At 44.0% G+C, this 72,089-nt stretch overlaps 1 protein-coding gene across 1 annotated transcript; it reads right to left on the minus strand.

Annotated features, from left to right (window-relative positions):
• Window positions 1–31,328: 31,328 nt before the first annotated feature.
• On the minus strand, window positions 31,329–40,376 carry LOC123181279 (protein TIC110, chloroplastic). The gene is made up of 15 exons (XM_044593538.1): window positions 39,677–40,376; window positions 39,244–39,303; window positions 38,440–38,563; window positions 38,222–38,290; window positions 38,039–38,137; window positions 37,148–37,214; window positions 36,906–36,970; window positions 36,290–36,384; window positions 35,486–35,610; window positions 35,296–35,396; window positions 34,106–34,319; window positions 33,423–33,577; window positions 33,168–33,290; window positions 32,041–33,030; window positions 31,329–31,889 (listed from the first exon to the last, which is right to left on the minus strand). Exons 1-15 carry the CDS (start codon window positions 40,219–40,221, stop codon window positions 31,638–31,640), a joined length of 3,084 nt encoding a protein of 1,027 aa, XP_044449473.1. The 5' UTR covers window positions 40,222–40,376; the 3' UTR covers window positions 31,329–31,637.
• Between the last annotated feature and the right edge of the window lie 31,713 nt (window positions 40,377–72,089).

Raw genomic sequence — 72,089 nt, forward strand, 5'->3', positions numbered from 1 at the left:
CCTCGAAAGCTGTTGCGATCCCCTACACTTGTGGGTTATCAGTGACTACGCCCGATCTTTGTTGAAGGTTAAAACAACACACTTGACGAAAAATCGTTGTGGTTTGATGCGTAGGTAAGAACGGTTCTTGCTAAGCCCGTAGCAGCCACGTAAAACTTGCAACAAGAAATTAGAGGACGTCTAACTTGTTTTTGCAGGGCTTGCTGTGATGTGATATGGTCAAGACGTGATGATATATAATTTGTTGTATGAGATGATCATATTTTGTAACAGTTATCGGCAACTGGCAGGAGCCTTATGGTTGTCGCTTTATTGTATGAAATGCAATCGCCATGTAATTGCTTTACTTTATCACTAAGTGTAGGATCGAAAGTATGTCTAGAGGGGGGGTGATTAGACTACTTGACCAAATAAAAATCTAGCCTTTTCCCAATTTTAGTTCTTGGCAGATTTTAGCTATCTTAGCACAAGTCAAGCAATCTCCACACAATTCAAGCAAGCATGCAAAAGAGTATATGAGCAGCGGAAAGTAAAGCATGCAACTTGCAAGAATGTAAAGGGAAGGGTTTGGAGGATTCAAACACAATTGGAGACACGGATGTTTTTGTCGTGGTTCCGATAGGTGGTGCTATCGTACATCCACGTTGATGGAGACTTCAACCCACGGAGGGTAACGGTTGCGCGAGTCCACGGAGGGCTCCACCCACGAAGGGTCCATGAAGAAGCAACCTTGTCTATTCCATCACGGCCGTCGCCCACGAAGGACTTGCCTCACTAGTGGTAGATCTTCACGAAGTAGGCGATCTCCTTGCCCTTACAAACTCCTTGGTTCAACTCCACAATCTTGTCGGAGACTCCCAAGTGACACCTAGCCAATCTAGGAGACACCACTCTCCAAGAAGTAACAAATGGTGTGTTGATGATGAACTCCTTGCTCTTGTGCTTCAAATGATAGTCTCCCCAACACTCAACTCTCTCTCACAGGATTTGGATTTGGTGGAAAGAAGATTTGAGTGGAAAGCAACTTGGGGAAGGCTAGAGATAAAGATTCATATGGTTGGAATGGAATATCTTGAGCTCAACACAAGTGTAGGTGGTTCTCTCTCAGAAAATATGTATTGGAAGTGTAGGTATGTTCTGATGGCTCTCTCCTCGAATGAAGAGTGGGTGGAGGGGTATATATAGCCTCCACACAAAATCTGTCCGTTACACACAATTTGCCAAACTCGGTGGGACCGAATGGTTAAACTCGGTCGGACCGATTCAGCAAACCTAGTGACCGTTAGGATTTTCGGTGGGACTGAGATGCAACTCGGTAGGACCGATATGGTTAGGGTTAGGGCATAAAGTAATCTCGGTGTGACCGATTACACAAACTCGGTGGGACCGATTTTGGTAATAAGCTAACCAGAGAGTTGGTCAGGTAAACTCGGTGGGACCGATTCGCTCATCTCGATGAGACCGAAATGTTACAAAAGGGAAACAGAGAGTTTACATTGCAATCTCGGTGGGATCGATCGCTCATCTCGGTAAGACCGAAACGTTACGAAGGGAAACAGAGAGATTACAATCCCATCTCGGTGAGACCGAGATCCCTATCGGTGAGACCAATTTGCCTAGGGTTTGTGGCAGTGGCTATGACATCTGAAACTCGGTGGCGCCGGATAGAAAGAATGGGTGGGGCCGAGTTTGACTTTTGGTTTAGGTCATATGTGGATGTGGGAAGGTAGTTGAGGTTTTTGGAGCATATCACTAAGCACTTTGAGCAAGCAATCCATTAAGCAACACCTCATCCCTCCTTGATAGTATTGGCTTTTCCTATAGACTCAATGTGATCTTGGATCACTAAAATATAAAATGTAGAGTCTTGAGCTTCAAGCTTGAGCCAAACTTTTTGTCCTTAGAATTTTGAGGGATCCACTTTCCTCATGCATGCCATGCCATTCATTGAGCTTTTCCTGAAATATTAATCTTGGAATAATGTTAGCTCAATGAGCTATATGTTGTTAGGAATTACCAAAACCACCCAGGGATAGTTGCACTTTCAATCTCCCCCTTTTTGGTAATTGATGACAACATATAGATCAAAGCTTCGACAAATGATAATAAGAGTGAAAGATATTGTCGCTTTGAGAAGTATGTGAAAAGCAAGAGCTCCCCCTAAATTTGTGCATATCTTAAGATTTGCTTTGGACTGCAAATGCACAATGAGCTAGGATCATGGGTTACTCTTCCATGTCACATACATCTTGGTGGAGCGCTCAAAATGATAAGAATTAAATACATGCACTCATCACCAAGCAAAGTGAATGATCAAATAGGGATAAAATGATAGTATCATCCAACAAGCATTAATGTAGCATATGATCAAACACACATGATCATCCAAGTATCTCAAACAAGCAAATAAAGTTCAACCACCAAAGCAAGAGAGAATAAAAATCAACGCTCTCTCTCTCGAAGCCTATGATCTATACATTTTTCTCCCCCTTTGGCAACAAGTTACCAAAAAGTTCATAGAAAATGCATAGCACTAAAACGTCTCTCAAGCTTGGTCTTCAGGTAGTGGTGTCCGGATAACTCCAAGAACGAAGGCTTCAGTCGAAGTAGAAGGAGCTGCTGGAGCTGGTGGCACTGAAGCTGTAGCTGGTGCAGATGAAGTAGCTCTAGTGTCTGGTACTGGTACTGCAGTTGACCTCTGAGCTCTAGGCACTCTGGCAAATGCCTCAGTTGTTGTCTTGCCCTTCCTCTCCTGCATGTCATCCTGAAGTTGCTCCACAACAGACTGGATCTCAGTTACCTTCACGTCCATGTCATAGAACTTCTGCTCCATGATTCTTTCCAAGCTCTCCTGGTTTCGAGTCAGGGTGGCCAGTCCTTTCTCTATCCTTAGAGTGGATGCAATCAAGTAGCCAAGCTGGTCTTGCTTGCTTTTTAGAAGATACTGAGATGCCTCCTCCTGGGTTGGCATCTTTGCAGCTTTTTCTGTCTTTGCCTTCTCTCTCTTGGCTTGTGCTTGTACTGAGGATGGCTCATCTTCATTCATAACCACTTGGCTGTCCTCGAAATCTGGATAGATGGCCAAGTGTTCCTTGTCCAACAAGTATGTGTCAGTACCCATCTTTGAGTTAATCTGTTGGGGAACGTAGTAATTTCAAAAAAATTCCTACGCACACGCAAGATCATGGTGATGCATAGCAACGAGAGGGGAGAGTGTTGTCCACATACCCTCGTAGACCGACAGCGGAAGCGTTATCACAACGCGGTTGATGTAGTCGTACGTCTTCACGATCCGACCGATCAAGTACCGAACGTACGGCACCTCCGAGTTCTACACACGTTCAGCTCGATGACGTCCCTCGAACTCCGATCCAGCCGAGTGTTGAGGGAGAGTTTTGTCAGCACGACGGCGTGGTGACGATGATGATGTTCCACCGACGCAGGGCTTCGCCTAAGCTCCGCAACGGTATTATCGAGGTGTAATATGGTGGAGGGGGGCACCGCACACGGCTAAGAGATCTCAAGGATCAATTGTTGTGTCTCTGGGGTGCCCCCTGCCCCCGTATATAAAGGAGCAAGGGGGAGGCAGCCGGCCAAGGGGAGAGGCGCGCCATAGGGGGGAGTCCTACTCCCACCGGGAGTAGGACTCCTCCTTTCCTTGTGGGAGTAGGAGAAGGGAAGGGGGAAGGAGAAAGAAGGAAGGGTGCGCCCCCCTTCCCTAGTCCAATTCGGACCAGACCATGGGGAGGGGTGCGGCCACGTTTTGAGGCCTTTCTCTCCTTTCCCGTATGGCCCATTAAGGCCCAATACGAATTCCCGTAACTCTCCGGTACTCCGAAAAATACCCGAATCACTCGGAACCTTTTCGAAGTCCGAATATAGTCGTCCAATATATCGATTTTTACGTCTCGACCATTTCGAGACTCCTCGTCATATCCCCGATCTCATCCGGGACTCCGAACTCCTTCGGTACATCAAAACTCAATAAAACTGTCATCGTAACGTTAAGCGTGCGGACCCTACGGGTTCGAGAACTATGTAGACATGACCGAGACACGTCTCCGGTCAATAACCAATAGCGGGACCTGGATGCCCATATTGGCTCCCACATATTCTACGAAGATCTTTATCGGTCAGACCGCATAACAACATACGTTGTTCCCTTTGTCACCGGTATGTTACTTGCCCGAGATTTGATCGTTGGTATCTCGATACCTAGTTCAATCTCGTTACCGGCAAGTCTCTTTACTCGTTCCGTAACACATCATCCCGCAACTAACTCATTAGTCACAATGCTTGCAAGGCTTATAGTGATGTGCATTACCGAGTGGGCCCAGAGATACCTCTCCGACAATTGGAGTGACAAATCCTAATCTCGAAATACGCCAACCCAACAAGTACCTTTGGAGACACCTGTAGAGCACCTTTATAATCACCCATTTACGTTGTGACGTTTGGTAGCACACAAAGTGTTCCTCCGGTAAACGGGAGTTGCATAATCTCATAGTCATAGGAACATGTATAAGTCATGAAGAAAGCAATAGCAACATACTAAACGATCGAGTGCTAAGCTAACGGAATGGGTCAAGTCAATCACGTCATTCAACTAATGAGGTGATCTCGTTAATCAAATGACAACTCATGTCTATGACTAGGAAATATAACCATCTTTGATTAACGAGCTAGTCAAGTAGAGGCATACTAGTGACACTCTGTTTGTCTATGTATTCACACATGTATTATGTTTCCGGTTAATACAATTCTAGCATGAATAATAAACATTTATCATGATATAAGGAAATATATAATACTTTATTATTGCCTCTAGGGCATATTTCCTTCATAATCAACTCCTGGATTTGTGGGGCATACCCACAGCTTCTCTTCTGGTCTGCAGCAGTCCTCTTGATAGTTTCAACAATGAGACTCATAACCTTGAACTTTTGTGGCACATCAAATATATGTAGCAGATTGATGGAGTGGCCTCTGATCATCCTGTGATCTCCAGACTTGGGCAGAAGAGTATGCCTTAGTATCCAATTGATAGTAGGCAGTCCTGACAGCAAATGTTTCACTGACCCAAACTGGTGAGTCTCAAGCTCTACATCTGGAATTTCCTTGTACATGCTGGCCATGGAGTTGTGATCCTTCTTCTTCTTGGCATAGACATCCAAGTCATCTTCTTGCTCTTCTGGGGCATTGATCAACTGAGCCCTTTCTGCAACTGTAGACTGGTATCTAGTGCCTTCAGACATCCAGACAATTCTTCCATCTGGGTAGAAGTGAGCTATGGAGTAGAATTGCATGATAAGTTCATCATTCCACTTAGTGAGCTTTTGAGCCACAGACTCATCTACTCCACAAGCCTTGAAACTGTCATACACACCAGGATAGTGTTCCTCATTCTCCTTCATGTAGGTCCAGTCGACCCACCTCATGTCACACACTATAGGTTTCTTGTCAAGCAGCACTCTCTCATAGAAATCCTGTTGTTCCTTGGTGTGGAACCTGTAATCCACAGCAGTTCTTCTTCTGGTAGCATAAGGATCTGTCTCTCTCCATTTCCTCAGTCCTGAGTCTCTCCTGATCTTCATGTTCTCAGCCACAGGATGAGCATCATTGTGGTCTGGAATTTTTGGCTTCAATTTTCTCAGAACATGCTCTTCATCTCCTTCTTCTTCAACAGTCTCAGGCACTGGGGCCTTGTTCTTCTCAGCAGCAGATATGTTTCTTGTATTCCTCTTTGGTGCAGTCTTGGGCTTGGAGGCAGCTTTGGGTGCTTCTTTGGGCTTTGATGATGCAGCCCCTGTCCTGATAGCATCACCCATAAGCTTCTGGGCCTTAGGTGCTGGTGCAGCAACCTCTTCTTCTTCTTCTTCTTCTTCTTCTTCAGAATCTCTCCTCATAGAGGGTTTGCCAAGAACTCTGGCAGTAGTGGTTCTGACTCTCTTTTTCTTTTTATCTTGGCCAACAGCTTCCTCTTCTGACTCAATGGTAAACTTTATGGTTTCTCCAGTGGCAACCTTCCTAGGTTTAGAAGTGGGAACTCTCCTTGCAGGTGCCTTCTTCTGCATACCTGGCTTTGTGGCTGCAGCTGAGCCATATTCCTTTTTCAGCACTTTCTTCTTTGATGTGGCATCATCCTCAACTGCCACATAGTCTTCATCCTCAGACTCTGAAGTTTTCTTCTTCCTTGTTCTGGTGGCAGCTTTGGGTAAGTTGCTGGGAGTGCTCCTGCTTCCATCATCTGAGCTGCTAGAGGGACTAGTGCCCTCACTCATGTGAACCTGCTCCTCTGACTTGTTCTGACTGTCACTCTGATCAGACATGATGCAAACACTGACAGCTGACCCTGTGAATAGATTATAGATGAGGTAGAGTGGATAAGCATCACAAAATACAATGGTTTTTGCAAAAGAATGAATCAAAAACTTAGTTTTAGTTTTCCTCAGAAAGCATTTCGGATCAACCGATTTGTAAACTCGGTGATACCGAAGCAGCTGTTGGAACCAAAACTAGTGAACTCGGTCAGACCGAGTCACAGTTCGGTGGCACCGAGACTGCTAGGGTTTCACAAAGTCCTGAACTCGGTCACACCGATTTTCAATTCTCGGTCAGACCGAGAATCTCATGTGCAATGGCCTGAGCCGAATCGGTGGTACCGAGTTCCACAACTCGGATGGTCCGAGATGGTTTTGGCGGAAACCTAACCCTAAATTTTCAATTCAACTCTAATCTACGGAGTGTTTTGACTGGATAAGATCGTTTCAATCGTGGCAAGATTCATGGAAAACACATTGTGCTAGGAATCGGATTGAGGATAGCACACTGATCAAGTTCATACCCTAGTTCGGCGATGAACTTGCTACGGCGGCAACGGCGGGAATGATTTCCGTTGACGACGGCGGAGACCAGCGGCAGGAGGCAACTGGCGACGAGGAGGACGATCCGGAGACCCTGGAGGCAGAGCGGGCTAAGCGCGGGCGAAAAGACTTCGGAGAAATTTCCAAAATTTTGCCCGTGGGTATATATAGCCCGACCCTGTCGGTGTGACCGAGTGGAACAACTCGGTGGCACCGAGATTCATAACTGCAAGCAGTTACTGAAACTCGGTGTGACCGAAAGGTTCAAATCGGTTGCACCGAGATTGAAAACCTAGATCGACTTAGTGATCTCGGTATGACCGAAATGGATGAATCGGTCAGACCGAAACGCACAAAGAAGTTTTGGAAGTTTAAGTCTATGACGAATCGGGGACTCCGAGTGCTCCTCACACAGAGTGGTTCGAATCTGACTTGATCAAATTTTGTGATGTAGCATGAATAGAGTTTGAGACGAGAAAAGCATAGATAGCTAGAGAGGGTTCTTAGGCATTCTTGTCCATCCACTTGGCAAAAGAAAAGAAAACCAATCAATAAAAACAACAAGTGGATGTCCTCGAATGAGTAAAATATGCAATCAACATGCTCACACAATAAAATGGCAATTGAAATATATGGCAAAGCATGCACAACCAATTCTAGCATCTATCAAACAATTTCCGATGACTAGGCCATCTATATATGAGTATATTGACTTAGGAGTCAAATGAGAACATTTGATCATAGGTCATACTCATCGTTTAAGCACAAGTGGGGTTACCACTTTTACATAAAGCATTGTTGTGTTCACACCATTAGAGTTGCTTTAGCTCAATTCTTAGAGTAAAGCTCCCCCTAGATGTGAGATCCCCCCTAAGAGGGATGAACTAACCTTGGGTTTTGTCGATGATGACTTCATGTAGATATTGAAGATGTGGATGCTCAATGTTGATGTAGATCATTTGGAGCTATCCATTGGAGTGAGTTGCACTTTCAATACCTACACGGGTTAGTCCCACAAGGAACAAACAAGGATATCCATAGACATAGAGTGATGCACACACAAGATGATGTCTATGAAAGCTTTTAGGTTACCTTGTCCCTTGTCTTACCAACAAGAGGGTTTGTGACTCCTTGAACTAGTGCAAGATGTGGAAGTTGATTTCACTTGTTCTTGCCAAGATGATAAGAGTGAAGTATGTTGGCGGAGTCACCCTCAAGAACTCTCTAGTTCTTCTTCTTCAGGATCCACACCATCTTGATGGGAATCCTCAGTGTTGTAGTTGTACTTGATGAAGTGTAACTTGAAGTAGTCTTGGGAACCCACTTGACCAAGGCCTTAGGAGCTTCTTCAAATGCATCAATTTCCTCTTGAAGCTTGTCCTTGCCTTTTTGCTTGTGGTCTTGTGGTGGAAGATCATCTTGAGCTTGTGTCCCTTTGAAAGAAGTAGGATCATACTTCTCTTGTTGAGGAACAAACTTCGTCTTGGGGTATTGATCTTCTTCCCACTCAACTCCATTGGCATTGAACTTTCGTTCAAAACCAACACCTTGATTCTTCCGGTGCCTTCCTTGCTTGCGTACAATTTCCTCGAATTGCTTACTTCCGGCAAGGCTCTTGTAAACACCTTTCTCTATAATTCCCTTCAATAAGCTATTTTCTTGCTCAAGTGTAACTTGGCTAAGAGAATCATTAGTGGAATCAAGAGAACTACTAGAAGCAACAATATTGGATTTAGCATGATTATTGTTACTACTAGAGGAAGAATCTTTCTTGTTCTTGTTACTAGACTTGACTTGAGGCATGTAAGTGGATAAGAGTAAACGCTTGGCAATGTAAGAAGAACTTTTCTTACGAAGATCATCATTGATTGCTTTTAAGAACTCATGCTCTTGCTCAAGGTTGAGCTTTTCAAAGCATAATTTCTCATGAGTCCTTAAAAGTTCTCGATGATCTCCTAAGATAGTTTCATGAGCTAACTTAAGAGTGTTTAGTTCTTTAGTTAGAGACTCAATCTTCTCCTTATCATTGTCATTCGTTTTATCTTGATTAGCATGATTAATTGACGTTTCATCATAGTATTCATCACTAGAGTTGTCAACAAGTAAATCATCATCACCTAACAAGTCATCTTCATCACTATTGAAATCAACATACTCGGGGTGTGATACCTTTGGGCCTTTAGCCATGAAGCTATTCCAACTCCTTCATTTGGTGAGTCAAATATGTCGTAGGAGTTGGTTGTCACAAGTGCTAGACCGGCAACACCTTCATCTTGAGTATATTCGGAGTCGGAGTGATAGCTTCTCTCGGAGTGGTTGTCGGAGTCAGAGCCGGATACCCATTCACCAACATGAGCTTGATGTCTTCGTTTTGTGTAGCTCCTTGATGACTTGTCCTTTCTTTCCGAATCCTTGCTTATCCATGAGGGTCTTCGTTCATAACGATCATCTCTACTCCTTCTTTCTCTAGATGGTGATTCTTCTCTTCTACTTCTTCTCTTGGGAGAATCTTCTCTTCTCTTGTAGGGGGTCGTACACTCATTGGAATAGTGTCCGGGCCTTCCACAATTGTAGCAGTTTCGCTCTCGACTAGAAGATCTTTTGTCATTGTAGGACCTTGACTTGGAGCTTCTCTCTTTGCTTCTACTCTTGTAGAACTTGTTGAAGTTCTTCACCATTAAGCTCAATTCTTCATTGAAGGTTTGTTTCTCACTCGATGATGTGGGGGCTTCACATGAGGCTTTGTAAGCACCACTTGATTTGTTGTGAAGTTCCTCTTTATCCTTGAGTGACATCTCATGAGCAACAATTCTTCCGATGACTTCCGTTGGCTTGAGATCTTTGTAATTGGGCATCATTTGGATCAATGTGCACACGGTATCATATTTTCCATCCAAGGCTCTTAGGATCTTCTTGATGATGAATCTATCGGTCATCTCTTCACTCCCTAAGCCGGCAATCTCATTTGTGATAAGAGCAAGCCTAGAGTACATTTCAGCGACACCTTCACCATCCTTCATTTTGAACTTGTCAAGTTGACTTTGAAGCACATCCAATTTGGATTCCTTGACGGAGTCGGTACCTTCGTGCATATCAATCAAAGTATCCCAAATTTCCTACACATTCTCAAGACGGCTGATTTTGTTGAATTCTTCGGGGCACAATCCGTTGAAGAGGATATCACAAGCTTGAGCGTTGTATTGCAGCATTTTCAACTCTTCCGCGGTGGCTTCACGGTTTGGTTCTTTCCCATCAAAGAATTCACCTTGCAAGCCAATACACACAATAGCCCAAACGGCGGGGTTATGTCCAAGAATATGCATTTTCATCTTATGCTTCCAACTAGCAAAATTAGTACCATCAAAGTAAGGACCTCTACGGTGATAATTTCCCTCGCTAGACGCCATACTCTCCTAGGTTGTGAAACCAAGGCTATGACCGCCAAAAGCTATGGAAATCAAAGCAAATGGAGATCAAAGCTCTGATACCACTTGTAGGATCGAAAGTATGTCTAGAGGGGGGTGATTAGACTACTTGACCAAATAAAAATCTAGCCTTTTCCCAATTTTAGTTCTTGGCAGATTTTAGCTATCTTAGCACAAGTCAAGCAATCTTCACACAATTCAAGCAAGCATGCAAAAGAGTATATGAGCAGCGGAAAGTAAGCATGCAACTTGCAAGAATGTAAAGGGAAGGGTTTGGAGGATTCAAACGCAATTGGAGACACGGATGTTTTTGTCGTGGTTCCGATAGGTGGTGCTATCGTACATCCACGTTGATGGAGACTTCAACCCACGGAGGGTAACGGTTGCGCGAGTCCACGGAGGGCTCCACCCACGAAGGGTCCATGAAGAAGCAACCTTGTCTATTCCATCACGGCCGTCGCCCACGAAGGACTTGCCTCACTAGCGGTAGATCTTCACGAAGTAGGCGATCTCCTTGCCCTTACAAACTCCTTGGTTCAACTCCACAATCTTGTCGGAGACTCCCAAGTGACACCTAGCCAATCTAGGAGACACCACTCTCCAAGAAGTAACAAATGGTGTGTTGATGATGAACTCCTTGCTCTTGTGCTTCAAATGATAGTCTCCCCAACACTCAACTCTCTCTCACAGGATTTGGATTTGGTGGAAAGAAGATTTGAGTGGAAAGCAACTTGGGGAAGGCTAGAGATCAAGATTCATATGGTTGGAATGGAATATCTTGAGCTCAACACAAGTGTAGGTGGTTCTCTCTCAGAAAATGTGTATTGGAAGTGTAGGTATGTTCTGATGGCTCTCTCCTCGAATGAAGAGTGGGTGGAGGGGTATATATAGCCTCCACACAAAATCTGTCCGTTACACACAATTTGCCAAACTCGGTGGGACCGAATGGTTAAACTCGGTCGGACCGATTCAGCAAACCTAGTGACCGTTAGGATTTTCGGTGGGACTGAGATGCAACTCGGTAGGACCGATATGGTTAGGGTTAGGGCATAACGTAATCTCGGTGTGACCGATTACACAAACTCGGTGGGACCGATTTTGGTAATAAGCTAACCAGAGAGTTGGTCAGGTAAACTCGGTGGGACCGATTCGCTCATCTCGGTGAGACCGAAATGTTACAAAAGGGAAACAGAGAGTTTACATTGCAATCTCGGTGGGACCGATCGCTCATCTCGGTAAGACCGAAACGTTACGAAGGGAAACAGAGAGATTACAATCCCATCTCGGTGAGACCGAGATCCCTATCGGTGATACCGATTTGCCTAGGGTTTGTGGCAGTGGCTATGACATCTGAAACTCGGTGGCGCCGGATAGAAAGAATGGGTGGGGCCGAGTTTGACTTTTGGTTTAGGTCATATGCGGATGTGGGAAGGTAGTTGAGTGTTTTGGAGCATATCACTAAGCACTTTGAGCAAGCAATCCATTAAGCAACACCTCATCCCTCCTTGATAGTATTGGCTTTTCCTATAGACTCAATGTGATCTTGGATCACTAAAATATAAAATGTAGAGTCTTGAGCTTCAAGCTTGAGCCAAACTTTTTGTGCTTAGAATTTTGAGGGATCCACTTTCCTCATCCATGCCATGCCATTCATTGAGCTTTTCCTGAAATATTAATCTTGGAATAATGTTAGCTCAATGAGCTATATGTTGTTAGGAATTACCAAAACCACCCAGGGATAGTTGCACTTTCACTAAGCGGTAGCGATAGTCGTAGAAGCAATAGTTGGCGAGACGACAACGATGCTTCGATGGAGATCAAGGTGTCAAGCCTGTGACAATGGTGATCATGACGGTGCTTTGGAGATGCAGGTCAAAGGCACAAGATGATGATGGCCATATCATATCACTTATATTGATTGCATGTGATGTTTATCCTTTATGCATCTTATTTTGCTTAGTACGGCGGTAGCATTATAAGATGATCTCTCACTAAATTTCAAGGTATAAGTGTTATCCCTGAGTATGCACTGTTGCTACAGTTCGTCATGCCAAGACACCATGTGATGATCGGGTGTGATGAGCTCTATGTTCACATACAACGGGTGCAAGCCACTTTTGCACATGCAGAATACTCGGGTTAAACTTGACGAGCCTAGCATATGCAGATATGGCCTCGGAACACTGAGACCGAAAGGTCGAGCGTGCATCATATAGTAGATACTGAAGGAAATATGCCCTAGAGGCAATAATAAAGTTATTATTTATTTCCTTATATCATGATAAATTTTTATTATTCATGCTAGAATTGTATTAACCGGAAACATAATACATGTGTGAATATATAGACAAACAGAGTGTCACTAGTATGCCTCTACTTGACTAGCTCGTTAATCGAAGATGGTTATGTTTCCTAATCATAGACATGAGTTGTCATTTGATTAATGGGATCACATCATTAGGAGAATGATATGATTGACATGACCCATTCCGTTAGCTTAGCACACGATCGTTTAGTATGTTGCTATTGTTTTCTTCATGACTTATACATGTTCCTATGACTATGAGATTATGCAACTCCCGTTTACCGGAGGAACACTTTGTGTGCTACCAAACGTCACAACGTAACTGGGTGATTATAAAGGTGCTCTACAGGTGTCTCCGAAGGTACATGTTGGGTTGGCGTATTTCGAGATTAGGATTTGTCACTCCGATTGTCGGAGAGGTATCTCTGGGCCCTCTCGGTAATGCACATCACTTAAGCATTGCAAGCATTGCAACTAATGAGTTAGTTGCGGGATGATGTATTACGGAACGAGTAAAGAGACTTGCCGGTAACGAGATTGAACTAGGTATTGAGATACCGACGATCGAATCTCGGGCAAGTAACATACCGATGACAAAGGGAACAACGTATGTTGTTATGCGGTATGACCGATAAAGATCTTCGTAGAATATGTAGGAGCCAATATGAGCATCCAGGTTCCGCTATTGGTTATTGACCGGAGACGTGTCTCGGTCATGTCTACATAGTTCTCGAACCCGTAGGGTCCGCACGCTTAACGTTACGATGACAAGTTTATTATGAGTTTATATGTTTTGATGTACCGAAGGATGTTCGGAGTCCCGGATGTGATCACGGACATGACGAGGAGTCTCGAAATGGTCGAGACATGAAGATTGATATATTGGAAGCCTATGTTTGGATATCGGAAGTGTTCCGGGTGAAATAGTGATTTTACCGGAGTACCGGAGGGGTTACCGGAACCCCCCAGAGGCTATTGGGCCTTATGGGCCCAAGTGGAGGAAGAGGAGAGGCGGCCAAGGGGCAGCCGCGCGCCCCTCCCCCCCCCAAGTATGAATTGGACAAGGAGGGGGGCGGCGCCCCCCCCCTTCCTTTCCCCTCTCTCCTCCTTCCCCCCAAGTCCTAATCCAACTAGGGAAAAGGGGGGAGTCCTACTCCCGGTAGGAGTAGGACTCCTCCGGCGCGCCTCCTCCTATGGCCGGCCGCACCCCCCCCCCCTTGCTCCTTTATATACGGGGGCAGGGGGCACCCTAGAGACACAACAATTGATCATTGATCTCTTAGCCGTGTGCGGTGCCCCCCTCCACCATAATCCACCTCGATAATACTATAGCGGTGCTTAGGCGAAGCCCTGCGTCGGTAGAACATCAACATCGTCACCACGCCATCGTGCTGACGAAACTCTCCCTCAACACTCGGCTGGATCGGAGTTCGAGGGACGTCATCGGGCTGAACGTGTGCTGAACTCGGAGGTGCCGTGCGTTCGGTACTTGATCGGTCAGATCGTGAAGACGTACGACTACATCAACCACATTGTGCAAACGCTTCCGCTTTCGGTCTACGAGGGTACGTGGACAACACTCTCCCCTCTCGTTGCTATGCATCACCATGATCTTCCGTGTGCGTAGGAAAATTTTGAAATTACTACGTTCCCCAACAGATATGATCAACATAGTGGTGTTCACCATTGAAAACTACTCCATCTCACGTGATGATCGGACATGGTTTAGTTGATATGGATCACGTGATCACTTAGATGATTAGAGGGATGTCTATCTAAGTGGGAGTTCTTAAGTAATATGATTAATTGAACTTTAATTTATCATGAACTTAGTCCTGGTAGTATTGGCATAACTATGTTGTAGATCAATAGCTCGCGATGTAGCTCCCCATGTATTTTTGATATGTTCCTAGAGAAAAACTATGTTGAAAGATGATAGTAGCAATGATGCGGACAAGGTCCGTGATCTGAGGATTATCTTCATTGTTGCACAGAAGAATTATGTCCGTGATGCACCGCTAGGTGACGGACCTATTGCAGGAGCAGATGCAGATGTTATGAACGTTTGGCAAGCTCGGTATGATAACTACTTGATAGTTTAGTGTGTCATGCTTTACGGCTTAGAACCGGGACTTCAAAAACGTTTTGAACGCCTCAGAGCGTATAAGATGTTCCAAGAGCTTGGTATTTCAGAGTCATGCCCGAGTCGAGAGGTATGAGACCTCTGACAAGTACTTTGCCCACAAGATGGAGGAGAATAGCTCAACCAGTGAGCATGTGCTCAGATTGTCTGAGTACTACAATCGCTTGAATCAAGTGGGAGTTAATATTCCAGATAAAATAGTGATTGACAGAGTTCTGTAGTCACTATCACCAAGTTACTGGAACTTCGTGATGAACTATAATATGCAAAGGATGACGAAAACGGTTCCCAATCTCTTCGTGATGCTGAAATCGACGAAGGCAGAAATCAAGAAAAGCATCAAATGTTGATGGTTGACAAAACCACTAGTTTCAAGTAAAAGGGAAAGGGAAAGAAAGGGAACTTCAAGAAGAATGGCAAGCAAGTTGCCACTCCCATGAAGAAGCCCAAAGGTAGACCCAAGCCTGAAACTGAGTGCTTCTACTGCGAAGGAAATGGTCACTCGAAGCGGAACTACCCCAAATACTTGGCGGATAAGAAGGATGGCAAAGTGAACAAAGTATATATGATATACATGTTATTGATGTGTACTTTACTAGTGTTCATAGTAGCCCCTGGGTATTTGATACTGGTTCAGTTGCTATGATTAGTAACTCGAAACAAGAGTTACAAAATGAACAAAGACTAGTTGAGGGCAAGGTGACGATGTGTGTTGGAAATGATTCCAAGGTTGATAAGATCACCATCGCACACTCCCTTTACCTTCGGGATTAGTGTTGAACCTAAAATAAATGTTATTTGGTGTTTGCGTTGAGCATAATATGATTGGATCATGTTTATTGCAATACGATTATTCATTTAAGTCAAAGAATAATTGTTATTTTGTTTACATGAATAGAACCTTCTGTGGTCATACACCCAAGGTGAATGGTTTATTGAATCTCGATCGTAGTAATACACATATTCATAATATTGATGCCAAAATATGCAAACTTGATAATGATAGTGCAACATATTTGTGGCACTGCCATTTAGGTCATATTGGTGTAAAGCGCATGAAGAAACTCCATGCTGATGGGCTTTTGAAATCACTTGATGCTTGCGAACCATGCCTCATGGAGAAGATGACTAAAACTCCATTCTCCGAAACAATGGAGCGAGCAACTGACTTATTGAAAATAATACATACTGATGTATGCGATCCGATGAGTGTTGAGGCTCGCGGCGGGTACCGTTATTTTTCTGACCTTCACAGATGATTTGAGCAGATATGGGTATATCTACTTGATGAAACATAAGTCTGAAACATTTGAAAAGTTCAAAGAATTTCAGAGTGAAGTGGGAAATCATCGTAACAAGAAAATAAAGTTTCTACGATCTGATCGCGGAGACGAATATTTGAGTTACGAGTTTGGTCTTCATTTGAAACAATGTGGAATAGTTTCGCAAATCACGCCAGCTAGAACACCACAGTGTAATGGTATGTCCGAACATCATAACCGTACTTTATTAGATATGGTGCAATCTATGATGTCTCTTACCGATGTATCACTATCTTTTGGGGGTTATGCATTAGAGACAGCTCCATTCACGTTAAATAGGGCACCATCTAAATCTGTTGAGACGACACCATATGAACTGCGGTTTGGCAAGAAACCCAAGTTGTCGTTTCTTAGAATTTGGGGCTGTGATGCTTATGTGAAAAAGCTTCAACCTGAGAAGCTCGAACCCAAATCGAAGAAATATGTCTTCATAGGATACCCAAAAGAAACTGTTGGGTACACCTTCTATCACAGATCCGAAGGCAAGATCTTTGTTGCTAAGATTGGATCCTTTCTAGAGAAGGAGTCTCTCTTGAAAGAAGTGAGTGCACTACTGGAATCAGAGGATTTTCCATCAGCCCCTTCTTTGTCGTCTGCTAGCGGATGGCAAAGGAGGTCTTTGCCGTCCGTTTCCAAAAAACAGACGACAAAGAACTGGCTGATGGCAAAGATCATATTTGCCATCAGCCAGTTCTTTGCCGTCTGCTAGCGGATGGCAAAGAAGCTTTGCCGTCGGCTAGCAGACGGCAAAGAGGGAGGGGCCCCACTGACGAGCTGCTTAAAAAAAAAACTTAACGGCCCCCCTCTTTGCCGTCTGCTAGCAGACGGCAAAGAGCAAAAAAGCGGACGGCAAAGGGGGGCGAACGGCAAAGATTTAACATATCTAACGGCCACGCCCCACCCCGCCCCTCTCTCTGTTTCTCTCTCTCTTCACACGCGCGCCGCCGCCCCCACCACTCGCCGCCGCCCTGTCGCCCCACCACCCCGCCGCCCCCGCCCCGGTGCCACCGCGGCCCCGCCGCCCTGCTGTCTCGGCGCCACCGCGCCCCGGCCCCCCGGCGCCCCACCGCCCCGGCCCTGTCGCCACTGCCGCCCGGCGCCGTCGCCCCACCACCCGGCGCCCCACCGGCCCCCCGCCCCGTCACCCCCGCCGCCCTGCCGTCTCGGCGCCGCCGCGCCCCGGCCCCGGCCCCGTCGCCACTGCCGCCCGGCGCCGCCGCCCCAGGCCGCCCCGCCCCCCTCCTCCACCGGCCCTGCCCCAAGTGAGCTCTACCTCCTCTTTTTTTTCCTTTTTTTTTTGTTTTAGGTTTATGTTTAGTTTAGATTTAGTTTTAGATTTAGTTTTAGTTTTAGGTTTAGGTTTAGTTTAGTTTTAGGTTTAGATTTAGTTTTTTCCTTTTTTCTGTTTTTTTAGTTTTAGGTTTATGTTTAGTTTAGATTTAGTTTTAGTTTTAGTTTTAGATTTAGGTTTAAGTTTAGTTTAGTTTTAGGAAAGAAGAAGAAGAAAAAAAGAGGAGAGGAGGAGAAGAAGAAGAGGAAAAAGGAAAGGAAGAAGAAGAAGAGGAGGAGGAGAAGAAAAAAGAAGAAGAGGAAGAAGAAGAAGAAGAAGAAGAAGAAGAAGAAAAAAGAGGAGAGGAGGAGAAGAAGAAGAGGAAAAAGGAAAGGAGGAAGAAGAAGAAGAAGAAGAAGAAGAAGAAGAAGAAGAAGAAGAAGAAGAAGAAGAAGAAGAAGAAGAAGAAGAAGAAGAAGAAGAAGAAGAAGAAGAAGAAAAGGAAGAAAAGGAAGAAAAGGAAGAAGAGGAAGAAGAAGAAAAGGAAAAAAGAGGGGGAAAACCCGACCCGACACGGCACCCCGACCCCGACCCGGCACCCCGGCACGACACCCCGACCCCGACACCCCGACCCCGACCCCGACACCCCGACCCCGACCCCGACACCGACACGGCACCCCGACCCCGACCCGGCACCCCGACCCGAGACCCCGACCCCGAGACCCCGACCCCGACACCCTGACCCCGAGCCTGACCCGACACCCCGACCCCGACAACCGACCCCCTGACCCCGACACCCCGACCTCGACACGACACCCCGACCCCCCGACCCCGAAACAGCACCCCGACCCCCCGACCCCGAAACAGCACCCCGACCCCGACACGGCACCCCGACACCGACACGACACCCGACCCCCCGACCCCGAAACAGCACCCCGACCCCGACACGGCACCCCGACACCGACACGACACCCCGACCCCCGACACCTCCCGAAAAGGTGTTCTTTGGCCTTCCAGAGGCCGACGGGGTCATATATTTGTGAATTATTAGTTAGGTCATATATTTTTCAATTTTGTTATGAAAACATCATATATAATTGTGTTGATCAGGTAGTTTTAAATGTGCAGTTGTTTCATCGCTGCGAGGTTTGGTGTTCGATGACCTCGCCGTGCGTTTGACGAGCTCTGCCCCTTCGTTCGTGGGTGAGCACAAATGACATGTCCTCCTCCCCCATTAATTATTTGATCTATTCTGATGAAACTTGATAGCTAGCTATATATGTGTCTTGAATCATCAGTATGCGTAACCAATATGTGTCTCCCGTTTGAAAGCGTCATAGTTATAAATATGCATGCATTTGCATATTTATAACCTTGATTCTTTCGAATTGTCCAACGCTATCCATGGACAGCCCGAGTATGTGTAGATTGGGTTCGTTTTCCCATATGCTTTGCTCCGGATCCGACGCATAAATTTCGTCAGTGCCTCCCCTGTTGTTCTCCGGGTACACATCCTCTCTGTTTATTGCAGAGACGTGTATCAGGAGAACAGCGGGGAGGTGCTGCCGAAATTTTGCGTCGGATCCGGAGCATAGCATGGTAAAATGAACCCAATCTACACATACACGGGTGGGATTAGGACCTATCATTACCTATTAGAATGTAGGTTGCATGGACGTAATAAAATTGACAAAGTAGATCAACTGATGAATATATACATGGTGAATTACATATATAATTGTTGTGTGTCCAGTAGCTCTGAAAGTCAAGATGAGTGATCGTGCGTGGATGTATACCGGTCACACTGGTCAGAACAAATGGAGCGCTGAATGGTTCACAAAAACCAAGGGGTTTGTGCAAGCCGCAATTGCAAATGGCCAGAGGAAAACCTGGTGCCCCTGTTTCCGGTGCGACAATTGGGAAAAGAGGACAGAGGCTGAAATGGGCAAACACCTGCAGAAGAGTGGTTTTACGCCCGATTATACGGTGTGGACATTTCATGGTGAGTCTGCCCAACGTGACCGAGCTGAGGTGGATCATCGTCGCACCGACGAGCATGGTACCGGGATGGAAAACATGGTGCAAGACTATGATGATGCTCGGGATTATGACGAGGAGATGGAGGAATCTGCAAAGGCCTTCAATGAAATGTTGGAGTCTTCAAAACGTCCGCTCCACGAGCACACTGAGCTTTGTCAGTTGGATGCCATCTCACAAGTAATGGCTCTGAAGGCTCAGTTCAACTTGGGCAGAGAATGCTATGACGCAATTATGACAGTATTTGGACGCTTTCTACCCAAAGGCCATGTAATGCCTGCAAACCTGTACCAGTCCGTTCATTTGACAAGTACGACATCAACGGGTATCGCTTTCGTACCTATGGCAAAGAGCTATCTATGGCCGACCGAAAGTCTACAAATTTTTGTGTATCTGCTATCGGCGAAGGAGGTACCGAGTATTATGGGAGAGTTGAAGCAATTTATGAACTTCTGTTCTATGGTGAAAACCCACCGAATGTCGTAGTCTTCAAATGTTATTGGTTTCAGCCGAAGGAGACTAGAAGGACTCATGAACATATAGGGCTAGTTGAAATCAACCAAAGCACCCATTTAGATGTTCCTGATGTCTATATTACGGCTCAACAGGCGACCCAAGTATTCTATCTACCGTGGGCCCGCCAAACTAATCCAAATCTGAAAGGTTGGGATGTCGCTTATGAAGTGCCGCCACGTGCTAGACTTTCTCCCCCAAAGGAAGAGGATTATGAACCTCACATTAACCCAGACACATATGAAGGAGAATTCTTCCAAGAGACACGTCTTTCCAAAAAGCGTTTCAAGAACCGCTATACTTCACCCCAAAACATTGAAGTAGACAACGACAGTGAATCCGACATCACCCAGAGGAGGAACAAGAAGAGCCAGAACAAGAAGAGGTTACTGCTGCGGATGACCTGTCAATGCTTGACCGATTACGTCAAGGTGGCCTTGCACATGTTGATGCAAATGAACCCTATGAGCCCATCATTGATTATAGTGATGATGATGATTATGCATTTATTGATGATATTGATAGAGATTATTAGTAGTGTCAGGTATTCAATTTTTTATGTTGTACTTGATGATGATACACTTAAGTGATATACATATTATTATTCATGTCGGTACTTTTTTTATGTTGTACTAATTTCGTTTATTCTTTGTCATGGCAGGTGTTGAAAGATGGTGGGCGCTGGTCGGGAGCGCGCCGAGGCCCCTTCTTCGTCGGCGCGTGGTGCGAGGTCTTCCATTCCACACGCACCTCTCCGCCGAGCGTTGCTGGACAGTATGGCGACACCGCCGGGCCCTTCTTCGTGGACCGCGGTGCCCAGCAGGGGACGAGGTAAGAAGAAGAGAGGAGGTGGAGCACGTGGTCGCGGGAGAGGAGGTAGGGTGACTCTTACGACGCCTTCCTCGCCGCCACCCCCAGCTGTTTCACCCGAGCACGTGACTGCTAGGGTGGACTCGTCCGAGGAGGAGGCTACACGGACTCCGGTCCATGAGCCTCCGGTCCACGGGTCTTCGGCCCACGAGAGTTGGGCCCACGAGACCCCAGAGGAGCACACGTCTGGATGGGGTACCTGGTCGGGTCAGCCTGAGGAGCCGAGTGGCCATGTTGATGATGGCGGGGAGCCGAGTGGCCATGCTGATGATGGCGGGGAGCCGACTGATATTGAGGAGGAGGGGGGCAACGTCTACCAGCGTGGTGCTACACGGCTCCCGTCCGTGCCGGCGACCCACGAGCAGAGGTGGTTGATTTTCCCTGATGGGGAGAGGTAAGTGCATTTAATCTTTTTGTACCTTCTGCATTCACGTTTCTTCAAATAACTAATGCGTTGGCCTTGTCATGCTGCAGGGGTTGGGACCACCATGAAAGTGTCCGTCGGCCCAACTCCGTCCTTGGAGTTCTGATTCGGCAAAACTTCTCGGGGTTTGTCACGTTGCCTGGTGAGGGTCGGCTTCCAGAGGTTGGATTGAGTTGGGAGGACTACTTGGCTTCCCCGGCCCCGCCGGGTGAGATTATCGACGGTGTCTTGTGCAAGACGAGGGCAGACGTGGTGATCAGAAAGTTCTGGGTAATTTCTCCTTTACACAATTAAAAATCTTCAACTAGCTAGTTATTAATTGTACTAATCAATATTGTCTCATTTGATTGCAGACATTCTACAGGTGTGAGGAGGGATACGAGGAGGAGGCGGCAGATGTTATCGACAAGGAGTGCAAGCGCCTACTTCAGAACTTACGGCATGAGGTTCGGGTGCAGGCTGTTCGAGACTACTACGCCGGGCGTGGTATCAAGAAGCCCAAGCAGGAGTGCCGCGATAAGTTCTTGAGTAAGGAGTAGTACATGAAGGTAATTCTTAAGGCCTTGTACTTACTTCCTTCATTTAGTAATTCATAGCCGTAGCGCTCAAGTTTCTATTTGCTAACTTAGGCCCCTCCGAGATGGTGTGCGGATCGGATGGATTGTTGGGAGGTGTTGGTCAATGCGTGGTGCTCAAAAGAATGGCGGGCCACCCACAACGAGGCCAAGGACAAACGTGCCCAAATGGAAGGTGTGCCACACCATCAAGGCAGCTCCAACTTATTTCAGTACGGGCGGAACTGGGTATGTGGTTTGCTTCATGATTCATGCAATTCATTCATCATGCTAGTTTTAGCCCTTTAATTACTAGTTTACTTTGTTTCTCTCTTTCAGGCACGCTACAATAAGGCGGATAAGGTGCCAGAGGTGTACGACCTGTATGCCATGGCCCACACTGGCCCTTACAAGAAAGTCAAGGCATTCTCTGCGTCTGACCTCGATGATCCAAAGAACTTCACCAACATCTCCGCCCACGACAAGCTCGTGCAATATAGAGATCAGGGGAAGGCGAGGAAAGGGGAGGACTTTAACCCGAGCCAGGGTCCCATTGATACAGAGCTACTGATGATATCTGGTGGCGGGAGGTCCCATGGATCCATAGCCATGGGAGATGGACTTATCCGTTGTCCTAGCACTCTCCCGGAGATCAAGGCGCGCCAGTCGAGCTCCGCTCCTGAGATAAGGCCTCGTGAACGGCCAGTCCAACTCGCCTTCAAGGTTAGTTATACGTACTCAGCTATCTTTCTCCATTACATTGTGTGCGCTTCCATCAATGATTACAAATGGTCATGTGAGTGGTTTTGCGGGCTGCTATACAGAGTGAGAGAGATAGAACGGAGAAACTTCTGGCAGAGGCGGCGGAGAGGCAGCGTGAGTTGGAGGAGAGGACGACAAAGATGTTGGAGGAGGAGAGGGCACGGAATGACATGCAGGCAAGGGCCATGTACGAGCTCCTTGTGGTAAGTTTCTTCTGCAGATTACTTGCTAGTATTAACATTTGAGTCTCATTACTAACTAGTATGACTCTGTTGTGAAAACCAAATGTGCAGTCTGTGTGCGAGAAGTCCGGTCAGACCGCTCCGCCGATGCCAGTGATTGCTCCTAGGAGCACGGTGAGTTTAATTTGAATGGACATTACTTGCTAGTCTTAACATTTGAGTGTCATAATGCTAACGAGACATTGGAAATGATCTTTGGTGCAGCTTAACTCCAGAAACGCATCGCACGATCCTTCTCCAGCTACCGGCGCGAGCCAGCCTGCTCCTACACCTCCCTGATCACGGTAAGTTTCTCTAGTGTTTTGCTTAACAAATGCATAAAGACCTAGACTTAGCTTTATTTCCTCCAATATGCTTACCATAATGACCTAGAGTTAGCTTCTTTTCCTCCAAAATGACTTAATAAGCTTACTGACCTCATAAACCATCCATTTTACCTAAGTTAGCTCTAAAACGATATGTACTTAGCTTACTTATGTCAAAAATTGCATAATTAGCTTAGTTAGCTCATAAACGATCCATTTTACCTAAGTTAGCTCTAAAATGACTCATTTTACCTTAGTTAGCTTATAAGTGATCCAATTTATCCAAGTTAGCTCTAAAATGACCCATTTTACGTAGATTAGCTCCTAAATGATCCATTTTACCTACGTTAGCTTTAAAATGACCCATTTCACCTAGGTTAGCTCCAAAATGACCCATTTCACCTAGGTTAGCTCCAAAATAACCCATCTTACCTAGGTTAGCTTATAAATGATCCAGTTTATCCAAGTTAGCTCTAAAATGACCCAATTTACCTGAGTAGCTCCTAAATGATCCATTTCACCTAAGTTAGCTAAAAACGATCCATTTCACCTAAATTAGCTCTTAAATGATCCATTTCACCTAAGTTAGCTCAAAAACGATCCATTTCACCTTAGTTAGCTCAAAAACGTGGCATTTCACCTTAGTTAGCTCATAAACGACCCATTTCAACTAAGTTAGCTAAAAAATGATCCATTTCACCTAAGTTAGCTAAAAAACGATCCATTTCACCTTAGTTAGCTCAAAAACGATCCATTTCACCTTAGTTAGCTCATAAACGACCCATTTCAACTAAGTTAGCTCATAAATGATCCATTTCACCTAAGTTAGCTCATAAATGATCCATTTCACCTAAGTTAGCTCAAAAGGATCCATTTCACCTTACTTAGCTCAAAAACGATGCCCTTCACCTTAGTTAGCTCATAAACGACCCATTTCAACTAAGTTAGCTCATAAATGATCCATTTCAACTAAGTTAGCTCATAAACAACCCATTTCAACTTAGTTAGCTCATATATGATCCATTTCACCTAAGTTAGCTCATAAATGACATATACTTCTTGTTCTAGTCTTCTTCTTGTTCTAGTCACCTATTTCTAACTTTCTTATTTACCATTTTGCAGATTTCATTCACTTCATGGAAGCTAGATTGCTATGATGGAGTGCTTGCTTTTCCTTTGATGAAACTTTGCATTGTATCTAGCTTGCTATGATGGAACTTGCCATCTTGATGAAACTTTGCATTGTAATATATATATGGATGGAACAATGTGTATGGATGGAACTTGCTTATGTATGAACAATGTGTATGGATGAAACTGATGTGATATGTGATATGAAACTTATGTGCTGGATATGTGATATGGAAATATATCTATATATGTCATATATATTTGCTGTGAAAATTGTTGGATTTAAAAAAAAGGAAAAAAAGAGCCAATATGCAGGCTCTTTGCCGTCTGCCATCGACGGCAAAGGCCTCTTTGCCATCAGCAGCGGACGGCAAAGAGGCCACGTGGCAGGCAACTGTGCTTCCTGGGAGGCTGACCAATTTGGTCAGTTTGCCTACAGTGCCTGACGGCAAAGGCTTTGCCGTCCGCGGCGGACGGCAAAGAGTAAAAACTTTGCCTACAGCGGCGGACGGAAAAGGCCTGCCGTGTAGTGACATCGGCTGACATCATTCGGCGGACGGCAAAGGCCTTCCGAAGTTTGCCGTCAGCGGCGGACGGCAAAGGCCTGCCGTTAACCACCTAACGAAGTAACAGCGCATTTATTGCCGTCTGCATTCTTTGTCATCCGCTTCTGATGGCAAAGGCCCCTTTGTCGTCAGCCGCCCGAAGCAGACGGCAAAGTAGCTCTTTGCCGGACCTTACTTTGCCGTCCCCTTTTGCCGTCCGCGTCGGACGGCAAAGACCTTTGCCGTCCGCCATCCATGCCTTTGCCGTCTGCCGTGGCAGATGGCAAAGTAGCTGATTCATGTAGTGGTGGGAGGAAAGTAGAACTTGATGAGGTAGTTGTGCCTTCTCCCTTATTGAAAAGTAGTTCATCACAGAAATCAGTTCCAGTGATTCCTACACCAATTGGTGAGGAAGATAATGATGATGATCATGAAACTTCTGATCAATTTACTACCGAACCTCGTAGGTCAACCAGAGTAAGATCCACACCAGAGTGGTACGGTAATCCTGTTCTGGAGGTCATGTTACTTGACCATGACAAACCTACAAACTATGAGGAAGCGATGATGAGCCTAGATTCCGCGAAATGGCTTGAGGCCATGAAATCTGAGATGGGAAACATGTATGAGAAAAAAGTATGGAATTTGATTGACTTGCCCGATGATCAGCTAGCCATTGAGAATAAATGGATCTTCAAGAGGAAGACGTACGCTGATAGTAGTGTTACTATCTACAAAGCTCGAATTGTCACAAAAAAGTTTTCGACAAGTTCAAGGTGTTGACTACTATAAGATTTTCTCACTCGTAGCGATGCTTAAGTCTGCCCGAATCATGTTAGCAATTACCACATTTTATGAAATCTGGCAAATGGATGTCAAAACTACATTCCTTAATGGATTTCTTAAAGAAGAGTTGTATATGATACAAACAGAAGGTTTTGTCAATCATAAAGGTGCTAACAAAATGTGCAAGCTCCAGCGATCCATCTATGGACTGGTGCAAGCATCTCGGAGTTGAAATATACGCTTTGATAAGTTGATCAAAGCATATAGTTTTATACAGACTTGCGGTGAAGCCTGTATTTACAATAAAGTGAGTGGGAGCACTACAGCCTTTCTGATAAGTATATGTGAATGACATATTGTTGATCGGAAATGATGTATAATTTTCTAGAAAGCATAAAGGAGTGTTTGAAAGGAGTTTTTTAAAGAAAGACCTCGGTGAAGCTGCTTACATATTGGGCATCAAGATCTATAGAGATAGATCAAGATGCTTGATAAGATTTTTCAATGAGTACATACCTTGACAAGATTTTTGAAGTAGTTTAAAATGGAACAGTCAAAGAAGGAGTTCTTGCCTGTATTGCAAGGTGTAAAGTTGAGTAAGACTCAAAACACGACCATGGAAGAAAATAGAAAGAGAATGAAAGTCATTCCCTATGCCTCAGCCATAGGTTCTATAAAGTATGCTATGTTGTGTACCAAACCTTTTGTGTACCTTGCCATGAGTTTGGCAAAGGGGTACGATATTGATCCAGGAGTGGATCACTTGACAGCGGTCAAAATTATCCTTAGAAGACTAAGGAGATATTTCTCGGTTATGGAGGTGATAAAGAGTTCATCGTAAAGAGTTACGCTGATGCAAGCTTTTACACCGATCCGGATGACTCTGAGTCTCAATCTGGATACATATTGAAAGTGGGAGCAATTAGCTAGAGTAGCTCCATGCAGAGCATTGTAGACATAGAAAATTTGCAAAATACATACGGCTCTGAATATGACAAACCCATTGACTAAGCTTCTCTCACAAGCAAAACATGATCACGCCTTAGTACTCTTTGGGTGTTAATCACATAGCGATGTGAACTACATTATTGACTCTAGTAAAACCCTTTGGGTATTAGTCACATGACGATGTGAACTAATAACATGGTGATGTGAACTACTGGTGTTAAATCACATGACGATGTGAACTAGATTATTGACTCTAGTGCAAGTGGGAGACTGAAGGAAAATATGCCCTAGAGGCAATAATAAAGTTGTTATTTATATTTCCTTATATCATGATAAATGTTTATTATTCATGCTAGAATTGTATTAACCGGAAACTTAGTACATGTGTGAATACATAGACAAAACAGAGTGTCCCTAGTATTCCTCTACTTGACTAGCTCGTTAATCAAAGATGGCTATGTTTCCTGACCATAGACATGTGTTGTCATTTGATGAACGGGATCACATCATTAGAGAATGATGTGGTGGACAAGACCCCATCCGTTAGCTTAGCATTATGATCGTTGAGTTTTATTGCTATTGCTTTCTTCGTGACTTATACATGTTCCTCTGACTATGAGATTATGCAACTCCCAAATACCGGAAGAACACCTTGTGTGCTATCAAACATCACAACGTAACTGGGTGATTATAAAGATGCTCTATAGGTGTCTCCGAAGGTGTTTGTTGGGTTGGCATAGATCGAGATTAGGATTTGTCACTCCGTGTATCGGAGAGGTATCTCTGGGCCCTCTCGGTAATGCACATCACTATAAGCCTTGCAAGCAATGTGACTAATGAGTTAGTTGCGGGATGATGCATTACGGAATGAGTAAAGAGACTTGCCGGTAACGAGATTGAACTGGGTATGATGATACCGATGATCGAATCTCGGGCAAATAACATACCGATGACAAAGGGAACAACGTATGTTGTTATGCGGTTTGACCGATAAAGATCTTCGTAGAATATGTAGGAGCCAATATGAGCATCCAGGTTCCGCTATTGGTTATTGACGGGAGATGAGTCTCGGTCATGTCTACATAGTTCCCGAACCCGTAGGGTCCGCACGCTTAACGTTCGATGACGATCGGTATTATGAGTTTATGTGTTTTGATGTACCGAAGGTAGTTTGGAGTCCCGGATGAGATCACGGACATGGCGAGGAGTCTCGAAATGGTCGAGACATAAAGATTGATATATTGGATGACTATATTCGGACACGGAATGGTTCCGAGGTGTATCGAGTATTTACCGGAGTACCGGGGGGTTACCGGAACCCCCCGAGGGGGTCAATGGGCCTTCATGGGCCTTAGTGGAAGAGAGGAGGAGGAGGCCAAGTGGAGGGCGCGCGCCCCCCAAGCCCAATTCGAATTGGGGAGGGGCCGGCACCCCTTTTCCTTCTCTCCCTCTTCCCCTTCCTTCCCCCTCCTAGTTGGACTAGGAAAGGGGGGAACCTACTCCTAGTAGGAGTAGGATTCCCCCCTTGGGGCGCGCCCCATGAGGTCGGCCGGCCCCCTCCTCCACTCCTTTATATACGGGGGAGGGGGGCACTCCATAGACACACAAGTTGTTTTCTTAGCCGTGTGCGGTGCCCCCCTCCACAGATTTCCACCCCGGTCATATTGTCGTAGTGCTTAGGCGAAGCCCTGCGTTGGTAACTTCATCATCATCGTCAACACGCCGTCGTGCTGACGAAAATCTCCCTCGGCCTTAGCTGGATCTAGAAGTTCGAGGGACGTCACCGAGCTGAACGTGTGCAGATCGCGGAGGTGTCGTGCGTTCGGTACTTGATCAGTTGGATCACGAAGACGTTCGACTACATCAACCGCGTTACTTAACGCTTCCGCTTTCGGTCTACGAGGGTACGTGGACACACTCTGCCCGCTCGTTGCTATGCTTCTCCTAGATAGATCTTGCGTGATCGTAGGATTTTTTTTTTGAAATACTACGTTCCCCAACACCCACTCGTGCAGCCAGCGGCGGCCGAAGCCCTTGGCCGCCACCTCGTCGTCGGGGAACCTCTCCGTCATGGTGAGTGTGGACGGTGAAGGCCGGGTTTTTTGGGCAAGAAAGGTGGTCGGCACTAGAGCGGTGCAGGCGAGAGAGAGATAGCTTGGCGAGTTTGCAGCGAGCGGCGACGAAGGTCGGCTTTTATAGCGGCGAGAGGGCGGGAGCGGTGTGGATGCATGGTGGGAAAGGGCGGAACGCGCAGCGGGATTGGGCAGGGACGCGCGGCGGTAGCTCCCATCACTGCGTCGTCCTTCATCAATGGAAGGTTGACCGGCGACCACATTGATTCGCGCAGGAGCCGAGGCTAGGCGATCAAGACGACGAATCCTATTCGCTGACTCGGCGAGCCCATAGGGTGGGAATCTAGCGCGGGTTGTTTTCGTGCCATTTTTCTTTCCCCCGGCGCCCCCGGTCGCCCCCCAGCGTGATGGGTTCGGCCTGAGCCCGCCGACGCCAATTTCAACCCAAACCGATGAAAGTTGGGCTTCTGAGGGCGTGACTGGGCGCTTTTTTTTGCGCCGACGATAAAAAAAGTGCCTTGAGGACCTGTTGGGTGGGGGAGGGGTGGAGATGCTTTAGGCACTAGCACCTTTGAGGTGTACCAATGCACCAGGCAACCAAAAACACATTTAGAAGCTGTGACTAGAGATGAACATCTATACCATGTCATAAAATCTAAGGTTTGAATTCAATTCACAAATTGATAGACAAAAAGGCAAAATATGGTGTAATGTAAAAAAAGGGCAAAACTTGAGTTGATTCTCACAAAAATGATGGTATTCAAATTTTAGGAGCGAAGGATTTGGTGCCACATGAGATGCCCTATTTTCATTGGTAATTTTTTTAGTTGATTTTGCAAGAATCTTGGCATATAATACAAGTTAGAGCATCTCCAGCTGCGTCCCCAACAGGCCCTCCCCAGGCGTTTTTGCCGCGCCGGCGCCGAAAAAACGGCCCAGTCGCGCCCCCAGAAGCCCGTTTTTCGCCGGCTCGGGCCGAAACTGGTGCCGGCGGACCCAGGCCGAACCCGGCGCCCTGGGGGGGCGCCTGGGGCGCCGGCACAAGCGAAAAGGGCGCGTGGGTCCGCCCTGTCGGCGAGTCGAGCGCCTCTTCCCGCCGTTTCTTCCCACTTTTCCCCCACTTCCCTCACATTCTCTTCCTTCCTCCCGCCAATCTCCCTCCCGCTCGCCTTCCAGACGGCCGCCATGCCACCGAAGAAGTACGTCGTCCCCCGCGCGGCGGCAACCGCGACCGCCTCCGTCGCCCATCCGAAGCAGAGGAAGCCGAGGGCGCCGCCGTCCAAGCCACCGGGCATGTCAAATGCCGAGTGGAGGGCGGAAGTTCAGCGACGGGAGGCTGTCACCGCCGACCGGCAGAACAGGGCCATCGCCAAGAAGACCCGCGACAACGCAGCGCGTGCGGCTGCGGCTGCCTCATCGGCGGACCAAGCCGAGGCCGAGGCGACTCGCGCGGGGATGATGAATCCACCCGGTAGCCACGCCCAGTACGCGCCCTGGGGCCAGCAAGGCGTCGACTCTCCGCAACCATGGGGATCGCCCTCGCCGGGCTACGCCGACGGGGACGCGCATGGTGGGTTCAACCCAAACGTCACCTTCCCCCATGGACACCCGGCCCAGCACACGCCCTCGCCCGCCTTCGCCGGCGTGCAGTACCCTCCATACAACTACTTGCCGCCCGCCTACGCTTCCTCCCCGAAGCCCCCACTCCGCCATGGCCGGACGGCAACAAAGGTGCCAAGAAGGGGAAATACGCCGACGCGACTACCGCTCGAGTGCAGGAGTCCATCGAGCACTGCCTCGCCGACGCGCAGGCCCAGGCCGTCCTTCGAGAGGAGAAGACCGACGCGCGGTGGTCGGCGTTGATGTCGAGCAGCGCCGTCAAGCTCGACCTGCTCCGGTCCAACGTCGCCGCGAAGAAGAGAAACACCGACCTGGCTTTCCTGCTGGGCGGGGCGGACATGCTCCAGTGCACCGACGAGGCGGTCAAGGCGTGGTACTTGGCGGAGCGCGGCCTCATCCTGAACCAGCTTCCCTCGACAACACCGCCGACGCCGACGCCGCCGCCAAGCCCGCGTGATGACGCCTCCACGACGCCCAGCACCACCGAAGCCACGCCGACACAGCCCAGCGCAGAAGCAGCTCCGACACCGCCAAGCCCGCGCACGCCAACTCCGCCGACGCCTGGGGCAGAGCCCGCCGAGTGGTGCGTTGCGCACGCGAAGTTCTGCCGCTCTATTTTTTGTACGCCGAACTGTGACTTGCGATCGCCGGACTTGTGGCGTCTTTTGTGAGCGGGAACGACCAAGTTCGAATTTTCCGCGTCCTGGGGGCAGCGCCTGGGGGTGTGACTGGGAGCTAGGTCGCCCCCAGGGGCCGAACTAGCGCCGGTTCGCCCCCAGACCGCTCTTTTTTTGCGCCCTCGGGGGCCGAACGGCTGGAGATGCTCTTAGCTGTCGATAACAGGAAGTATGATATACTAATATCATGCATATTATACTAGTGTACAATACTACTTTATACTAATATCATGCATATTATACTAGTGTACAATACTACTTTAAGTTACTACATCTTATGTTACTTTATTAATTGTCATGTATGACATAAAGTAGTACAACATTTACTATGATGCAGTATCATAATATGATGTTACATTCTCTCTTTCCCCATTTAATTGTGTGCCATCAAAAAAGTCTAATTGACATGCATGATACATATTCTCTCTTTCTCCATTTAATTGTGTACCGCATCATAAAAAAAATCTAGTTGGCATACATGATACTGTTTATGATACTACCGTTACGACCAGCCTTACACAACAAACCACATTTATTACAGAAGGACCTGCAGTGACTCTGGTACATGACCAAGAGGCCAAAAGCGCAAAGGAGAAACAGAAAATGATTTCAGTATGGTTTGAAAGAATGCAGCAGAAAACTGTCACCTTGTGGTGTCAAATCTGTCTATACAAAATACTTATGCATGTCAGGATTATGCGTTGCTTCTCAAAACCATGCCTAGCTACAACAGCAGCTATTGGCGCCACAGCACCGTGTCTGGCAGGAGCTCGACTCTGCTGGCTACCTAACAAAAAAGTGCCTCTTCCCATCATCATCCCCTCTAGAACGCCAACTCTTCTTCCTCTTGACCTGTTTGAGGCAACGTGCCTGCCGTCGCCGCATCCCGAAGGTCCTCAGCCTTCTCGGCACTGATGTCGAGTAAATACTGCAACCTTGACAGCTTATCCTGCTTCGGAATGCTCTTCATGTACACACAGTACAGGTCGTCAAGCTCGCGCGGAGTGGGCCATGACAAAGGCTTCGAAGCAGGCACAGCAGCATCACATGCGAGCAGGTCGTTCAGTGATGAAATCTGCATCAGATATGAAGCAATGAAAATTTTCACCACAAACTTCAAGAAATCTGCAGGAGTATAACCTAGCAGATGTTATTATACCTATATCTCTAGGAGCAATTACGTAAATTTAACAAAACAAGCAGACAATGGGGCACACGGTACGTACCACACCATCTCTCTTCTTCTGCCGAAGCAAAGCAACAGCCTGGACAAGGGCGTTCTCCAACCTAACCTTCGCAATGTCCTGAACAATCGACCTGGCCTTCTCAGCACTTATGATAAGATCAGCTGGCATCTTTACATACACTTCCTCTTCATCAAATTCACCTGTGCCTGATGAGAATATCTCCTCAGCACACTTTTTGTAAATGGTTTCTCGCAACGGTTCTGAAATCAAGCTGTCCAGCTCGAAATTTGCGTCTTTCAATCCTCGGACCTGCTGTATACCAATCTGTCCTCGCGATATAGATGCTTCAATTGCACTAGACAACTTTGTCGTTGTGATGCTCTTAATGATTTTCTGTGCATGCTCAGATGGCAAACCAACCTGCTTCTGTATCGTTGCAAGCTGGTCAGCCTTGGATTCTGTCAACTTCCCATCAGCTAGAACCACTTCAGCCTGTTGCACAAATGCTTTTTCTGCCAGCTTAATGTGGACATCTTGAGCTTCTTTGGCGGTTAAACCAAGTATGCGTCCCAATTGCTTTAGCATTAAATACTCCGAATCGTCTTTCTTCGAGGAGATTGCTGTCCCGAATGAAACATTAGTAGTCTCACCAGTGATACAGAACATCAAATATGTTTGATACAGCTCAGCTCTATCTCTCAATGGAAGATCATCCTTGAGGCTTATCTCTTTCTGACTTGACTTGCCCAGCTTTTCTTTTAGCTCTTTATCAGGCCTTGTCTTCTTCAATGTTTCTAGTGATTCCCATTCATAGTCCTCATCCTCTCCCTCAGATTCAGTCGTTTCAGGTTCTGAGGTCGCACTTGATGTTGCAGGTTCAGCAGTTGTTAGCTCCCCTTTAATGTCAGCCAGAAGCTCACTTACAACAACTGTGTTGAAGGAAATTAACTTCTTCAACTCTTTTGCCTGTTCAATGCGATTCCCAGCTGCTTTTGCTTTCTGAATGTAGTTCAGGAATAATTTCCGTACCTGCCATTTGAATTTGGCAATACAGAAAATTAATTGGATCTGCAGTTGGAATATACCAAAAGATATACATAGTAGTAGTTTCTACAGAAGAATATAGGCCAATCTATATAGCCTAATTTTTTAGGTAAGAGGCATACTGCTTTACTAAAGATGGTCATAGCAGCCTCCTTTTTCAAGTTTAGACTCTGTGCTGCTTTCCTAACTGCCTCTCGTCTATCAGCGTTGTATCCATCAACTGACAAAATTGCTTCCTTGACAACCTGCAATGTCCTAAAAAGGGTAAGAATACATTTACACAGAACAGGCCATCAACTTTGCTGAACTAATGCAGATCTGGAATTTAACCTAAAATTATGCAGTGTGTTAATGAAAGGCACAATAAAATACATCACCTTTTCAAACAATTGACCGCAGATGTCAGTATGAGCAGCATCAACAGTTTCTTGAGGAATGCAGAGACGCACTTGGAATGCCATCAAAGCTTCTGTTTCATCCTTGCTCAGCTCTCCGTCAGCTACAAACTGCTGAAGCTTCTGTCTGTAAATGTCTGAAGTATGAAGCGGCATTAATACGCGCTGATAATCATAAATACAAAGGCAGTAATTTTAGCCATATCATATTTGTCTCTTTCCTACTCCCTCCGATCCATAATAAGTGTCGTGGTTTTGGTTTAAATTTGAACTAAAACCATGAAACTTATTATGGATCGGAGGGAGTAGTAAAAATCCATAACTGCTCGTACAACACAAGAACAACAATGTATAACAAGATTAAGTAAATGCAGTCAGTTCCCTTGCTGCATATTACTTCCTATAGTCAATGTAAAATGTTGGCAACTAAAATAATAAGCAGCAGTATCAGCCCACAGCTAATGCCTGATGATTGTATAATGAATAATTGTGTGTACTGATGCAGCAAAAGGATATAGGATACCATATAGAACCTAGTTAAACCAGATTCTCAATTTGACTCGTGATTTTCCAGAATGGTACGCATCTTGCTAGCAAGAGAAGGATTAAACTGTAGCAAATATAGAGTTACGCTGTAAAACTAGAAGCAAGTGACAACGTGGTACCTTCATGCATCTTGCTAGCAAGTTCAGGATCAAACTGTAGCTCTTCGCACAGATTTTGGAGGAACGATGCTTTGCTAGGAGCTGCAGCCAAATCAGTGTTAAAGGATTTTGCAAGTCTCTTTCTGTATGCTTGAGATTTGACATCTGAGATGATTGCTTCTGCTTCACGCTTCCCCAGTCCAAATATATTTCTCAGATCATTCAAAGGAGTAAGCTGGAATTTTTAATCACAGAAAGATTTATCTTGTAAGGCTTAGTTGTTGTTGTTGTTGTAAAGATTTATCTTGTTAAGATGCTACCATATGTTTCTAGACTCAATGGTCAGAGAGCATGGGCAAAAATATAAGACAGTTCATGTTGAAAAACCAAAATTGTCAGCCCGATGTGATACAATTGCTAGGTTATGTACTTCTCAAATTATCTCATCTTGATTAAAGCAACCTTTATTATCTATTGTGACTGTTCCCAGTTACTCCCTCCGTTCCTTTATATAAGGTGCATTAATTTGTTGGCATGAATCGGCATAAACTCTAGTTGAATCAGAGTATATGTTCTCTCTTTTGTCAAAAATTGCTGGTCTGATCAAGGGCTTGGTATTAAATTCATGCGAACCAGAAAATACTCTTGATGTGTTACTGATATGTAGCCCTAGGCCACACAGGTTATTCCTTAACAACAGTAACAGGTACCGCTTGAGTTTGTTTAGTTCAGCATCTAACATGATGTGAACTACAAAACAGAAGATGTGTGACATAGATGGGCGTGGAGTTACTGTTCATCCCGGGTGCAAACACTTTCAGACTACTGTTGTGTTGTCTGTGATCCAAATATGTCAATAGACTAACTGACTAAATTCGTCCACACAAAGTCCAGACTGTATTTTCCAAATACTACAGCCTTGCAAACTTGCACTGGTCTACTTAAATTAATATGCTTCACAATAATAGGTCAATAGACTAACTTTGTCCACATAAAAAATAACTTTGTCCACAAAAAATCCAGACTGTATTTTCCAAATCCTACAACCTTGCAAACTTGCACTGGTCTACTTAAATCAATATGCTTCACAATAATAGGTATCTGTTAACCATTTCAAAAGAACCCTGCGGAATTATTGATTACTTATTTTAGCTTGTCATCTGATATGGAGCATCAGCTAACTAAACAAAATGTGAATAACATGTGATCACCTTCTCATTATCAACAGGTCCATCTGAAAGTACATCTGTTGCATAGGCCCTATAGAGTGTCTTTAGATCACCAGCCCTCCTATCATGATCAAGCTCTCCCGCTATGCAATCCATGCAGAAGAACCAATAAGAATTCATAAGGACAGCCCACCTCATCAACATATGAATTCAAAAATCTTCACTAACTTACCTAATGAAATAGGTCCAAGCCCACGTGCAAATCGATCGCCTTGAGGGTGCTTGCTCAGTACAGTTAGCAGGCTATTAAATGCAAGGACACACTTTACTTCTTCAATAACCTGTGTTGGGCTATTCCTGCAGGCAGTGATAATATGGTTTAGTCCTGAGGTAAAAATTTGAGCATTCTGTATTGATAAGATCCAAAAAATTAAGCATAGCAAGATTCAGAGGGTTTACACTTCTTGACAGAGATACATGTATTTCCTAATAACTGAACAACGAAAACAAATGGGGCTTCTTGGAAAAGTATTTCTCAAACTTCCTTGGGAGTGCAGATAGCTCAGTTTTCGTAATAGTAGAAAAATATGATTTGCTAATTAATATTAAAGCAGATCAATCCACCAAACATACCCTAGTCTCCCTTATAAACAGCATGGTGCGTACAATAATACAGCTAAGATTTTTAACTGGAGATTGAGTTTATATGTTATTCTTCATGATATTAAAATAATACTGAAAGCTTGCAACTCGAACAAGCCAGCAAACACTGATAACATCACTTGCTCATGAGGTGGAAAGCCTCTCTTGTTGTGGAGGGAGGAGAAATAAATTTTATCATTGCTAGTTATGAAGTACTTTCCACAAATATAATATCAGAGGAAATTCTAATGTACAAAATACCTATATGTCGGCTTTAACAAAAATATATGTTCCCTTTTCTTAAAACCATCAGATTAGCAGTTAATACATTTATGTTTTCATGGAAATTGTCAAATAATGAAATCAGCCAGCAGGTTTGCAAGAGGCTTCATACGTGGCTTTGTTACGCGACTTCAAGATGTCTAAAGCTGATGAAATGTTTTCTTGAATCAACTTCTTCGCATGTTCCCTGAACATGTCAGCAGCAATCTGCCAAAATATAAATATCAGCACATGTTACAACAGAATATGCTTAGATTGACGTCGTCTGCCATGTCTTGCCAGCTAGTTGACTAACGCTTTCGAGCACGTACGCTGGCGCTCTTTGATAGAGCATTATCTACAACCCTGAAGCGAACTATGAAAAAGAAATCTAGCAGTCTCTTCCAGCAATGAATTGTAGCAGGGCTTGGTCTCGAAAGGTATAGATACCACCAGAAGCTTGGAAAGAAGAAGGAATGTCGACCTACCGCTCCGTGGGCTTTGAACCTTGCTTTTCTGTAAAATTCTCAGACGTCTTGTTTTTACTCCTATATTGGGAGTTACTCTACGTATTGCTTGACGTAAAACCAATAGTGGATTTGTTTCTGTCTTTTGTTGAATCTTTTTCACGGCTCGATAGAGAATTTGATAAGCCAATGATTTTTTTCCGTCTTTCATAATACGGTTAACCACCATGTTAACTAATATGCTAAAGCAACCAGCAGTAAATCTCCAGAGAGAAGGATTACCTCATCAGAAAGTTTACACGCAAGTTGGGCTCTCCTTACTTCAATGAGAGTGCCTATGTCCAGACCTAGAAAAACAGAATATGTCCAGGTGAGAACATTCATGGAATGCAACAAGTAATTAGTATACAGGGGATATCCTTGCTATCTACCCTGCTCTAAATTTAATCTACTTGAATGACAAACCTTGTAAGCACGATATGACCTAAGAATGGAACTAATGCCTACAAATATTTCAGCGGTACCTCTACCAATAGACTTGAGCTGTATCGCGTACAAATTTTTGGCATTGTCCCGCATAGCAATGTCGATCTGCCAAAAGATTATGAAAATGTAACAAAACAACCATGATGTCAAATAAGACAGAGACACACAGAAACTATGCACCAAAGTAACAGGAGATGAGCAAGCATTTCAAAAGACATGCTCTATGAGAAAAAAACATCTGACTTATGTGAATGTGCGATCTGTACATGTTAAAGCAATCTACGTCTTCATCTTTATCAGCACAAAAGATCTTCCCTTTCAACTACTACATTCAGCCTGAAACAATTTTTATAGCCATATGCTACTCAAACTTTATAAGGTTGATCATGCTAGTCAAGAAACAGAAGCACTAAACATGTACAGTCAGTCTGTCTATTTTTTGTACAAGTAACAATGCATGTGTCATAGTGCATCACATTACATTGCATACATTATTTTGCAGGGAGAATTTTCACACCAGTAGATCATGTATGTCTCGCAGACTGATATGCACGACCAATAAGGGCAACAAATTTGTAATCATAGTACACACATAGATATTAAAATTGGCCATGACAAAATGAGAATGCCAAGATCACCTATTGCATTATGAAGGGTGAAACACTAGCTTCAGGAGGTCTCTTACAGTAACAATGTAGTTAGAAAATGGGTGCAATTACACTACAAAGTTTAGCAAAAACAACATACACCATAATGGAGGTAATGTTCTGCTTTCTCCATGAGATGAAATCATAAACAGAGAAATGGCATGCACAAAGGTAAAACAATGTATACTAATGTACCTGCGAATCAGTGATCCCGGAAAGATACCATGAATCATAAACAGAGACATGCCATGCACAAAGGTAAAACAATGTATATTAATGTACCTGAGAATCAGTGATGCCGAAAAGACGTTTCCATGGAAGTAGGAAGGCTGATGCATCTCCAAAGACAAGATTTGACACATATATCAGCTTTTGAAATGCCTAAGAAATATTTCCATGGTTACTGTTAGGAACTACAGACAGTTTTAAGTATCCATGTATTTACTTCAAAGCAGAAACAATTACCCGCCGCTGTTCAATGTCAGCATCACGGTCCCTTGTTTCCAACCTCTCTCTGTATAAGCGTCTACCAATCTATTGAAATGGGCAAAGTAGAAGGCATAAGCACGCAGAGGGAAAATAGTCCAATTGTGAAAACAGTGACTAAAGATAATACAAACATCTGAAAACAATACGGGATACCAAGATGTAACAAAAAAAAGGCTTGGATCATGAGGGAATACCTCCATGTGCATATTTGCAGCATCTACATCATCGAGTCCAAGGCCTCTTTTAAATTTTGCAATGACCTCAACTTCATCACCTTTGAGATCTTCATCTCCTGGAGGAAGTACTGAGTAAAGAAAGCTGCAGGAAAAAAAGAATATAGGAGAAAGAATGAGCGAATGACAAATGTTCAGGGGCGTGAAACCACGTGAAGCTCAAATATCACATTGCAAAATTGGTACGATGTGGATAGTGTTTGATTTCTAAAGACGGTAAATGTTCAACACCAATGTGAATTTAGAAGTGCTTATCAAAAAGGTACTCCCTCCGTTCCATAATTCTTGTTGTGGTTTTAGTTCAAATTTGAACTAAAACCACGACAAGAATTTGAAACGGAGGGAGTAGTATATTAAGAATCGTACGAAATTTTTGAGTTGAATCGTGCTCATGTGCATATGTGCAAGCCTACCAATGTATAAAATGGTAGATTTGCCATATGAAAATAATGAGTGAATAGGCATCAACATTCACAGTACTTCCACCATTATAATAGATCCGTACCATTTACAGAAATATTATGGTACAAACTTCAATATTGCATGCTGTTGTTTATAAATTGTCAGAAGTGGCCCCTTTTTGGGACAGGAGGGGGTGATTGCTAAGAGAGGTGCAGCCATGTACTAGAAAATATGGTAGTGCAAATACTCCCATCCAAGAGTAAGATTGCACAGAATCCAGCATTTATCTGGTCGTTCTGTGCATACATGTTTTCACAATCATCATGGGAAACAACTGAACATCACGTGTATCAAGAGGTTTACCTGCCATACAAGTCACAGAGCTCTGTTTTGAAGGCTGCATCTTGTGTACTAACTCCATATCTACAAAAAATAAGAGAAGGATAAGATAATGCAGAAAGAGCAATGCCTTCAATACTTCCTTGCAAGTTCACATCACCCTAAAAAAATCATACGTCTCCTCCGTGTTACATTTAACGATAGCCCCAATTATATATTTCATCTTTTACAGAAGAAGTATACACCACAACGCTGCTAGTACCCCTAACAAGTTTGGAGTTTCAAAAGTAAATGCACAAACCACATTGCAAGCCTAAATTTGATACAAGAAAAAACGAGCACAACAAAACGTTAAGATGATCAAATGGCTGGTATAATCTATTTCAAAAAAAAACTGATGTAAACGACGCAAGCATAAAAGGAAGGCAGCAACTATACGGAGGCAATCCAAACTCACTTGTTCGCGATGGCCTCCACCTCGCTGGCCTCCAGCTTGGTGGGGTCGTCATGGCCGGCGACGTAGTTGTGCAACCCGACAGCGGCGACCTCTGGCACCACAGAGTTCACCGCGACGGCAGCCGCGACGCTGGCCCCACCAAGCACGGCCGCGCCCGCGAACGCCGCGGCCCGGTTGCCGCCGCCAGCGCGGAGCCCGATGCCGTAGCCCGCCGCCAACGCTGCGGCGGCGACCGCAAGCTCCGCCGCCGTCCGTGCCACCGGCGGCAGCGCCTCCACGAGCGGCTGCACGCCGGTGAGCTCCCTCCGCCCCCCGAACACCTGCTCACTCCGGCCGCCGAACACCTCCTCGTCCCGGTCCGCGGCGTCGCCCTCCCCCTCCCCCGAGGCCGCCACCCGGCGAGACCGCCGGCTGCGGAGGCGGGCGAAGGCGGTGCGCTTCCGTGGCGGGAAGCGGAGGAGGGGCAATGGTTTGAGCGGGGCGAAGAGGAGCGGGGAGGCGGCGGCGCGGGGCAAGGGCCTCGCAGAGACGAGGGAGAGCTCCATTGTAAGATCTCGCCTGGACGGACGGCGGCGGCGGCGGCGGCGGCGGGCGGAGGGGCGGAGGGGGAGGGGCGGGGCGAAGGGTGTGGATAGCGTTGCGACGATGGGGATTGGTGGGGGCGGTCGGGGCGGAGCAACGCCTGGGGGGCTCGGGCGGCTGGCTGGGCAAAGGGGTGGGACGAAGGGCCGAATTTAGGGGGCAAGGCAAGCACAATGTTTCCTTTTTCTTTTTTCTTTTTTTTTCTTTTGAATTTTGAGGATTAAGGAAACCGGAAGTAGTTACAATGTGATACAACTGCTTGTAAGAAAACCCAAAAAACTGTTCGCTAATATAGTGACGTCACACTCATCATACTTAAGCCACGAGATTTGAAAAATTGAAAAAAGAGTATGATAAAAGCCTTCAAAGATGAGTGTGTGCTTTCCATTAGACCTCCCGGAGCATCACGTTGACAAGATGACTGACAACAAGTCTTTCGTTGTTCATTCCTGGTTCATAAATAATATTAGTATTATGAATATCGCCGGGGTTGGTAGCTTATTGCTTTCACTTTTACCTCTTGAGACTTGTATGATATTGTAATAATTTGGAATGTGTCTAAAGTGAGAGAGTTGTTCCCATCTATTATTTCAAGAACACAAAAAAGTAAAAAAGGGTCGTTGTTGCAAAGGTATCGGGTCTAGTAAGCTAAGCTAATTAAATTATGCGGACGGTCTCATTGAGCACAGATAATCATCACAAAGATTTTTGTCGTGTGATACAAATAAATAACAAGACTTAATTAGCCTATGAGTTGTGGGAGGCTCTAACCTTTGGGTTACTAAATCTATGAACAAACATCATTTGTGTTCTATGTGCCACTTTCACTAAATCAATAGGATGAAAAAGGTAAAAAGTCAACATTCAATGCAAAAAATAAAGGGAAAATGCTAGCGTTCACTCGACAGGTGAAGCTGCGTGCATCAACCGCTTTTACGGTCGTCAGATTTGTTTCTGATCCAACAACTCGTAGCCATCTTCACCTTGTCATAACTTGGCCCTTGTTGAAATCCGTTCAACAAGGGGTCTGTTGTAAACCTTGAGTCATCGCTCCGTGCTCATGTCGCCTCGCCGGTGAGACCCCGCGCCCAGCCTCGTCTTCTTCTCCTCATCTTCCTCTTCTCCCCCTTCTCCCTCTAACCTCACAGCCCCCTCTGCAGATTGGCAACCATGGAGCCCACTTTGTCCGAACTCGTGCGGGAGGGCGCGCGTCACCACCACTCACCGACCAGCGAGCACCTCCCCCGCCGCGCTTCTTCTCCACCCAACGTCGTTGGCCTCGCGAGCCTCTGTTGCCGTCGTCAGCAACCCCGGTGCCGCTCGTGTCAAGCGTTCGCCTCTAACGCCGACGGACCTTAATACCCCGAGCCATCGCCAGTTCATCCTCACCGTTGGGATCCTGAGCGACGATGACCGACACAGATGAATCTTTTTGCAACAGTGGCGGCGAACGATGGTGGTCCTCAACGGCGGCAACGTATACGAGCTTTTGCAACAGCGACGGCGAACGACGATGGTGCTCAACGGTGACAGTGTACCGGCTAAGGGGCCTCTTGACTCCCAATCTGGTGGGCTCCGACCTGGGCCACATCAGGCAACCCATGGCGTATAATCAAAAGGATCTAGAAGACTTGGCGTACACGACAAGATGTTGGAGCCGTGCAGGACTTTGCCTCTCTATGCGTAACCGACTAGGATCTTGTACCCTAGGACCCCCAGCACCTATATAAACCCGGCTCATAGAAACCACAAGTTGTCTACAATCTTTTGATAGATATACATACTATGCACTCACTCGAACGCAATAAACTCAAGCATAACATAGGGTATTATCTCCTCGAAGAGCCCGAACCTAGGTAAAATCCATGTGTCTCTGTTACCCTCGTTTCAAGACATCTAGCTTAGGTTTAGGTTTCGTCAAACGACGGTGAATTTTTTGCAACATCACCTTGTTGCAAAGAAAGATTTATGCAACATCAGTTATGTTGCAAAGTGGCGCTAAACAGGCGATGATGTTTTTGCAACATCACCTCTATTGCAAAGGTTTTGTAACATTATCTATATTACAAGGTTTCTGCAACATCACCTTTGTTGTGACGGTGAAGGGCGCTTGTCCGCTTGATGGCACTAAATCCGATGACTCGCGACCCGGTCAGTCTTTTAAAAACATCAGTCGGCGGGCGCATAGCACGCCTCATAAATCAAACAACTCTAGAAGTTCGACACGGTCAACGAGCTAAACCACTTATGGGTGGTAATTGACAGCATGCCGCTCTTTTCATGGTTGTGTTTTATATTTCCTTGTTGTGATCTTCGGTAGCTTTGGTGCACAAAACCAAAGTACCCCACCCCTCGATCCATGGCAAAGTCATGCTAGAACAAAGTCTCACCACCTATCACCCGCACATGTCATATTATCGTGGATAATCTGAAGAGAACCATCAGACGAATAGTCTATCCAAGTTGGGTGCGATGTTTCTTAGCTCGAGCTCAAATGAGCTTGGTGAACAGTAAATTCCAAAAATATGAAAAATATGAAATTTTCTTGTAGCAAAACTTTGAAATTTTGAAGTGCTTCAAAGTTTTATCATGGAATGACATTCTTAGAAGTCGTGGCAAAGACAAAGTCAGCACTCCAAAATGCTTTGGAAGTCCTGGCACAAACTTCCCCGATCTTTACGACGAATTACTAGCTTCCATTGTGGGTTCCCGGCACATTAGGTGGCTTCGGATTGGGGTTCTCACATGAACATTATGGAAGATTCGCAACAAGTTTGTGATTGAACGCTTCCCGTTGCGGCAGTCTATTAACGCTATCTACAAATTGTGTAACTTTTTTGGAAGATGTGGAGGCCGCTTAGAGCATCTCTAGTAGACCCCGTATAATGCCCCGGCCCGCAAAATAACCGTTAAAATACGGGTCCACGCAAAAAAAGCCGCCCGATCAGACACCGTTGAAAGGATCGATATGGTTGACTAGAGGGGGTTGATACGTCTCCAACGTATCTATAATTTTTGATTGTTCCATGCTATTATATTATCTATCTTGGATGTTTATGGGCTTTATTTTACACTTTTATATTATTTTTGGGACTAACCTATTGACCCAGAGCCCAGTGCCAGTTCCTGTTTTTTTCCCTTGTTTCAGTGTTTCGAAGAAAAGGAATATCAAACGCAGTCGAAACGGAATGAAACCTTCTGGAGAAGTTATTTTTGGAAGGAAAGCTACCCGATAGACTTGGAGTGCGCGTCAAGAAAGAAACGAGGGAGCCACGAGGTAGGGGGCGCGCCCTCCACCCTCGTGGGCCCCTCGTGGCTCCCCTGACGTATTTCTTCCGCCTATATATATCCATATACCCTAAAAACTTCAGGGAACAGAATAGATCGGGAGTTCCGCCGCCGCAAGCCTCTGTAGCCACGAAAAACCAATCGGGACCCTGTTCCGGCACCCTGCCGGAGGGGGGAACCCTCACTGGTGGCCATCTTCATCATCCCGGCGCTCTCCATGACGAGGAGGGAGTAGTTCACCCTCGGGGCTGAGGGTATGTAGCAGTAGCTATGTGTTTGATCTCTCTCTCTCTCTCGTGTTCTTGATTTGGCACGATCTTGATGTATCGCGAGCTTTGCTATTATAGTTGGATCTTATATTTCTTCTCCCCCTCTACTCTCTTGTAATGGATTGAGTTTTCCCTTTGAAGTAATCTTATCGGATTGAGTCTTTAATTATTTGAGAACACTTGATGTATGTCTTGCCGTGCGTATCTGTGGTGACAATGGGATATCACGTCATTCACTTGATGTATGTTTTGGTGATCAACTTGCGGGTTTCGCCCATGAACCTATGCATAGGGGTTGGCACACGTTTTCGTCTTGACTCTCTGGTAGAAACTTTGGGGCACTCTTTGAGGTTCTATGTGTTGGTTGAATAGATGAATCTGAGATTGTGTGATGCATATCGTATAATCATACCCACGGATACTTGAGGTGACATTGGAGTATCTAGGTGACATTAGGGTTTTGGTTGATTTGTGTCTTAAGGTGTTATTCTAGTACAAACTCTAGGGCTGTTTGTGACACTTATAGGAATAGCCCAACGGATTGATTGGAAAGAATAACTTTGAGGTGGTTTCGTACCCTACAATAATCTCTTCGTTTGTTCACCGCTATTAGTGACTTTGGAGTGACTCTTTGTTGCATGCTGAGGGATTATTATATGATCCAATTATGTTATTATTGTTGAGAGAACTTGCACTAGTGAAAGTATGAACCCTAGGCCTTGTTTCCTAGCATTGCAATACCGTTTACGCTCACTTTTACCACTTGCTACCTTGCTGTTTTTATATTTTCATATTACAAAAACCTATATCTACCATCCATATTGCACTTGTATCACCATCTCTTTGCCGAACTAGTGCACCTATACAATTTACCATTGTATTGGGTGCGTTGGGGACACAAGAGACTCTTTGTTATTTGGTTGCAGGGTTGCTTGAGAGAGACCATCTTCATCCTATGCCTCCCACGGATTGATAAACCTTAGGTCATCCACTTGAGGGAAATTTGCTAATGTCCTACAAACCTCTGCACTTGGAGGCCCAATAACGTGTACAAGAAGAAGGTTGCGTAGTAGACATCAAGCTCTTTTCTGGCGCCGTTGCCGGGGAGGTGAGTGCTTGAAGGTATATCTTTAGATCTTGCAATCGAATCTTTTTGTTTCTTGTTTTAGCACTAGTTTAGTTTATAAAATAAAACTACAAAAATGGAATTGAGTTTGTCTCATACGCTTCATCTTTTTAATATCTTTCGTGAGAATGATGGAAAGGAAAATTGTGCTCAATTGCTAGAAGAAGAATGCATTAAAATGTTTGGTACTAGATCTTTGTATGATGAGCATGATTGCAATATTGTTAGTATGAATTCCTTGAATATCCATGATGCTAATGATATGCAAAGCCACAAGCTCGGGGAAGCTATGTTTGATGAAGATGATGTTTTTTGTCCCCCAAGCTTTGATGAGCAAATTTACTATGATGAAAGCATGCTTCCTATCTATGATGATTATTGTGATGACACGTATGCTTTAAAGAATAATGATAACCATGAAACTTGTTATCTTGATCTTAATTTTCAATCACATGATAGTTATTTTGTTGAGTTTGCTCCCACTATTATTCATGAGAATAAATTTGCTTATGTGGAGAGTAGTAAAATTTCTATGCAAGTAGATCATGAAAATAATGTTTTACGTGCTGGTTATATGGTTGAATTCATTCATGATGCTACTGAAAATTATTATGAGGGAGGATTATATGCTTGTAGGAATTGCAATAATATCAAGTTTCCTCTCTATGTGCTTAAAATTTTGAAGTCATGCTTGTTTTGCCTCCCTATGCTAGTTGATTATTGTTCCCATAAGTTGTTTGCTCACAAAATCCCAATGCATAGGAAGTGGGTTAGACTTAAATATGCTAGTCATATTCTTCATGATGCTCTCTTTATGTTTCAACTCTTATCTTTTAAGTGGGCATCATTGAAATCATCATGCCTAGCTAGGGGCGTTAAATGATAGCGCTTGTTGGGAGGCAACCCAATTTTATTTTAGTTTTCTGCTTTTTGGTTCTGTTTAGGAATAAATAAATAACCTAACCTCTGGTTAGATGTGGTTTTATGTTTTAATTAGTGTTTGTGCCAAGTAGAACCTTTGGGAAGACTTGGGTGAAGTCTTTATAATCATGCTATAAAAAACAGAAACTTGAGCGCTCACGAGATTAGCTAAAACTTTTTACTGGAGAGTGATATTTAGTTTATTCTTTTTGCAGATGATTATTAGACAAATTCCTCTGGTCCACCAATTTATTTTAGAATTTTTGGAGTTCCAGAAGTATACGTTTGATACAGATTACTACAGACTGTTCTGTTTTAAACAGATTCTGTTTTCATCGTGTTGCTTGCTTATTTTGATGAATCTATGGCTAGTAAAATAGTTTATAATCCATAGAGAAGTTGGAATACAGTAGGTTTAACACCAATATAAATAAAGAATGAGTTCATTACAGTACCTTGAAGTGGTCTTTTGTTTTGTTTCGCTAACGGAGCTCACGAGATTTCTGTTGAGTTTTGTGTTGTGAAGTTTTCAAGTTTTGGATAAAGATTCGATGGACTACGGAATAAGGATAACAAAGAGCCTAAGCTTGGGGATGCCCCGGATGGCATCCCCTCTTTCGTCTTTGTTCATCGATAACTTTACTTGGGGCTATGTTTTTATTCACCACATGATATGTGTTTTGCTTAGAGCGTCTTGTATGATTTGAGTCTTTGTTTGTTAGTTTGCCACAATCATCCTTGCTGTACACACCTTTTGAGAGAGCCATACATGATTTGGAAATTGTTAGAATACTCTATGTGCTTCACTTATATCTTTTGAGTTATATAGTTTTTCTCTAGTGCTTCACTTATATATTTTAGAGCACGGTGGTGGATTTGTTTTATAGAAACTATTGATCTCTCATGCTTCACTTAGATTATTTTGAGAGTCTTAAATAGCATGGTAATTTGCTTAAATATCTTAATATGCTAGGTATTCAAAAATAGTAAAAACTTTCTTATGAGTGTGTTGAATACTAAGAAAAGTTTGATGCTTGATGATTGTTTTGAGATTTGGAGGTAATAATATCAAAGTCGTGCTAGTTGAGTAGTTGTGAATTTGAGAAATGCTTGTGTTGAAGTTTGCAAGTCCCGTAGCATGCACGTATGGTAAACTTTATGTAACAAATTTGAAACATGAGGTGTTCTTTGATTGTCCTCCTTATGAGTGGCGGTCGGGGACGAGGGATGGTCTTTTCCTACCAATCTATCCCCCTAGGAGCATGCGCGTAGTGCTTTGGTTTTTGATGACTTGTAGATTTTTGCAATAAGTATGTGAGTTCTTTATGACTAATGTTGAGTCCATGGATTATACGCACTCTCACCCTTCCATCATTGCTAGCCTCTTCGGTACCGTGCATTGCCCTTTCTCACATTGAGAGTTGGTGCAAACTTCGCCGCTGCATCCAAACCCCGTGATATGATACGCTCTTTCACACATAAACCTTCTTATATCTTCCTCAAAACAGCCACCATACCTACCTATTATGGCATTTCCATAGCCATTCCGAGATATATTGCCATGCAACTTTCCACCATTCCCTTTATCATGACACATTCATCATTGTCATATTGCTAGCATGATCATGTAGTTGACATAGTATTTGTGGCAAAGCCACCGTTCGTAGTTCTTTCATACATGTCACTCTTGGTTCATTGCATATCCTGGTACACCGCCGGAGGCATTCATATAGAGTCATACTTTGTTCCAGTATCGAGTTGTAATCATTGAGTTGTAAATAAATAGAAGTGTGATGATCATCATTTTTTAGAGCATTGTCCCAAGTGAGGTAAAATAAAAAAATAAAAAAAAGAGAGAAAGGCCATGAAAAAAAGAGAAGGCCCAAAAAAAAGAGAGAAAGGCCATAAAAAAGAAAAGGCCCAAAAATGAGAGAAAAAGAGAGAAGAGACAATGCTACTATCCTTTTACCACACTTGTGCTTCAAAGTAGCACCATGATCTTCATGATAGAGAGTCTCCTATGTTGTCACTTTCATATACTAGTGGGAATTTTACATTATAGAACTTGGCTTGTATATTCCAACAATGGGCCTCCTCAAGTGCCCTAGGTCTTCGTGAGCAAGCAAGTTGGATGCACACCCACTTAGTTTCTTTTGTTGAGCTTTCATACATTTATAGCTCTAGTGCATCCGTTGCATCGCAATCCCTACTCCTTGCATTAACATCAATCGATGGGCATCTCCATAGCTCATTGATTAGCCTCGTTGATGTGAGACTTTCTCCTTTTTTGTCTTCTCCACATAACCCCCATCATTATATTCTATTCCACCCATAGTGCTATATCCATGGCTCGCGCTCATGTATTGCGTGAAGGTTTATAAGTTTGAGATTACTAAATTATGAAGCAATTGCTTGGCTTGTCATCGGGGTTGTGCATGATGAGAGTATTATTGTGTGACGAAAATGGAGCATGACTAAACTATATGATTTTGTAGGGATAAAAATTCTTTGGCCATGTTATTTTGAGAAGACATAATTGCTTAGTTAGTATGCTTGAAGTATTATTATTTCTATGTCAATATTGAACTTTTATCTTGAATCTTTCGGATCTGAATATTCATACCACAATTAAGAAGAATTACATTGAAATTATGCCAAGTAGCATTCCACATCAAAAATTCTGTTTTTATCATTTACCTACTCGAGGACGAGCAGGAATTAAGCTTGGGGATGCTCATACGTCTCCAACGTATCTATAATGTTTTATTGTTCCATGCTATTATTGAATGAAATATGCCCTAGAGGCAATAATAAAGTTATTATTTATTTCCTTATATCATGATAAATGTTTATTATTCATGCTAGAATTGTATTAATCGGAAACATAATACATGTGTGAATACATAGACAAACAGAGTGTCACTAGTATGCCTCTACTTGACTAGCTCGTTAATCAAAGATGGTTATGTTTCCTAGCCATAGACATAAGTTGTCATTTGATTAACGAGATCACCTCATTAGGAGAATGACGTGATTGACTTGACCCATTCCATTAGCTTAGCACCCGATCATTTAGTATGTTGCTATTGTTTTCTTCATGACTTATACATGTTACTCTGACTATGAGATTATGCAACTCCCGTTTACCGGAGGAACACTTTGTGTGCTACCAAACGTCACAACGTAAATGGGTGATTATAAAGGTGCTCTATAGGTGTCTCCAAAGGTACTTGTTGGGTTGGCGTATTTTGAGATTAGGATTTGTCACTCCGATTGTCGGAGAGCTATCTCTGGGTCCACTCGGTAATGCACATCACTATAAGCCTTGCAAGCATTGTGACTAATAAGTTAGTTGCGGGATGATGTGTTACGGAACGAGTAAAGAGACTTTGCGGTAACGAGATTGAACTAGGTATCGAGATACCGACGATCGAATCTCGGGCAAGTAACATACTGATGACAAAGGGAACAACGTATGTTGTTATGTGGTCTGACCGATAAAGATCTTCGTAGAATACGTGGGAGCCAATATGGGCATCTAGGTCCCGCTATTGGTTATTGACCAGAGACGTGTCTCGGTCATGTCTACATAGTTCTCGAACCCGTAGGGTCCGCACGCTTAAAGTTACGATGACAGTTTTATTATGAGTTTATGTATGTTGATGTACCGAAGGAGTTCGGAGTCCCGGATGAGATCGGGGACATGACGAGGAGTCTCGAAATGGTCGAGACGTAAAGATCGATATATTGGACGACTATATTCGGACTTCGGAAAGGTTCCGAGTGATTTGGGTATTTTTCGGAGTACCGGAGAGTTACGGGAATACGTATTGGGCCTTATTGGGCCATACGGGAAAGAAGAAAAAGGGCCTCAAGGGTGGCCGCACCCCTCCCCTTGGTCTGGTCCGAATTGGACTAGGGAAGGGGGGCGCCCCCTTCCTTCCTTCTCTTTTTCCCTTCCTCTTTTCCTATTCCATATGGGAGGTGGAATCCTACTAGGACTAGGGAGTCCTAATAGGACTCCACACTTGGTGCGCCCCCTCCTAGGGCCGGCCTCCTCCTCCCTTGCTCCTTTATATACGGGGGCAGGGGGCACCCCAGAGACACAACAATTGATCCTTGAGATCTCTTAGCCGTGTGCGGTGCCCCCCTCCACCATATTACACCTCGATAATACCGTTGCGGAGCTTAAGCGAAGCCCTGCGTCGGTGGAACATCATCGTCGTCACCACGCCGTCGTGCTGACGAAACTCTCCCTCAACACTCCGCTGGATCGGAGTTCGAGGGACGTCGTCGAGCTGAACGTGTGTAGAACTCGGAGGTGCCGTACGTTCGGTACTTGATCGGTCGGATCGTGAAGACGTACGACTACATCAACCGCGTTGTGATAACGCTTCCGCTATCGGTCTACGAGCCGGTGACGATGGTGATCATGACGGTGCTTCGGAGATGGAGATCACGAGCACGGTGCTTTGGAGATGGAGATCACAAGCACAAGATGATGATGGCCATATCATATCACTTATATTGATTGCATGTGATGTTAATCCTTTATGCATCTTATCTTGCTTTGATTGAAGGTAGCATTATAAGATGATCTCTCACTAAAATTTCAAGATAAAAGTGTTCTCCCTGAGTATGTACCGTTGCAAAAGTTCTTCGTGCTGAGACACCACGTGTTAATCGGGTGTGATAGGCTCTACGTTCAAATACAACGGATGCAAAACAGTTGCACACGCGGAATACTCAGGTTAAACTTGACGAGCCTAGCATATACAGATATGGCCTCGGAACACAGAGACCGAAAGGTCGAGCGTGAATCATATAGTAGATATGATCAACATAGTGATGTTCACCATTGAAACTACTCCATCTCACGTGTTAATCGGACATGGTTTAGTTGCTTTGGATCACGTAATCACTTAGATGATTAGAGGGATGTCTATCTAAGTGGGAGTTCTTAAGTAATATGATTAATTGAACTTAAATTTATCATGAACTTAGTCCTGATAGTATTTTGCAAATTATGTTGTAGATCAATAGCTCGCGTTGTTGCTTCCCTGTGTTTATTTTTGATATGTTCCTAGAGAAAAATTATGTTGAAAGATGTTAGTAGCAAAGATGCGGATTGGATCCGTGATCTGAGGATTATCCTCATTGCTGCACAGAAAAATTATGTCCTTGATGCACCGCTAGGTGACAGACCTATTGCAGGAGCAGATGCAGACGTTATGAACGTTTGGCTAGCTCAATATGATGACTACTTGATAGTTTAGTGCACCATGCTTAACGGCTTATAATCGGGACTTCAAAGACGTTTTGAACGTCATGGACCATATGAGATGTTCCAGGAGTTGAAGTTAATATTTCAAGCAAATACCCGAGTTGAGAGATATGAAATCTCCAACAAGTTCTATAGCAAAAAGATGGAGGAGAATCGCTCAACTAGTGAGCATGTGCTTAGATTGTCTGGGTACTACAATCTCTTGAATCAAGTGGGAGTTTATCTTCCAGATAAAATAGTGATTGACAGAATTCTCTAGTCACCATCACCAAGTTAGTAGAACTTCGTGATGAACTATGGTATGCAAGGGATGACGAAAGTAATTCCCGAGCTCTTCGTGATGCTGAAATCGACGAAGGTAGAAATCAAGAAAAACATCAAGTGTTGATGGTTGACGAGACCACTTCAAGTGTTGATGGTTGACGAGACCGCTAGTTTCAAGAAAAGGGCAAAAGGAAAAAGGGGAACTTCAAAAAGAACGGCAAGCAAGTTGATGCTCAAGTGAAGAAGCCTAAGTCTGGTCCTAAGCCTGAGACTAAGTGCTTCTACTGCAAAGGGACTGGTCATTGGAAGCGGAACTACCCCAACTATTTGGTGGATAAGAAGGATGGCAAAGTGAACAAAGGTATATTTGATATACAGATTATTGATGTGTACTTTACTAGTGTTTATAGCAATCCCTCGGTAATTGATACTGGTTCAGTTGCTAAGAGTGGTAACTCGAAACGGGAGTTGCAGAATAAACAGAGACTAGTAAAAGTGAACAAAGGTATATTTGATATACAAATTATTGATGTGTACTTTACTAGTGTTTATAGCAACCCCTCGGTAATTGATACTGGTTAAGTTGCTAAGAGTAGTAACTCGAAACGGGAGTTGCAGAATAAACAGAGACTAGTAAAAGGCGAGGTGACGATGTATGTTGGAAGTAGTTCCAAGATTGATATGATCATCATCGCACACTCCCTATACTTTCGGGATTAGTGTTGAAACTAAATAAGTGTTATTTGGTGTTTGCGTTGAGCATAAATATGATTTGATCATGTTTATTGCAATACGGTTATTCATTTAAGTTAGAGAACAATTGTTGTTCTGTTTACATGAATAAAAAAACCTTCTATGGTCATACACACCAATGAAAATGGTTTGTTGGATCTCGATCGTAGTGATACACATATTCATAATAATGAAGCCAAAAGATGCAAAGTTAATAATGATAGTGCAACTTATTTGTGGCACTGCCGTTTAGGTCATATTGGTGTAAAGCGCATGAAGAAACTCCATACTGATAGGATTTTGGAATCACTTGATTATGAATCACTTGATGCTTGCGAACCGTGCCTCATGGGCAAGATGACTAAAACGCCGTTCTCCGGAACTATGGAGAGAGCAACAGATTTGTTGGAAATCATACATACAGATGTGTGTGGTCCGATGAATATTGAGGCTCGTGGCGGATATCGTTATTTTCTCACCTTCACAGATGATTTGAGCAGATATGGGTATATCTACTTAATGAAACATAAGTCTGAAACATTTGAAAAGTTCAAAGAATTTCAGAGTGAAGTTGAAAATCATCGTAACAAGAAAATAAAATTCCTACGATCTGATCGTGGAGGAGAATATTTGAGTTACGAGTTTGGACTACATTTGAAACAATGCGGAATAGTTTCGCAACTCATGCCACCCGGAACACCACATCATAATGGTGTGTCCGAACGTCATAACCGATACTATATTGGATATAGTGCAATCTATGATCTCTCTTACCAATTTACCACTATCGTTTTGGGGTTATGCATTAGAGACAGCTACATTCACGTTAAATAGGGCACCATCGAAATCCATTGAGACGACGCCTTATGAACTGTGGTTTGGCAAGAAACCAAAGTTGTCGTTTCTTAAAATTTTGGGGTTGCGATGCTTATGTGAAAAAGTTTCATCCTGATAAGCTCAAAACCCAAATCGGAGAAATGTGTCTTCATAGTATACCCAAAGGAGACAGTTGGGTACACCTTCTATCACAGATCCGAAGGCAAGACATTCGTTGCTAAGTATGGATCCTTTCTAGAGAAGGAGTTTCTCTCGAAAGATGTGAGTGGGAGGAAAGTAGAACTTGATGAGGTAACTGTACCTGCTCCCTTATTGGATCACAGAGATCTGTTCCTGTGACTTCTACACCAATTAGTGTGGAAGTTAATGATGATAATCATGTAACTTCAGATCAAGTTACTACCAAACCTCGTAGGTAAACCAGAGTAAGATCCGCACCAGAGTGGTACGGTAATCCTGTTCTGGAGGTTATGTTACTAGACCATGACGAACCTACGAACTATGAAGAAGCGATGGTGAGCCCAGATTCCGCAAAATGGCTTGAGGCCATGAAATCTGAGATGAGATCCATGTATGAGAACAAAGTGTGGACTTTGGTTGACTTGCCCGATGATCGGCAAGCAATTGAGAATAAATGGATTGTCAAGAGGAGGACGGACGCTGATAGTAGTATCACTATCTACAAAGCTAGAATTGTCGCAAAAAGGTTTTCGACAAGTTCAAGATGTTGACTACGATGAGAGTTTCTCACTCGTATCTATGCTTAAGTCTGTCCGAATCATGTTAGCAATTGCCGCATTTTATGAAATCTGGCAAAGGGATAAACAAAACTGCATTCCTTGATGGATTTATTAAAGAAGAGTTGTATATGATACAACCAGAAGGTTTTGTCAATCCTAAAGGTGCTAACAAAATATGCAAGCTCCAGCGATCCATCAATGGACTGGTGCAAGCATCTCGGAGTTGGAATATACGCTTTGATAAGTTGATCAAAGCATATAGTTGTATACAGACTTGCGGTGAAGCCTGTATTTACAAGAAAGTGAGTGGGAGCACTACAACATTTCTGATAAGTATATGTGAATGACATATTGTTGATCGGGAATAATGTAGAATTATTCTGCAAAGCATAAAGGAGTGTTTGAAAGGAGTTTTTCAAAGATAGACCTCGGTGAAGCTGCTTACATATTGAGCATCAAGACCTATAGAGATAGATGAAGACGCTTGATAAGTTTTTCAGTGAGTACATACCTTAACAAGATTTTGAAGTAGTTCAAAATAGAACAGTCAAAGAAAAGAGTTCTTGCTTGTGTTACAAGGTGTGAAATTGAGTAAAGACTCAAAGCCTGACCACGGCAAAAGATAGAAAGAGAATGAAAGTCATTCCCTATGCCTTGGCCATAGGTTCTATAAAGTATGCCATGCTGTGTACCAGATCTATTGTATACCCTACACTGATTTTGGCAAGGGAGTACAATAGTGATCTAGGAGTAGATCACTGGACAGCGGTCAAAATTATCCTTACTGGAATAAGGATATGTTTCTCGATTATGGAAGTGACAAAAGGCTCGTCGTAAAAGGTTACTTCGATGCAAGTTTTGACACTAATCTAGATGACTCTAAGTCTCGGTCTAGATACATATTGAAAGTGGGAGCAATTAGCTAGAGTAGCTTCATGCAGAGCATTGTAGACATAGAAATTTGCAAAATACTTACGGATCTCAATGTGACAGACCCGTTGACTAAAATTATCTCACAAGCAAAACATGATCACACCTTAGTACTCTTTGGGTGTTAATCACATAGCGATGTGAACTAGATTACTGACTCTAGTAAACCCTTTGGGTGATGGTCACATGACGATGTGAACCATGGGTGTTAATCACATGGTGATGTGAACTATTCATGTTAAATCACATGGCGATGTGAACTAGATTATTGACTCTAGTGCAAGTGGGAGACTGGAGGAAATATGCCCTAGAGGCAATAATAAAGTTATTATTTATTTCCTTATATCATGATAAATGTTTATTATTCATGCTAGAATTGTATTAACCGGAAACATAATACATGTGTGAATACATAGACAAACAGAGTGTCACTAGTATGCCTCTACTTGACTAGCTCGTTAATCAAAGATGGTTATGTTTCCTAGCCATAGACATAAGTTGTCATTTGATTAACGAGATCACCTCATTAGGAGAATGACGTGATTGACTTGACCCATTCCGTTAGCTTAGCACCCGATCGTTTAGTATGTTGCTATTGCTTTCTTCATGACTTATACATGTTCCTCTGACTATGAGATTATGCAACTCCCGTTTACCGGAGGAACACTTTGTGTGCTACCAAACGTCACAACGTAAATGGGTGATTATAAAGGTGCTCTACAGGTGTCTCCAAAGGTACTTGTTGGGTTGGCGTATTTCGAGATTAGGATTTGTCACTCCGATTGTCGGAGAGCTATCTCTGGGTCCACTCGGTAATGCACATCACTATAAGCCTTGCAAGCATTGTGACTAATAAGTTAGTTGCGGGATGATGTGTTACGGAACGAGTAAAGAGCCTTGCCGGTAACGAGATTGAACTAGGTATCGAGATACCGACGATCGAATCTCGTCAAGTAACATACTGATGACAAAGGGAACAACATATGTTGTTATGCGGTCTGACCGATAAAGATCTTCGTAGAATATGTGGGAGCTAATATGGGCATCCAGGTCCCGCTATTGGTTATTGACCGGAGACGTGTCTCGGTCATGTCTACATAGTTCTCGAACCCGTAGGGTCCGCACGCTTAAAGTTACGATGATAGTTTTATTATGAGTTTATGTATGTTGATGTACCGAAGGAGTTCAGAGTCCCGGATGAGATCGGGGACATGACGAGGAGTCTCGAAATGGTCGAGACGTAAAGATCGATATATTGGACGACTATATTCGGACTTCGGAAAGGTTCCGAGTGATTCGGGTATTTTTCGGAGTACCGGAGAGTTACGGGAATACGTATTGGGCCTTATTGGGCCATGCGGGAAAGAAGAAAAAGGGCCTCAAGGGTGGCCGCACCCCTCCCCTTGGTCTGGTCCGAATTGGACTAGGGAAGGGGGGCGCCCCCTTCCTTCCTTCTCTTTTTCCCTTCCTCTTTTCCTATTCCATATGGGAGGTGGAATCCTACTAGGACTAGGGAGTCCTAGTAGGACTCCACACTTGGTGCGCCCCCTCCTAGGGCCAGCCTCCTCCTCCCTTGCTCCTTTATATACGGGGGCAGGGGGCACCCCAGAGACACAACAATTGATCCTTGAGATCTCTTAGCCGTGTGCGGTGCCCCCCTCCACCATATTACACCTCGATAATACCGTTGCGGAGCTTAAGCGAAGCCCTGCGTCGGTGGAACATCATCGTCGTCACCACGCCGTCGTGCTGACGAAACTCTCCCTCAACACTTGGCTGGATCGGAGTTCAAGGGACGTCATCGAGCTGAACGTGTGTAGAACTCGGAGGTGCCGTACGTTCGGTACTTGATCGGTCGGATCGTGAAGACGTACGACTACATCAACCGCGTTGTGATAACGCTTCCGCTATCGGTCTACGAGGGTACGTGGACAACACTCTCCCCTCTCGTTGCTATGCATCACCATGATCTTGCGTGTGCGTAGGAATTTTTTTGAAATTACTATGTTCCCCAACAATTATATTATCTATCTTGGATGTTTATGGGCTTTATTTTACACTTTTATATTATTTTTGGGACTAACCTATTGACCCAGATCCCAGTGCCAGTTCCTGTTTTTCCCCTTGTTTCAGTGTTTCGAAGAAAAGGACTATCAAACGGAGTCGAAACGGAATGAAACCTTCTAGAGATGTTATTTTTGGAAGGAAAGCTACCCGATAGACTTGGAGTGCACATCAGGAAAGAAACGAGGGAGCCACGAGGTAGGGGGGCGCGCCCTCCACCCTCGTGGCTCCCCTGACGTATTTCTTCCGCCTATATATATCCATATACCCTAAAAACTTCAGGGAACAGAATAGATCGGGAGTTCCGCCGCCGCAAGCCTCAGTAGCCACGAAAAAACAATCGGGACCCTGTTCCGGCACCCTGCCGGATGGGGAAACCCTCACGGGTGGCCATCTTCATCATCCCGGCGCTCTCCATGACGAGGAGGGAGAACTTCACCCCCGGGGCTGAGGGTATGTACGAGTAGCTATGTGTTTGATCTCTCTCTCGTGTTCTCGATTTGGCACGATCTTGATGTATCACAAGCTTTGCTATTATAGTTGGATCTTATGTTTCTTCTCCCCCTCTACTCTCTTATAATGGATTGAGTTTTCCCTTTGAAGTAATCTTATCGGATTGAGTCTTTAATTATTTGAGAACACTTGATGTATGTCTTGCCGTGCGTATCTGTGGTGACAATGGGATATCACGTGATTCACTTGATGTATGTTTTGGTGATCAACTTGCGGGTTTCGCCCATGAACCTATGCATAGGGGTTGGCACACATTTTCGTCTTCACTCTCCGGTAGAAACTTTGGGGCACTCTTTGAGGTTCTATGTGTTGGTTGAATAGATGAATCTGAGATTGTGTGATGCATATCGTATAATCATACCCACGGATACTTGAGGTGACATTAGGGTTTTGGTTGATTTGTGTCTTAAGGTGTTATTCTAGTACGAACTCTAGGGCTGTTTGTGACACTTATAGGAATAGCCCAACGGATTGATTGGAAAGAATAACTTTGAGGTGGTTTCGTACCCTACAATAATCTCTTTGTTTGTTCACCGCTATTAGTGACATTGGAGTGACTCTTTGTTGCATGTTGAGGGATTATTATATGATTCAATTATGTTATTATTGTTGAGAGAACTTGCACTAGTGAAAGTATGAACCCTAGGCCTTGTTTCCTAGCATTGCAATACCGTTTACGCTCACTTTTACCACTTGCTACCTTGCTGTTTTTATATATTCAGATTACAAAAACCTATATCTACCATCCATATTGCACTTGTATCACCATCTCTTCGCCGAACTAGTGCACCTATACAATTTACCATTGTATTGGGTGTGTTGGGGACACAAGAGACTCTTTGTTATTTGGTTGCAGGGTTGCTTGAGAGAGACCATCTTCATCCTATGCCTCCCACGGATTGATAAACCTTAGGTCATCCACTTGAGGGAAATTTGCTACTGTCCTACAAACCTCTGCACTTGGAGGCCCAACAACGTCTACAAGAAGAAGGTTGCATAGTAGACATCAGGGGTGAATAGGCAACTACCAATTTCTAGCTTTTCTTAACAAATTAGGTTTAGCAACAAATAGGTTGTCTAGATGTGCAACTAGGTGAGCAACTGTAAGTGCATCTAGTGCCCCTTAGTGATTTTGGTGTATTGAAGACTTATAGGTTAAGGGACTAATGCGTTTGTGAGTGTACACAGGTGTATAAGTCTCTGAGGAGTTTGATATTTATAGAGAAAGTCGACCCCGAAAATTGAATGTCTTCAACTGAAGACTTTGGCCTTTTGAAGACTTTAAAAGTGAAGAAATTGGTGTGATCCTGAAGACTTGATATTCATGCGAGGAATATGAAGCTTGAAGACTCTTGTTTTCGTAGTTTCATTTTTTCTTTCTTGAGTCATAGGAAACACCGTACAGTTAAAGGGGGTCGAGGTAAAACTAAGGAAAAGTTTCCAAATGATGCTCATCTCAAAATCCTACACCTACCAATCCTTTCGAGTGAATCCATTGGAAATCTCATACAGTTTAGTCAATTTCTTCAGTGATAGAGACGAAGATCTTCTGGTCTTTGAGGAATTTGTTCTGACTGAGGAGTTAGGAATTCGCCAGTGCGGATTGCCTACGAGTGAGGAACATGATAGCCCTGAGGAATTTGATAGCCAAATTTCCGACCGTTGTTGTGCTACGCGCCAGCTGTCTCAAAATATCTACCCACCTAACGGTAATATCATTGAAGGGCATGTATGTCTTATCATGTCGGGCTGCTCCCTAGGCTATAAATAGCCCCCCCTACAACCACTAGCTGGCTGGCTGCTCCGAGAGAAACGGACATTTGTCATTGAGAGCATCCCATCCTCCAAGGACTTTGAGCGAAAATCATCAAGTGAGGAAAACCCAAACCCAAACACCTACAAACCCAAAGTGATTGAGCATCACTGAAGAGATTGTTCCTGTGCGGAACCGATGCTTGTTACCTTTGAGGACTGTGCATCCTGTAAGTGCATCTAGTGCCCCTTAGTGATTTTGGTGTATTGAAGACTTATAGGTTAAGGATCTAATGTGTTTATGAGTGTACACAGGTCTATAAGTCTATGAGGAGTTTGATATTTACAGAGAAAGTCGACCCCTAAAAATGAAGTTCTTTGACTGAAGACTTTGGTATTCTGAAGACTTTCTGAAGACTTTGAAATTGAAGAAATTGGTGTAACCTTGAAGACTTGGTATTCATTCGAGGAACATGAAGCGTGAAGACTTTTGTTTTCGTAGTTTCATTTTCTCTTTCTTGAGTCATAGGAAACACCGTACTGTTAAAGGGGGTCGAGGAAATACTAAGGAAAAATTTCCATGTGACGCTCAACTCAAAATCCTACACCTACCAATTCCTTCGAGTGAAGCCATTGGAAATCTCATACAGTTCAGTCAATTTCTTCAGTGACAGAGACGAAGTTCTTCTGGTCGCTGAGAAATTTGTTCTGACTGAGGAGTTAGGAATTCGCCAGTGCGGATTGCCTACACAGTGAGGAACATGATAGCCCTGAGGAATTTGTACCTCAAATTTCCGATCGTTGCTGTGCTACGCGCCAGCTGTCCCAAAATATCTTATCCATCCAACGGTCATATCATTGAAGGGCATTTATGTCTTATCATGTCGGGCTGCTCCCTAGGCTATAAATAGCCGCCCCCTACAACCACTAGCTGGTTGGCTGCTCTGAGAGAAACTGACACTTGTCATTTGAGAGCATCCCATCCTCCGAGGACTTTGAGCGAAAATCATCGAGTGAGGAAAACCCAAACCCAAACACCTACAAACCCAAAGTGATTGAGCATCACTGAAGAGATTGATCCTGCGTGGATCCGACGCTTGTTACCTTTGAAGACTGTGCTTCTTACAGACGGTTAGGCGTCATGGTTTAGAGCATCCAAGAGGAATTGTGGATCGCCGAGTGACCGAGTTTGTGAAGGTTCAGAAGTCACCTGAAGACTTACCACGAGTGATTGGGCGAGGACCGTGTGTCCTTAGCTCAAGGAGAATACGGTGAGGACTGTGTGTCTGGGATTGGGTGTCCTCAGGTTTAAATACCTAGCCGCTCCAACCAGATGTACAACTGAGACAACAGTTGGAACTGGTCTACCAAATCATTGTCTTCACCAAGCCAACTGGTTCTATTTCCTCAACTACTTCATTTCCTCAGTATTGTGTTGTTTTCTTGTCATATCTGTGTTTGAAGACTTTGACTGAAGACTTTCTCAATTTCCTGAGTTCAATTTCTTCGGTCTGTTTGTCTTCATCCTGTGCTATCCTGTGTTTACGCTTTCTGTACTCTGTGCTTGTCTTCATTTCATCATGATGACCATGCTTGTCTTTTGTTATGTTTACTTCTGAGTACTTATTCCGCTGCAAGTAGTTCTTCGCTAAGGAATTTCCTCACTAGCAAATTCCTCAGTGAAGAATTCATAAAAATCGCCTATTCACCCCCCTCTAGTCGATATAACGCACTTTCAATTGGTATCAGAGACAGGTTCTCCCTTGTTCTGTGTGATTTTGGTTTAACCGCCTGGAGTTTTAGTTATGTCGACCGCAGGTATGATCAAGGTGTCTGTTGGGTGTCCTAGCTTCGACGGGACGGACTACCCCTACTGGAAGAATAAGATGCGAATGCATCTTGAGGCAATTGATAACGATCTCTGGTATGTTGTGGAAAATGGTGTTCCCTCTGTCTCACCCTCACTGGACGCTACCGATGTGAAGAGATTCAAGCAACTCGACTCTCAAGCGAAGAATATCATATGTGGCCATCTGAGCAAAGGACAGTATGGTAGAGTGAGTGCTTTGGAAACTGCTAAGCTTATCTGGGATAGGCTGTCCAAAGTCAATGAAGGAGTTTCAACTCAGCGTGACTCTTGAGTTGATGTTCTTTGCAATCTCTTCAACCGCTTCAAAAGACTCGACAATGAGAATGTTCAGCAAACCTTCGATCGCCTCACTGACATCTCAAATGAGCTTCAAGCACTTGGTGCCACTGACATCACCGACCATGAGGTGGTGAAGAAATTGCTGAGATCGCTTGATTCCTCATTTGATACTCTGGCACTAATGATACAAGAGCGTGCTGATTACAAGTCACTTGACCCCGCTGATATCCTCGAGAGGCTAAATACGCATGAGTTCCAGCTTGCTGAAAAGAGAGATCTCTATGGTTCGAGCTATGGCAGATCACGTGCACTCAAGGCCAAGGCAGTGTCTGAGTCCGAAGATGAAGACTCTGGTAGCAGCCTGGGTGACCCTGAAGAACTGAGTCATGATCTAGCACTGCTCGTGAAGAAATTCCAGAAGTTCTCAAGACGTGGTCGCTTTGGAAGACCCTCAAGGAGCAATGATTCGTCATCCAGTGACTACAAGAAGAGGCTTTGTCACAAGTGCAAGAAACCTGGATACATTCAAGATTGTCCTCAGTGGGAAAAGGAATCAAAGAAGAAGAAATACAAGGATTACAGTTCTGATGATGCGAAGAAAAAGAAGAAATCCTCAAAATCTTCATCATCAAAATCCTCAAAGTCTTCATCTCACAAGAAGAGCAGCTCCAAGAAGGCTCGGGCATTCATTGGCAAGGAAATAGACTCTGAAGCTGAATCTGAGGAACAAGAAGAAGAGGAGGCATCTGAGGACTCCGAGTCTGGTGTGGGGAGCCTAGCCCTCGCTACTGCATTCGTCAGCAAGTCTATCTTCAACTCTGAAGAAAATGACCTCACCAACAAGGCTGATGAAGGCAATGATGACTACGCTCCCACCTATTGCTTCATGGCAAAGGGTGCCAAGGTACTAAAATATACCTCCTCTGAATCTAGTGAGAATGAATCTGATGAAAATCTTAAGCCCAGATACTCTAAACTTGCTAAGATTGTTGTGAAACAACAAAAGGCTTTTGAAAAGGTTCAAAACATGCTAGACAAAAGTGATGATATGTTGGGTGAAGAAATGGATCGCACTAAAGCCTTGACTGAGAATCTCCAGAGACTTCAGACCAGGTTTGACAACCTTCAAGGTCATCATAACACTCTCTTGTCTGATCATGAGAAGCTTTCTTATGAATTTCTTCAAAGAAAGCAAGATCTTGAGAAGCTAAGAGTGAGTTATGAAGATCTTCAGAAGGAGCGCGATTCATTACTTGCTCAACAAATCAGCGCTGCTCAGGAAGAATTTGTTCCTCCATGCTTGAAATGCATTGAACGTGAATCTGCTAATTCTTCACCTGAATGTTCAAATGCTTCAAATGTTACAAATTCTTCACCTGCCTCTGCTATCACTAATTCCTCACCTGAGGACATTGCTAGTATCACTGACGATGCAGGGCTGAAGGAATTGTACATGACAGGCATGTATAAAAGCCTCAAAGGGTATCAGACTCTTTGTGATGTGCTTAAAAAGCAGATCCTCAACAGGAACCCTAGGAAAGAGGGTATTGCCTTTGAGAGGAAACTCAATGCTGATGGTACATATTGGAAGCCTGAGCAGTACCCCAAAACCTCATGGGTTGCTGCAAAGGGACCTCCAGTTGATCCATCTAATTTATCTGGTTATACATGTGAATCTTCTCATTCTTCTGATGAGTCATTTGACTCCAACTATAAACTGTTCAAAAATCAGAATGGTGAAGTATTTGCTAGATATGTTGGCACTAACTGCAGGAACGGTTCCCCTATGAAGAAAATCTGGGTTCCCAAAAGGTGCCTTGAAAGTCTTCAGGTGAATGTCCTCATGACACCACGTGTGAAGAATAGGAACCCCAGATCAAATTCTTCATATGGACCAAATTCTTCATATGGATCCAAGTCCTCATACGGACCAAATTCCTCGCGTGGATCAAATTCCTCAAAAGGATCAAAGTCCTCATATGAACATCATCGTGCTAACAACTCTGTTTCGCAGGGAAGAGCCAAGGGCTATGAATATGAGCATTATTCTTCTAATCATTATGTTCATAAGTCCTCGAAGAATTTCTCTGCTTATTCATATGCTTACCCTAACCCCTCTTATGTGAAACGAAATGGCTTGGCCTCTATGCCACCATTCTCATATGGAGCTCGCAGAGTGATGAACTCTTTGCCACCCCTTCAGATGTGGGTGGTGATGAAAAAGAACTAATTTCTTCTGCAGGGTCAGGTCTCCAGACGTGCTCAAACGTCTGAAGAATTTGCTGGGACCTGACAAAATGCCTGAAAGGACGCAGGCTAACCATGAAGAAATGAATTTTCATTTCACACGTCCCCTACCGATTTATTTGTTTTACTGCTTGATGAAATTGATCTGATGAATTGTGATATCATATTCTTCACTGCTGAAGTATATGAAGTTCGTAAGCTGCACTAATTCATCTGCAGGATGATCAACCCAAAGCCACTGAGTGGGTCCTTGATAGTGGATGTACAAATCACATGACTGGTGACAAGAATCTATTGATGGATGCTCCCTTATCGTCATCACATCTGAAGCATATCATCTTCGCTGACAAAAGCAAAAGTGAGGTATTGGGTCTAGGTAAGGTTGCAATCACAAAGGATCGACACATGGACAAAGTCATGCTTGTTGAGTCCTTAGGATACAACCTTATGTCTGTCTCAATGCTTTGTGATCTTGATATGGTTGTTGTCTTTGGCAAGTATCGTTGTGTGGTGATTATGGAAGCTGACAATTCCAAAGTCTTCGAAGGCTTTAGGAGAGGAGACTTGTATATTGTTGATTTCTCTGCAGATTCACAACCAGCCATGTGCCTACTTGCAAAAGCCTCAGAAGGATGGCTATGGCATCGACGACTTGGTCATGCAGGCATGACAAATTTGCACATGCTTGCAAAGAAGAAGCATGTCATTGGCATTGAGAATGTCAAATTCCTTAAGGATCACTTATGCGGTGCCTGTGAAGCTGGAAAGATGACCAAGGCCAAGCATCCAGCGAAGACTATCATGACCACTACTCGTCCATTTGAATTGCTTCACATGGATCTCTTCGGTCCTAATCACTATTCCTCTGTTTCAAATGAAGCATCTCAATATGGCTTTGTTATTGTTGATGATTACTCTCGTTACACATGGGTACATATCGTCACTTACAAATGTGAAGTGCAGGAAGTCTTCAAACGATTTTCCTCGAGGGCTTCAACCAACTTTGGTGTGAAGATCAAGCACATCAGAAGTGACAATGGCACTGAGTTCAAGAATTTGGGACTCGATGACTATCTTGATGAACTTGGCATTACTCATGAGTTATCTGCTCCTTATACTCCTCAACAGAATGGCGTCGTGGAGTGCAAGAACAGGACTCTTGCTGAGATGGCTCGCACTATGCTCGATGAGTACAAAACACCTCGTCGTTTCTGGGTTGATGCAATTGATACTGCATGCCACATCATCAACAGAGTATATCTTCACAAATTCTTCAAGAAGATTGCCTATGAACTCCTCACTGACAAGAAACCCAATGTGAGTTATTTCAAAGTCTTCGGTGCTAAATGCTGGATAAGAGATCCTCATCACAACTCTAAATTTGCACCGAAAGCACATGAAGGTTTTATGCTTGGTTACGGAAAGGACTCGCACACCTACAGAGTCTTCAACAATGTTCTTCACAAGATTGTTGAAACTGTAGATGTGCGGTTCGATGAAACTAATGGCTCGCAAAGAGAGCACCTACCTTCTGTGATAGATGAACCAACACCTGAGGATTCTATAAAGTTCAAGGCTACTGAGGACGTCATCCCTACTGAAGAATCTGCTGAAGAATTCATTCCAGAACATGAAAAACGTCAAGCTGATGCACCTGAGGAAATTGATGATGAAGAAAATGTTGATCAAGTTCCTCAACGACAATCAACTCATCCTCGCGTTGCAAAAGAAGTGCAAGTGGAGAAGATCATCAATGACATTAGAGCACCAGGTCCTCTCACCCGCTCAAAAGCTTCACATCTATCTAACTTTTGTGGGCACTATGCTTTTGTCTCTATCACAGAGCCCGCAAAGGTAGATGAAACATTTCTGGAGCCTGAGTGGATTCAGGCCATGCAAGAAGAATTACATCAATTCAAGCTCAACAACGTCTGGGAACTGGTCAACCGTCCAGATCCTCGCAAGCATAATATCATTGGCACAAAGTGGATCTACCGCAACAAGCAAGATGAAAACGGCCTTGTGGTGAGGAATAAGGCACGACTAGTAGCTCAAGGCTACACACAGGTTGAAGGAATTGATTTCGATGAAACTTTTGCACCTGTTGCTAGACTTGAGGCTATTCGCATATTACTTGCTTATGCTAACCATCATGATATCATCTTATATCAAATGGATGTGAAAAGTGCATTCCTCAATGGTAAGCTTGAGGAAGAAGTATATGTTGCTCAACCCTCAGGTTTTAAAGATCCAAAGAACCCTGACAAAGTCTTCAGACTCAATAAGGCCCTCTATGGCCTCAAGCAGGCCCCTCGGGCGTGGTATGATACTTTGAAGGAATTCCTCATGAAGAATGGCTTCACACCCGGTTCACTCGATCCTACTCTCTTTACTAAGTCTTATGATGGTGAACTGTTTGTGTGCCAAATATATGTTGATGATATTATCTTTGGCTGTACTGACCAACGTTATAGTGATGAATTTGCCTATATGATGAGTGAAGAATATCAAATGTCTATGATGGGAGAGTTGAAATTCTTCTTAGGTCTTCAAATTCGTCAACAACGCAATGGCATATTCATATCTCAGGAGTAAGGATGGCAATGGGTAGGGTATAGGGCGGGCACAAGAATCCCATACCCATGCCCATGTTGCTCATGGGCACAAAACCACACCCATACCCGTGCCCATGGGCACAATACACTGCCCATACCCATACCCATCGGGCACCCATCGGGCAGCTCAATAATACATATATTATGTCATCACCAATACAAAATATAACAAAATAAATTAATTATCTCAATTCACAGTTAACAAGCTGACTGATGACAATCACACGCTTAAGTAAATAATCTGACTGTTCGCAAAACCAATGGTCGGACAATCACACGCAACAGTAAATAACCTTATTACATGAGTAGCCAATAATAGCAGTGCAGAATTATGTAAAACAAAAAAGTACATCTCCAAATCTTGAAACATGATTTTATTAAATAACAAATGTGCTTTCTATCGCGGCCGCCAACCAGTAGCTCCAGGTCTTCATTCTTGAGTGATAATTGAAGTAGATTCATCCTTCACATGATACAGATCAAAAGAACATTATTCAATTATGCAGCAATAATCTTACAATTTATGAGCAAAATCTTGAAGTGCAAACAACAAGGTTGCAACAAAAGTAGTTACCATCTCTTCTTCATTGTCCTCAAGAACACTTTGAAATGTTGCAAAGAGAGTGGAATTCCAGCCACCTAATGAAATAACCAACAATTAGTATGTAAACAGCAAGGTATTTCGAAAATAAAAATAGGATGCAAGTTCAAACATTGAGTACCTAATAGATCAGCACGAGACCAAGCTTGCATGCATATGAGAGCTTCAGACACATTAGGAGTAAGTCTACTACGGTGTGCACTAAGAACTCTACCACTAGTACTGAATGCACATTCTGAAGCAACGGATGTTATAGGAATAGGCAATATATCACGAGCAAGTTTCTGTAAGGTAGGATACTTGACGCCCCCAACCTTCCACCAATCAATGATGTCCAGGTCTGGTGTTCTAGGCAGAGGAGCTTCTTCCAAATACAATTCCAATTCTGTATGGGACGACGACGAAGAAGAAGAAGGTGTAACGACACGATTGGACATATAAAGATCCAAGAGTTTCATGGCTTCATCCTCTTCTCCAGATGGGATTGAAGTAGCAGAAGCATCCCATGTATCCTCACATTTTGCTTTATCTTGGTATTGCTTTACCAAGTCAAACATTAACTCCCTCACTTTCTCTATTTCTTTGGATGCATGATGTCTTCCGTAAAGAGGACCATATAGAGCATTGAGAAAATGAAGTTTGTACCTTGAATCAAGGACTGTTGCAACTGCCATAAGACCATGTATATCTTTCCAATACTTCTCAAATTTATCCTTCATTTCCTCTGACATTTTTTGTATAAGCTTATTTTCACTTTTACCCCATTTCCTTATGGCCAAACGAATGGTAACTACTTTAGGGAAAAAGAGATTTGCTGTTACATACTTAGTTCCTGAAAATGACTCAAGGTACGGAATGTTTAAAATGTAAAAATAGGAAATATTGTGATCGCTAAATAGCAAAATTTAAAATGAGAATAACCAGTAACTAATTAACATTCTTTGCACCAAAAACATGCAACAGAAGAATCTTAATTGGAAGTTTATAGATATTAACTAATTAGTCAAACGGGAAAACACAATAGTGCACACACGAATATGTACATGTACTGCATACACTAGTATAAGAATATTATTCAGTTTGGCGTACACTAGTATAGGAATCCTTTTCTACCGTTCACGCATGCACATACTGTTACCTAGAGTAGAAAGCATATAGAGATTATATTAATATGTATAGAAGTTATGATGATGGACTAAGATAATTATGAGACTCTATTCTGTTGCACCTACCCTGATCGTCAAAGCTAACAGTTTGCTCAAAATGCGTTTTAGTGAACGATACTATGCACTGAAATTCAGTCATGGCATTTTTTTCAGTATAGCATGAAATTTATAGAGACTAGCCAAATAAACTTCACTTGATTTCATCTACTTATATTCTTCAGGGTCACAGGAGGCCCATGACTGAGCTACCATTCACTCATGCCATGCATGATGCATCTAACGATGAAAACTGCAGGTGCAGGTTCGCAAGCCGTGCATGGAAGTTGATATTTGCAGTCTGTTTAAGGAATCCGACAGCGTCCGGTCCAAGAATGAGAATCATGTGTTTTCTTAATAGTGACTTGAATCTAAAATCATAAAAGTATGTTTGTAGTTCAGCCATGCTTTGCGTATTCAATTTTTTTTAACAAGAATACAAACAACCAAGTTTCTGAACTGTATAGAAGATACTCTTCAGTTTCAGTAAAAATGAACCAAGGTACAAAATGTTTAAAATGTAAAAGAATTGAAATATTGTGATCCCTAAATAGCAATATTTAAAATCAGAGTTACCAGTAACTACTTAGCATTCTTCGCACCAAAAACATGCAACAGAAGAATCTTAACTGGAAGCTTATAGATATTAACTAGTTAATTAAACGGGTAAACACAATAGTGCACACACGAATACATCCATGTAGTGCGTACACTAGTAGAGGAATATCCTAAAAAAAAGACGTACACTAGTACTGAACAAGAACCCATTCGATCTACACTAGTACTGAATCAGTTCATACTCATTTTGTACGAATAGGTAAGATTCATACCCTAAACGTCGGCAGTTTTGCCTGGTCATCGGTGCGGTCCTGCTCCCTGCCATATGGTACTGGCTCGCGGCCCGCCTCGTCGCTGTGGCCTACCTCGCCTTTGCCGCAGCCCCGTGCTGGGACGGTCACCACGGAGGGCGACTTAGATGGCTCACCGTTGGGAGCCTGGGATAGATGGAGATTTCAGAGAAAAAGGGAAGGTTCTGGGAGGACGACCAGGAGAAGAGGAGACGAGGCCGTCAATTTGTCAACGATTCTATGGGAAAAATCATGTTGTAGCATATACTCTGGGCTGGTAGAGTAATTTACGGCAGAGTAATTTCCTTCTCCTCTATTTTTGATCTGATTTCCTTATACTCTTTAGATAACAAATGTGATTATGTGGCTACAAGGAAAGAGTTAATAGGGCAGGGAAGGAAGGTTGTCAGACTATCTGGTCGGGTTCGGATATACCCGCGCATAAAGAATTATGCCCATGCCCTACCCATGATTAATCGGGTCGGGTTCGGGCGCTGCCCATGGGCACAAAACCATGCCTATACCCTGCCCATTCGGGTCGGGTGCCCATGCCCATGGGTAACTTGCCATCCTTACTCAGGAGAAATACCTCAAGGATGTACTGAGAAAATTCGGCATTCAAGATTGTAAAGGCATCAAAATTCCTATGCCCACAAATGGCCATCTTTGCACTGATGAAAATGGTATTGACTTTGATCATAAGGTATACCGCTCCATGATTGGTTCTTTATTGTACTTATGTGCATCTAGGCCGGATATAATGCTTAGTGTTTGCATGTGTGCCCGATTTCAAGCTGCACCGAAGGAATCACACCATAAGGCTGTGAAGCATATTCTTCGATATCTAGCTCACACACCAACACTAGGATTATGGTATCCCAAGGGCTCGAATTTTGATCTCATTGGATATTCTGACTCTGACTATGCTGGTGATCGTGTGGACCGCAAGTCAACATCTGGTACATGTCATTTCCTCGGACGATCTTTGGTCTGTTGGTCCTCGAAGAAACAGAACTGCGTATCACTGTCTACTGCTGAAGCTGAGTACATTGCTGCTGGTTCTTGCTGTGCTCAACTGCTATGGATGAAGCAAACTCTCAAGGACTATGGCGTCAACGTGAAGAATGTGCCTCTCCTCTGTGACAATGAGAGTGCCATCAAGATTGCTCACAACCCAGTTCAGCACTCGAAGACAAAGCACATTCAGATTCGTCATCATTTTCTTCGCGATCATGTGTTGAAGGGACTGAAGAACAGCTAGCCGATATCTTCACAAAGCCCTTGGATAAGAAGAGATTTAGCAAGTTGCCGTGTGAGCTAAATATCTTAGAGTCTTTGAATGTACTTTGAAAAGGCACTCATCCTAACACTTATGCAAAATTGATAACTTAGATGTGCAACACATGAAAAAACGTTTTTATTCAATCAATGAAGAATAACACTCTAAGTGTGAACAAATTAATGAAGAATTTGATTCTCAGAACCCTACGACAATTGTACGCGGTGTCTGAAATCATCATTCTTATACGGTGGGTCACGCCACCACAAAAGTTGAAAATCTTCCATTTGAGTTTTTCCTCAGTATTTGAAATTCCTCAGTTGTTCAAATTCTTCAACTTTTCAAAATCTTCGCTTGTTCCGAAGTTTTTCTTCGTTGGCTATATATATTTGAGTTTATGTCCTCTACAGCATTCACTTATGGCTATTTCTTCAAGTTGGTTTTTCTGCTAAGTGAATGTGATCGGACCCTTCCCCCTCTATGCTATACTCAACCCAATCTATTCACAAATTCTTCATGTGCGTTCTATTTGAAACTCGTTCAAAGTCTTCACTGTGTCCTTGCCAGCTGAAGAAATTGCGAACGGAACGTTACAACTAATCTTATCCAAAATTTTCGGTTTTGCCGCTCAAACCGTTCCGCATCCCATGATGCATTTTTCTATTCACCCACGATCTTACACGATCTCGACCTCTCAGTACGTGGGTGACACATGTCGTGCGAAGGAGAAGGGTCAGGGGCACGTTCGTCCAAAATCTTTGGGCGAACAGTTTTTCACCGTGGCTATAAATACCCCTGTCCCCTTCCTCACTTCTTTTACTCCGCTCGAACTCTCTCTCCCGCTCGAGCTTCCCAAACCCTAGAGCCGCCGCTACTCCATCGTCGCCGGTGAGGAAGAGCTTCACTGCCTCAACCTCGTCGCCGTCGTATTCGCGCCGGCCGCGGAAATCTTCACCTCCGCCGCCGCTGTAGCCGTCTTCCTCCGCCAAGTTAGGGCGTGGAAGATCTACACCGACGAACTTCACTCCTTCATCTCTGTTTTCGTCGTGTTCTTCATTCAGGGTAATTAAAAGTTACTTTTACTGCCCTCTTTGATTCGAAATTTTTCTACCAAATCTTCAAAGGTGTTTTATTCCTCAAATCCTCACACACAAAACACCTCACAATTCATCTGTTCTTGATTCGTTTCTCTAAGCATCATTTTCTTCAAGATTCCTCAATTGTGTGGATCTTCGATCTATACAACTCTGGAACCTAAGACAAAGCACGCTTAGTGAAATTCTTCAAGACTCATCTGGTCAAATTCCTCAAACTTGTTCTTTTTAAAAAATCTTCTGAGAACGCATATGACCTCTCCAAATTCCTCGCAACTATACTCTGTTCACAGGTACACATGTCCGCTGCTGAATCACTAGGTTCTCATCAACTTAACTCATTTGCAGCGTTCCTCGAAGAAAAACTGCATACTTCTTCAGAGAATTCAATTGTTCAAATTCCTCAGCTGAAGAATATGGCAGATGGTAAGAAGCCGCAGAAAGGAGGAAAGAGGCCTGAGGTCATGAATGCTTTTGAAATCCCTGAGGACATTTACAAAGAATACTGCACACCTGATGAGGCCAAGTTTGGCAAAGAAAATAAGAATCAGCGCAAGGTGCGCATACAGAGGATTGAACGAAGATGGGCACGCGAATGGAGGGAATACAGATATGTAACCCCAAAGTATATGAAGAAATTCGCACTAAATCCTCCATGCCCAAGAGCCCCATTGGCACCTGGCCAAGTGGCAGATCCCACTAGCATCAAACGCGGTGAGGATTTTCCTGAAGAATGGGCCAAGCGCCAAGCCAAGTTGGCAAGACAAGCCAAAGAAGCAGTGAGGAAATTCAATGAAGACTCTGCTGCTGCTGCTGCCACTGAGGCCTCTGTCAAGCCGAGGAAATCTATGCCAAAGAAGCCTGCACGTAAGCCAAGTGCTTCACCAACAGTGCCCTCACGGCCAAGTTCCTCAGCTGCGCCCTCACGGCCAGAATCTTCAAAATCTTCAAGACCAATTCCTCATGCTGCTCCTGCTCCTCCGAAATCCTCAGCTCCTCCTCCAAAGTCCTCAGCACCTGTGCATCTGGCCACGTGCCAAAGGACTGCAGGCATCTCCATTGCCTCTGGTGTCTCA

Source organism: Triticum aestivum, chromosome 1D (genome assembly GCF_018294505.1).
Source record: "Triticum aestivum cultivar Chinese Spring chromosome 1D, IWGSC CS RefSeq v2.1, whole genome shotgun sequence".
NCBI lineage: Eukaryota > Viridiplantae > Streptophyta > Magnoliopsida > Poales > Poaceae > Triticum > Triticum aestivum.

What these genes read in the sequence shown, in the direction of transcription:
- LOC123181279 (XM_044593538.1), bottom strand. Translation starts at nt 40,221, where the DNA reads ATGGAGCTCTCCCTCGTCTCTGCGAGGCCCTTGCCCCGCGCCGCCGCC. An exon ending in CTGCAAATATGCACATGGAG is followed by an intron (nt 38,291 to 38,439) that starts GTATTCCCTCAT and finishes CCATTTCAATAG; the next exon opens with ATTGGTAGACGCTTATACAG. An exon ending in GCTTGGACCTATTTCATTAG is followed by an intron (nt 35,397 to 35,485) that starts GTAAGTTAGTGA and finishes TGGATTGCATAG; the next exon opens with CGGGAGAGCTTGATCATGAT.